Source organism: Arachis duranensis, chromosome 6 (genome assembly GCF_000817695.3).
Source record: "Arachis duranensis cultivar V14167 chromosome 6, aradu.V14167.gnm2.J7QH, whole genome shotgun sequence".
Classification (NCBI taxonomy): Eukaryota; Viridiplantae; Streptophyta; class Magnoliopsida; order Fabales; family Fabaceae; genus Arachis; species Arachis duranensis.
The window spans coordinates 88,391,668-88,450,760 of record NC_029777.3 but is presented as its reverse complement, the minus strand read 5'-3'; the positions used below and the strand labels follow the sequence as shown (position 1 = coordinate 88,450,760).

At 35.4% G+C, this 59,093-nt stretch overlaps 4 protein-coding genes and 1 long non-coding RNA gene across 18 annotated transcripts; 3 read left to right on the top strand and 2 right to left on the bottom strand.

Annotated features, from left to right (window-relative positions):
- Positions 1-8,157: 8,157 nt before the first annotated feature.
- LOC107494519 (uncharacterized) lies at positions 8,158-8,877 on the top strand. The gene is made up of 2 exons (XM_016115560.1): positions 8,158-8,283; positions 8,419-8,877. The coding sequence occupies exons 1-2, from the start codon at positions 8,158-8,160 to the stop codon at positions 8,875-8,877; spliced, it is 585 nt and encodes a 194-aa protein (XP_015971046.1).
- Positions 8,878-17,339: 8,462 nt separating this feature from the next.
- LOC107494527 (type III polyketide synthase A) lies at positions 17,340-19,801 on the top strand. Its single transcript, XM_016115573.3, has 2 exons — positions 17,340-17,753; positions 18,315-19,801. Exons 1-2 carry the CDS (start codon positions 17,552-17,554, stop codon positions 19,277-19,279), a joined length of 1,167 nt encoding a protein of 388 aa, XP_015971059.1. The 5' UTR covers positions 17,340-17,551; the 3' UTR covers positions 19,280-19,801.
- A 69-nt stretch (positions 19,802-19,870) lies between these two features.
- LOC107494528 (uncharacterized) lies at positions 19,871-25,369 on the bottom strand. The gene is made up of 7 exons (XM_016115574.3): positions 24,790-25,369; positions 23,559-23,613; positions 23,136-23,210; positions 22,957-23,048; positions 21,360-21,441; positions 20,654-20,737; positions 19,871-20,237 (listed from the first exon to the last, which is right to left on the bottom strand). Exons 1-7 carry the CDS (start codon positions 25,164-25,166, stop codon positions 20,124-20,126), a joined length of 879 nt encoding a protein of 292 aa, XP_015971060.1. The 5' UTR covers positions 25,167-25,369; the 3' UTR covers positions 19,871-20,123.
- A 5,347-nt stretch (positions 25,370-30,716) lies between these two features.
- Positions 30,717-38,710, bottom strand: LOC107494525 (protein CLP1 homolog). 14 transcript variants are annotated; one of them, XM_016115564.3, is made up of 16 exons: positions 38,435-38,710; positions 37,447-37,550; positions 36,575-36,841; positions 36,426-36,470; positions 35,706-35,829; positions 35,347-35,398; positions 33,633-33,840; positions 33,474-33,542; positions 33,283-33,378; positions 32,894-33,135; positions 32,635-32,773; positions 32,443-32,499; positions 32,072-32,206; positions 31,337-31,572; positions 31,133-31,177; positions 30,717-31,041 (listed from the first exon to the last, which is right to left on the bottom strand). In XM_016115564.3, the coding sequence occupies exons 7-16, from the start codon at positions 33,831-33,833 to the stop codon at positions 30,954-30,956; spliced, it is 1,308 nt and encodes a 435-aa protein (XP_015971050.1). In that variant the 5' UTR covers positions 33,834-33,840; positions 35,347-35,398; positions 35,706-35,829; positions 36,426-36,470; positions 36,575-36,841; positions 37,447-37,550; positions 38,435-38,710; the 3' UTR covers positions 30,717-30,953. The 14 variants fall into 14 exon arrangements, with proteins under 14 accessions (XP_015971050.1, XP_015971051.1, XP_020980684.1 ...); XM_016115565.3 differs by having other exon boundaries at positions 35,706-35,820; XM_021125025.2 differs by having other exon boundaries at positions 36,426-36,841.
- A 3,468-nt stretch (positions 38,711-42,178) lies between these two features.
- LOC127748342 (uncharacterized) lies at positions 42,179-46,601 on the top strand. The gene is made up of 3 exons (XR_008010338.1): positions 42,179-43,067; positions 43,147-43,290; positions 45,843-46,601. It is a non-coding gene; the product is annotated as an uncharacterized LOC127748342 (long non-coding RNA).
- The last annotated feature ends 12,492 nt before the right edge of the window (positions 46,602-59,093 follow it).

Below are 59,093 nucleotides of genomic sequence, written 5' to 3'. Positions count from 1 at the left end.
TATAGGTTGATGATCATGGAAAGTCACAAAATCAATTGAAAAAGCAGAAATATAATGAAAAATAGAAAGAAAAATAGCACACCCTGGAGGAAAACTTGCTGGCGTTTAAACGCCAGTAAGGGCAGCAAATGGGCGTTTAACGCCCAGTCTGGCACCATTCTGGGCGTTTAACGCTAGAAAGGGGCACCAGACTGGCGTTAAACGCCAGGAATGGGCACCAAGCTGGCGTTAAACACCAGAAATGGCCACCAGCCCGGCGTTTAACGCCAGGATTGGCAGAAGGAGCATTTTTGCTCGCCACTTGGTGCAGGGATGAATTATCCTTGACACCTCAGGATCTGTGGACCCCACAGGATCCCCACCTCCCCCACCACTCTCTTTCTTCTTTCTTCTTTTGCTCGAGGACGAGCAAACCTTCTAAGTTTGGTGTGGTAAAAGCGTTGCTTTTGAGGAGCTCAAGCACTCCATAAGATCTTCAAGAGGAAGAACAAGCCGCCATCACTAAGGTGGACCCGTTCTTTAATCTCCTTGTTCTTTATTTTCTATTTTTCGAATTTTCATGCTTATGTTTATCTATGTTTGTGTCTTATCACATGATCATTAGTATCTTAGTGTCTATGCCTTAAAGCTATGAATGTCCTATGAATCCCTCACCTTTCTTAAATGAAAAATGTTTTTATTACAAAAGAACAAGAAGTACAGGATTTCGAATTTATCTCTGAAACTAGTTGAATTAGTTTGATGTGGTGACAATACTTTTTGTTTTCTGAATGAATGCTTGAACAGTGCATATGTCTTTTGAATTTGTTGTTTAAAGAATGTTAAATTTGTTGGATCTTGAAAGAATGATGGAAAAGGAGAAATGTTATTGAGGATCCAAAAAATCATCAAATTGATTCTTGAAGCAAGAAAAAAGCAAAAAAAAAAGAGAGAAGAAGAAAAAGCAAGCAGAAAAAGCCAGTAGCCCTTTAAACCAAAAGGCAAGGGTAGAAATAAAAAGTGATCCAAGGCAAAAAGAGTGTGCTTAAGAACCCTGGACACATCTAATTGGAGACTCTAGCAAAGCTGAGTCACAATCTAAAAAGGTTCACCCAGTTATGTGTCTGTGGCATGTATGTATCCGGTGGTAATACTGGAAGACAGAGTGCTTTGGGCCACAGCCAAGACTCATAAAGTAGCTATGTTCAAGAATCATCATACTTAACTAGGAGAATCAATAACACTATCTGAATTTTGAGTTCTTATAGATGCTAATCATTCTAAACTTCAAAGGATAAAGTGAGATGCCAAAACTGTTCAGAAGCAAAAAACTACTAGTCCCGCTCATCTAATTGGAGCTAAGTTTCATTGATATTTTGGAGTCTATAGTATGTTCTCTTATTTTTATCCTATTTGATTTTCAGTTGCTTGGGGACAAGCAATAATTTAAGTTTGGTGTTGTGATGAGCGGATAATTTATATGCTTTTTGGCACTATTTTTAGTATGTTTTTAGTACATTTTAGTTAGTTTTTAGTATGTTTTTATTAGTTTTTATTTAAAATTTACTTTTCTAGGCTTTACTATGAGTTTGTGTGTTTTTTTGTGATTTCAGGTAATTTCTGGCTGAAATTGAGGGACCTGAGCAAAAATCTGACTCAGAGGCTGAAAAAGGATTGCAGATGCTGTTGGATTCTGACCTCCCTGAACTCGAAGTGGATTTTATGGAGCTACAGAAGCCCAATTGGCTCGCTCTCAATTGCGTTGGAAAGTAGATATCCTGGGCTTTCCAGCAATGTAATACTTTGCCCGAGATTTCATGGCCCAAATCGGCGTTGCAAATCAGCTTCAGAATTCCCGGCGTTTAACGCCGGAACTGGCACAAAAATTGGAGTTAAACGCCCAAACTGGCACAAAAGCTGGCGTTTAACTCTAGAAAAAGTCTCTACACATGAAAGCTTCAATGCTCAGCCCAAGAACACACCAAGTGGACCCCGAAAGTGGATTTTTACGTCATTTACTCATTTCTGTATACCCTAGGTTACTAGGTTACTAGTTCACTATTAATAGGACCTTTTGATATTGTATCTGTACCTCATGACACTTTACACGTTTCTCATTGTATCTTCTACAGCATGAGTCTCTAAACCCCATGGTTGGGGGTGAGGAGCTCTGCTGTGCCTTGATGGATTAATGCAATTACTATTGTTTTTCATTCAATCATGCTTGCTTCCATTCTAAGATATCACTTGTTCCTAAACCTGATGAATGTGATGATCCGTGACACTCATCATCATTCTCAACTATGAACGTGTGCCTAACAACCACCTCTGTTCTACCTTAGATTGAGTAGATATCTCTTGGATTCCTTAATCAGAATCTTCGTGGTATAAGCTAGAATTGATGGCGGCATTCAAGAGAATCTGAAAGGTCTAAACCTTGTCTGTGCTATTCTGAGTAGGATTCAAGGATTGAATGACTGTGACGAGCTTCAAACTCCTGAGGGCTGGGCGTTAGTGACAAACGCAAAAGAATCATTGGATTCTATTCCAACCCGATTGAGAACCGACAGATGATTAGCCGTGCCGTGATAGGGCGCGTTGAACATTTTCACTGAGAGGATGGGAGGTAGCCATTGACAACGATGAAACCCTACATACAGCTTGCCATGGAAGGAGCCTTGCGTGCTTGAAGAAGAAGACAGTAGGAAAGCAGAGGTTCAGAAGATAGAGCATCTCCAAAACCTCAACCTGTTCACCATTACTGCAAAACAAGTACTTATTTCATGTTCTTTTGCTTTTTACAATCACCCCTGATAATTATTGATATCCTGACTAAGAGTTACAAGATAACCATAGCTTGCTTCAAGCCGACAATCTCCGTGGGATCGACCCTTACTCACGTAAGGTATTACTTGGACGACCCAGTGCACTTGCTGGTTAGTTGTGCGGGATTGCAAAAGTGTGATTGCAATTTCGTGCACCAGGCATTCTATTGGTTTATTAGAGTATTTTAGTGGACTATGCCCCAGTGAATGCTACTTTGAGTTTTTGTGGATTTTGATTGAATTTAGATAGCATTCGAATGAAGAATTAAAAAAAGGCATGAAGAAGCAAAGGAGGCTCATGCGTACGCATGCATTTGAGCAGAGAGGTAAGCCATACGTACGCATGTGGTGCACGTACGCATGACTACAAGAGCTTAAACAAGACAATTCTCCTCTGGATGGGTGGCGTTAAATGCCACAACTCGGTGTTTAGCGCTGAAAGCTTCGTAATTTGTGCCTGGTTGCTGGATAGTTGGCGCTAAATCCCCAGTCATTCGCGTTTAGCGCCAATGGAAAGAATCACAATGGGGACCACATGTTTGCAATGCATCAACGGAAGGCTTTAAGATTTGATTCCAAATCAAATAACAACTAAAAAAGATCTCTTAGGGTTTTAATTTAGGTTTCAAATCAATTTTAATTAGGACTATAAATAGGATTGAGATCCGCCCACGCGGGGAGTTCTCTTCTCCTAATTTTCATTCCACACTTTTACGCTTTTTCTCTACTAGAATTTTCTACATCATGAGCAACTAAACCTCCATTGTTAAGGTTAGCAGTTCTATTTACCTTAGTGGATTAATAATTATTTGTTCTTCTACTCTTGATTAATGCATTGATTATTGTTTAAGAATTAGTTTTGTTCTTCATCCTAAGGATTAGTGATTGTTGGGAAATAACTCTAATTTAACTTGAATTCTATTTGAATATTGAAAAAGTTATATCATTAGAATTACTGCTTCAAACCAATTTCTCGCAACTCCTTAATTATCTGAACTTAATGTGGTACGTGACATATAACTGCATCATGCTTATGGGTTCTTAGGATTTGTGTGGCTCATAAATCAAAATTTGAACTTAACCCTCTAATATAATTGAGTGATCAAAGAATTGACGGTTGGTTGGATTAGAGGAGATTGGATTGCCTAGGAATAGGAATTTAATCACTTGGGGTTTGCCATAAACTTAATCATTGCATGATCAAGGTAGTTGACATTGAATATTAACCCAGATATTTAAACATCTCCAAAACCTTAACTCCACTCTCATATTTGTTTTCTCAACCATTTACTATTCGTTTTTATTAGTTTATTGCTTTTTATGCTATTTGACAATCAAAACTCTCATTTTAATATGTCTAACTAGAACAACTATAACAATTGCTTTCTTAGTCCGTTAACCCTCGTGGGATCGACACTCGCACCGTGAGTTATTACTTGGTACGACCCGATGCACTTGTCGGTAAGTTGTGGTTAGAAATTCCGCACCAAGTTTTTGGCACCATTGCTGGGATTAACTGTGACTAACAACTACTAGTTGATTAGTTGCCTAGATTAGACATTTTTCTTCGTTTTACTTTTGTTTAGTTGCTAATTCTCGTTTTTTTATTTTATTCCCCTTTAATTTTTGCCCCTTTAGACTTTATTTGTTTTAATTCTTTTTCTTTTATTTTTGTGAGTTTCACTGGGATTCCCTTTACTGTAACATTGAGAATCCTACTTTTTTTTATCTCTAGTTGTTTATACAGAGAAAAAAGGATAAAGAGCCTCTTCTATACGAATCTGAGATTTGAAGAACTCTTCAGAGGCAAGGGGAACAAGCTAGAGCCCAATCAGTTCAAGAAATCTTTGGAGACGAGTTTAAGGAGGAAGCTAAACTCAGTATGGCTAATAATATTGAGAATCTTGTGGTAAATAACCCCCAACAATGCCTTGCCGGTTAGAAGAACTCTGGGGTCATATATTAATCCCAATCCCATAAATTGTTTGGGAAGCATTGTACCACTGATTGTACATGCCAATAACTTTGACTTAAAGTCTCAATTCATCTCTTTGGTTCAACAGAATTGTCAGTTTAGGGGAAGTCCGCAGGAGGACCCTAATCTATTCATATCCAATTTTATGAGGATACGTGATATAGTCAAGATCAATGGGGTTCCTGCCGATGTCTACAGGTTGTTGTTATAACCCTTTTACTGTGAGGGACCGAGCTAGTCAGTGGCATGAGACACAACCTAAGGAAAGTATAGCAACCTAGGCAGATTTTATTGGTAAGTTTGTAACCAAATTTTTTCCACCTCAAAGGTTGACTAAGTTGAGGGCTGACATTCATACATTTAGACAACTTGAAAGAGAGTCTCTCTATGAAGGTTGGGAGAGATACAAGGCTATGGTGAGAAAGTGCCCTCCGGACATGTTTGTGGGCTGGATACAATTACAGATTTTCTATGATGGTTGATGGGTGAGCATCTTTCTTATCTTTTCTTAGTGATTTAGATGTAGATTTGTTGATTTTTTATGAGTTTTTAGTGTTTTAGACAATTATGGATGCTACTTTGAGTTGCACTATTATTCTATCTATTTCAGGTAAAATTCGAGCGAGTTTGACAGAGTTTTGCAGAAGAAAAAGGAGAAATTTGATTCTGTCAAGCTGGTGCTTAATACCACGACTCGACGTTTTGCACCAGGTACCTCGTAAAGTGTGCCAAGGTCCTGCACTGGTGGCGCTAAATGCCACTACCGAACGTTTAGCGCCAGGTGTCCAGAAATGCCAAGGATGCTCACTGTTTAGTAGTGCGTCAAACTGCTCCATGGAAGGCTTATTTTAGTTTTTAATTTAGGTTTTAGAATTTTTATTTTGTATCAATTCAGATTAGATATAAAAGGAGAAAAGATTCAACCTTTCAGGCTCTCTTCTCTTCTTCTTCCTCATTCTGCACTTTTACACTTAGAACTCACAGTTTTTCTCAGAGCCATGAGCAACTAAACCTTCATTATTAAGGGCAGGAGCTCTATTTATTTTGATAGATTAATACTATTGTCATTCTATTCTTAATCAATGAACTGGTTTAAATTCAAGGATTGATTTCGTTCTTCATCCCTAGAATTAGAGTATATTGAAAGATAACTCTTTTTCTAATTGAATTCTTGTTGAACCTTGGAAAAGTTAAATTACTTGAATAACAGCTTGAAATCAATTTCCCATAATTCTATAATTATCTAGATTTAACATGATATATAACATATAATCATCTTGTGTTTGGGTACTTAGGATTTGTGTGACTCATAAACTAGAATTGAATTTACCTTCTAATTTGAATTACATGACAAAGGAATTGGTAGTTGATTGGATTAGAAGAGATTAAATTACTAAGAAATTAGAGTTTAATCACTTAAGGTTTGTTGTGAATTGAATCTTTGCATGATTAAGGTAAACGATAAGAATTGTAAATTCGGAAATTTAAACAACTCCAAAGCCTTAACTATTTTCTCATACTATTTTTACCGACAATTCACTGTTTGTTTCCTTGCATGCTTTAACTTCTGTTTTATGCTATTTAAATCCAAATCACTCAATTTAGCTTGTTTGACTAGCCTAATCACTCAACTACTGTTGCTTGATCCATTAATCCTTGTGAGATTGACACTCACTCACCTGAGTTATTACTTGGTACAACCTGGTGCACTTTCCGGTTGGTTTGTGATTTTCAAAAATCCGCACCAAGTTTTTGGTGCCATTACTGAGGATTAACTGTGATTGAAAACTACCCGTTGTTTGATTACCTAGATTAGATGTTTTCTTACTTTATTTTGCTTATTTTTCTCTTTTAATTTTCAAAAATTGTATGCTAATTCCCTTAGTTTTATTCATTTTAATTTTCCTATTTTTTTCTTCTAATTTCAAAAATTTCTACATTCTTTTATTTAGTTAATTTTATTTTACTTCTTTTACTTAGTTTACCTCACTGAGAATTCTCTTTATTCTAATGTAGAGATTTCTACTTTTTCTTATTTTTTTGTTTGTTTATGAGTAGGAACAGGGACAAGGAACCTCTTCTTGATTTTGATCCTGAGATTGAAAGGACCGTTAGAAGACGCCAACATTAGGCTAGAGCTTATAAAGCCGATGAAAGTCTCAAGGACAATTCTAAGAAAGAAATTGAAGAAATCATCATGGAGCCAAACAACAACCACAATGTTACCATTCCTAATACTTCTAATGCTCCTAAACAAGCTAGGAGAACTCTTGGCTCCTACGCTGCTCCAAATTCCACTTTCTATGGCAATAGCATTGGTGTGCCTCTAATGAATGCTAACAATTTTGAGTTAAAACATCAGCTCATTACTTTAGTGCAACAAAACTTTTAGTTTCATAGACTCCTGCAAGAAGATCCAAACTTGTTCATCTCTAATTTCCTGCAGATTTGTGATACAGTAAAGACTAATGGAGTCCATCCTGATGTTTATCGGTTGTTGCTCTTTTCGTTTGCTGTACGGGACCGAGCCAAGTAATGGCTTGATATACAACCCAAGGAGTGCCTGGATATATAGGATAATGTGGTCAGCAGATTTTTCACTAAATTTTTTCTACCTCAGTGGCTGACCAAGCTAAGGACCGATATTCAGACCTTCAGGCAACAAGAGGGTTAATCTCTCTATGAAGCTTGGGAGAGGTACAAGGTTATGCTCAGAAAGTGTCTTCCCGACATGTTTCTGAACTGGATACAGTTGCAGATCTTCTATGATGGGATTACTCAGGTTGCCAGGAGGAAAGGAGTTATGGAACTAAATGCTCTGGATACCATTCTTACTCAGAATAAAGCCATGTCTCAACAGATAAATGCCATTACTCAACACTTAGGTGGATTACAAATTTCAGCAATCAATACCCAAGATGCTTCTTATGACATGAGTGGTGGATTTCTTCAAGGTGAGAATTTTGATTATGGTCAATTTTCTTATGAACAGGTTAATTATATGGGCAATTCCTCCAGACCTACCAATAGTGATTCTTTCTCTATGACTTACAATTCAGGGTGGAGAAATTGCCCAAATTTCGGATGGGGAAATCAACCACAGAAACAACAGAATTTCAATAATAATCATGGCCATCATCTAGTTCTCAGAAATCTTCTGACTTGGAAGGTTTAATTGTAGAACTCTCCAAGAATACTATTAGCTTTATGCAGAAAACTAGAGCTTCAATTAGGAATTTGGAGGCTCAGATGGATCAACTAGCCACATAAGTTGTTGAAATCGATAAGAGGTTCACCAATACCTTTCTTATTAACGAAATTCCAAACCGAAGAGAGGAGTGCAAGGCCATCACCTTAGTAAGTGGACAAGTAGCAGGTATGGAAGCACGGGTTACTGAGGAGCAGGTTGAAAAAGAAGCTCCGGAGGAAGTACAAGCCAAGAAGAAACACGCCCCTGATAGGCACCCTAACAACCCTTTTCCATTTGATGTTGAGCAATACAAGGTGAAGTCTCCAATGCCTGAGTACAAGCCTAAAATTCCTTATCCTCAGAGGCTTCAAAAAAAAACCAAGGACAAGCAGTTTTCAAAGTTCTTAGAAGTCTTCAGAAAGTTGCAAATTAATATTTCTTTTGTTGAGGTTTTGGAGAAAATGCCTCTCTATGTTAAATTCATGAAGGAGTTGCTATCCAAGAAGAGAACTTTAAAGGGAGATGAGATAATGGACCTAACCAAGGAATGTAGTGCCATAATTCAGAGTAATTTGTCAAGGAAGATGCCAGATACAGGGAGCTTTCAAATTCCATGCACCATTAGGAGCATAACCTTTGAGAAAGCCTTGTGTGATCTAGGAGCAAGTATCAATTTAATGTCCTTGTTTGTGATGGAGAAGTTACAAATCAAAGAGGAGCAACCAACAAGGATAGCATTACAAATGGCGGACAAATCTCTAAAATATGCACATGGAATAGTGGAGAATCTATTGGTCAAAGTAGGAAAGTTCTTCCTTCCATCCGACTTTATCATTCTTGATATGGGAGAGGATGACAATACTTCCATAATTCTAGGAAGACCATTTCTAGCAAATGGGAGGCTCTAATTGATGTAGAAAAGGGTGAATTAGTGCTTAGAGTGCATAAGGAGCAATTGGTCTTTCATGTCTTCAAAAATATGTGATAAACCACTATTTTATGGTTTATCTTGTGCTCAATTGAATGGTTTTTATCAAGTCTTTGCACACTTATTCATATAATTTTCATGGTTTTACATTTTCCTTCCTGATTTTGTGCTATGATTGAAAACATGTTTCTTTGGTCCTAATTTAGCTAATTTTAATCCTCTCTTATTACCATTCGATACCATGACATGTGTGTTAAGTGTTTTCATAGATTACAGGGTAGGAATGGTTTAGAGGATAGAAAGAAAGCATGCAAAAGTGGAAGGAATACAAGAAGCTGAAGGAACTGTAAAGCTGCCAGCCTGACCTCTTCACACTCAATCGCTCATAACTTGAGCTACAAAGGTCCAAATAAGGCGGCTCAAGTTGCATTAAAAATCTAACATCCGGGGCTTCGAAATGATATATAATTTGCCATAGTATCCGTACAGCTAGGCAACGCGCACGCATGCATCACGCGCACGCATCGTTTTTGCGAAAATTCAGCGATCAGAAATCGCCCCCAGAGATCAGAAATCGCCCCCAGCGATTTCTAGGCTGTTTTTGACCCAGTTTTCGGCCCAGAAAATACAGATTAGCGGCTGCAGAGTGGGGGAATCATTCAAACTGAATTTTTATTCACATAATTTTAGGTTTTAGATGTAGTTTTCTAGAGAGAGAGGCTCTCTCCTCTCTCTAGGTTTTAGGAGTTATGATTTCTTTTAGTTTTAGGTCTATTTCTCCTCCAATCCAGGTTCAATGTTCCTTTAATTTAGTTTCTCTTCTACTTTTATTTATTCTATTACTTTAATTTATGAATTCTCATGTTAGATTTGATTTCTTTTATTAATGCAATTTGAGGTATTTCAGATTTATTGCTTCTTTCTATTTAATGTTTTTATTTTGCGCCTTCCAAGTGTTTGATAAAATGCTTGGTAGGATTTTAAATTAGCTTTTTCTGTTCTTAGCTTAGATTGAGTGATTAGAGACTCTTGAATTGTCAAAATCTCTTGTTGGTTGGTGATTGAAACTAGCTAGTTGGCTTGAGATTCACTACTCTAATCTTTGATTAGGCCTTGTGAATTCAAGTTGATGTTCTTACTTGACTTACTTTCAATTGTTAGAGGTTAACTAAGTGATAGTAAAAGGCAATTACCATTCACAATTGACATTGATAATAAGGATAGGAATTCTGATTATCAATCCTTGCTAAGACTTTTCTTAATTATTATTTTGTTTCCTTGCCATTTTATTTTCTTGTTCCTTAATCCAAAACCCAAAAAGATACAATCCCATAACCAATAATAACTACACCTCCCTACAATTCCTTGAGAGAAGACCCAAGGTTTAAATACTTCGGTTTATTTTTATTGAGTTTTCTTAAGTGACAAACAAGTTTTTGTATGAAAGGATTATTGTTAGTTTAGAAACTATACTTGCAACGAGAATTTATTGTGAATTCTTTACTAGCAAAAATCCGTTTGTCAAAATGGCGTCGTTGCTGGGGAATTGCAAACGTGTGCCTTATTATTGGTTATTGTAAATATTTGCTTCTTGCTTGTTTGCCAGTTTTTGTTAGTTTTAAAACTTAGTTGCTTATTTTTACTAGTTTTTGTTTTTATTTTCTTTAGCTACTATGAACTCTCACTCCTTTGGCTGAGTCTGGTTACCATTGTGTTGCAAGAAGAGGAGATTACAATGAAAACATGCATCAAGGTTGGAACGACCAAAGAAGGGAGGAACCACAAGGATTTGATCAACCCTTTTGGCAACAAACTCCTCCAATGTGTTACAAGCAACAACCATTCTGTGATGCATATCAAGGCAATGGTTATGGTGGACCCTTCCGTGACAATCAACCCCCACCACACTATACCTATGAGCCCCTCCTCAACATAACTTTGAACCACCATACTCACAAGCTCCCTACTACCAAACACCCTCATATGATCCTAATCCTTACCCACCATACCAACCACCTTATGAGCCATATGAACCATATCTAGAACCACCCCAATTTCAACCCAATTACTCCCAAGAACCACCACCTCCATATACACCATGTCCATATCCATCAATTCAAGAGCATTATGATCCCAATTATGTTATCCAAGAGGAACAAGAGTCACGGGATCGTCTCAAGGACACACTGGATCAATTTCAAGCAGCCGTTCATCTATTGGAGCAAGTGGTAAGCCGAAAAGCACACGAAGCTTCCATAGCTAAAGAATCTCAACTGGAGAACAAGGAATTGAAGTGTGTTACGCAACAAGTGGACAAGATGGAAACTGTTGAACCGCCATATCCTTATTATGATGGACCACCCTCATATCATGAACCTTTCCTCCCAAATAATGAACCCTCTTATCCATCACGATCTCCCATGGATGACACTATAAATGTTCTTCTTCCAGACGAAAGAGAGATGCAAGGGACGACACAAGAGTTCCACGAGAATGTGCTAAATTTTTCGGCCGCCTTGGGCGAGTTAATAAGTCGATTAGCCTCCCAACAGCTGGACACTCAAGGAACTCCCATAGCTACATATGAAGAATCTAATGAAGCATGTAGCATGGAGGAGACACTAGAAACTCCAGTGGACAATGACGAACGTGACTTTGTATTGGAACAAGTGGAGGAAGCCGTAATAGCTGAAGAGGAAGAAGTGGTTGAAGACTTGGGAGATGCGTAACCTCCATGGGAAAGCCCAGTCATAGAGCCTCCTTCTAAGGTGTTTGATGTTGATGTTGAGGAAGGTGTACAACCTTCAAGGCATATCATGGTTGAAGACTTTGAAGAGGTTGATCAAGAGATGGAGATTAAAGAAGAAGAAGCACAGCCTCCCATACCCTTGGTAGGCAACGAAGAAGAGACTGGATTGGAGGAAAACTACAAGAGGAAGAGGTTGAAATTGAGGAGGCTTGCAAAGAGGTGGAAGAATTCAAAAAAGAGCACAAGGGAGTGGAGCTTGCACAATCATTTGAAACACCTCTCCCAAACCACTACTATCCAATACAACATTCAATGGGTAAAATTCTTGTCCTTAACCTTTACTTTCCCACTTGAATATGGGCTACTGGAGACAGATGGTCAACTTAGAGCTCTTTGTGACATTAAGCGTAAGAGGGATATGATAAGTGATAGGAGCTGTCATGCAAGGTTAACTATGGTTGTATGCTCTAAGTTGAAATGCAAAGGTTGGTGTAGAACTCGATTGAATGGGTCTAGGAAGTTGTTTGTAAGTCTCAGTGAGAATTCAGATTGCTTGCCACCCAGTTGGAACAATGATGATCAACAAGAATATAGGTGCAAAAGTAAGGTTTGGGACCCCGAAATTCATTCTAGCAATCAACACTCTTGGGGCCTTGTCACTTGCTTTAACTTACTTGAAGACTTAATGCGCCTAGTTTGGGATCTCGGAGGCTATTGGAATTACAAACATTGGTGGGGATTCAAGGATCAGTACAAGCACAACCACCATGACAAGGAGCTCATCAAATATCCAACTTAAGGATAATAACTAAAAGTGCTAGGTGGGAGACAACCCACCATGGTATGATTCTCCTTTTTATTAGTTTTAATTTATTTCTGTCAGTTTTCATTTCCAGTTCTGCATATTTACTTTTCATTCTTAGTTTTATTTTGTTTTATTTTTATTAGTGTTCATTCATTCATTCTGCATCATCACCTGCATTCTGCATTAAAAAAAAAGAGGGATCGACGCTCAAGCGTCCACGAGGTGCACGCGTCGTATGTGTCTGCACAACAGACCAGAGAGTTGCGTGAGAGACACGTGGGAGGGGTACGTGGCACACAAGCCACCTCACACATAAGTGTCCCTGAGACGTACGCGTGGGTAGGGAAATCGGCGTAATAAGCATACTGACCCGAGAGTTGTGCTGCCCTCGCACTGGAACTGTGCTAGAGGCACAAAATCACCCACGCGTACGCGTCCATGACGCATGCGCGTCCTTTCGCTTTCAAACCACCCACGCGTACGCGTGATCAGTGGCGGAACTTGAAACAAAATTTTGGGGGGGCCAGATAGAAGATAATTGTCAAGATTTTTTTTATATGGATCTCATTTAAAATAAGTTCGTCTAACCTAATCAGTTTCCCCTTTCCCCTTTCCAAGTGCATTCAGCCATTCACCCACCATTGCCACCAAGCTCCAGATTCCAGAAACCACCGAGCCACCCACAGTCATCCACAGCAGCCGCGACCACCACCGCGTTCTGCTTCTCGCTGAGCCTGCCTCCTCGTCGCCGAACGTCGCCGAGCTCGCCGAGCCCGCCTCCTCATTCACTGTCGCCGACACCGCGTCCTCACTCGCCACCGGTAAGACTCTGTTCTTGTCTTCTTGATTTATTTGCTGCCTTCTGGGCTTCTGGGTTCTGATTATGATTTATGAGCTTGCCTGCTCTATGCTTGAACTTGCTTCCTTCTGAATTCTGATTATGATTTATGAGTTATATGCTTCTTGATTTTGATTTTTTGATCTCGCCTCCCTCTGAACTTGCTGCCTTCTGATTATGAGTTCTGTGCTTGAACTTGCTGCCTTCTGAGTTCTGATTATGAGTTCTGTGCTTGATTCTTTACTGATTTCGATTTATTTGCTGCCTTCTTGATTTACTATTTTGATTTATTTTGCTGCCTTCTTGATTTTGTGATTTCGAATTATTTGCTGCCTGCTTGATTTACTGATTTCGATTTATTTTGCTGCTTCATGATTTTTGTTTTTGATTTTCTGAGGTTATTTACTCATGATTTTGGATATGTTTTGCTATTTCTGAATATGTTTGCTGCTTCATGATGAATAATTGAATATGTTTGATGCCTTCATGATTTTTGTTTGCTGCTTCATGATGAATTATTTATTTGTGTATGGTTTTCTGAAGTTGTTTTCTGATCTTTTGAATGTAGAACATTATGGGTTTGTCATTATGTACTTTTTTTTGTTTAGTTATAAACTTTTATGTTTGAAGTTGTTTGTGAACCTCTAATATTAAGTAATGGATAATTTATTATGTGAAATTTTAAATTTTATTAAATTAGAAATTATTGAATTTATATACTTAAGATTATTTTAAGTTTTTTAATAATTTTATTTAATATTTAATTAGATCAATTGAATCCCAGTCGAACCAATAAATTATTAAACCAATAACTTTATCGATTTATTAACCGGTCCGATTCTCGCGACCTTGATTATATATGGATGTTATTTTGCTTCATTTATCGATAGTTTTCCTCGGTTGTTTAACTTGTTTGCTAACTATTTCCTTCTATTACGATATAGGGCATGAAATTATTGCCAACTTGACTATAAAAAGTTGTTTGGCTGATCGAATGTGGATGTATTACGACTTTTTAATAAACTTTGGTCCTTCAATCAGCTCTTCATTTTACATATGATATTATCTTTGTTAAGACTTTAGTTAATAGCATTTTATATAGTGTTTTAAATTTAAAAAATATTTTAAAATTTATATTAAATTATAATTATTTTTTAGTGTGTTTATTTATTATTTTATTATCGGTTAAATCGATTGAAGTAATAAATTAGTAATTAAAATGGTTCGATAATTGATCTTATTTACATAACCTCATAACAGATTTGTCATGTACTTTTTAAGAGATTTTTCTTTTATTAACGGCAGCGTCTTGTTGGCACCCTTTTTTTTTTTGAAAATATTGGCCTATCTTTTATGATCGGCAAGGTGTCTAATTTTTTTTTTAAATATTGGCCTATCTTTTATGATCGGCAAGGTGTCTAATTTTTTTTTGCGGACATCTATCCCATTTTGAGTGAAATAATAATTCGGCTTCTAAAATTTTGATGAAAAACAACGCGATCTTTTACAATTAAAAAAGGTCTATTTCGTAATGGAATTGCCTAGCTACCATGTAAGAGTAATGAGTTGGCCGTTAAATATTATATTATCACTGCTAAATTAGTTGTTAGCTATTTCAGAGAATAAAATTATGGGCCAAAATGGACAATTTCTTTAAGGGATCGTACTATCTTTTGTAAAAATAGGTAGGGATCAATTAGTTTTTTATTCTTTTGTATATCTACATATCTTATGTGTATCCTGTTTTATATTTGGATTAATATCTATACTTTTTAGATAAAAATAGAGATGAAGAAAAAATTAGTAAAAAAATATTACTAAAATAAAGAAGAAAAAAGAAAGACAAAAGAAAAAGAATGAATAATGGAAAGAGAGAAAATAGGAGAACATGATTTGTATAATTTTTGTAGGTAGTTATGTTTGAAATGGGAATAACAACGTGTTTGTGTATTTCCTTTTAGCCTACAAGAGGTATTAAATAAATGAAATGTAAAATCAGTGGAAAAAATAATAACAAAAATATAAACGTTAAAATAGACTATTACAAAATAATAACAAAAATATAAACGTTAAAATAGACTATTACAAATTACTACTATTTGCATTAGAATGATTATAGATAACAAAATAGGAGGTAGTTTTTATTCAAAAGTGTTACGTATTCAGGTGTTTTTATTAATTAAGTTAATTAAGTTATTAAAATTTAATCTTTAGTTATTTTTTTTCTTTTTCTTTCTTCTTTTTTAATATTGTCGCTGTTATTATTACCGTCGTCGTTGTCGTTGTTGTTGCTATCATCGTTGTCTTCTTCTATACTGTAATAAATTAGAATTTATTTAATTATTCTTGATAAATTAGTGTGAGTTACTAGATTATTAACTTCGAATACTTGTGTTATTTTTTTATATCGATATTTGTGTATAATTATACAGTTTTTTGTTTTTTTTTTTTTGATTATGGTTATTTATAATGATCTTAGTTTTTTTTAATTAAGTTGTTTGAAAAATTATTAAATTAGTGTTATTTTATTATTTTGATTTTTGTGTTATATATGTGAATTTGTGTGCTATACTAAACAAAAATGTGTTATACTTAAATATTTGTGTACTATGATAAATAAAAATTTGTTTAATAATATCTGTTAAATTAGTGCGAGCTATCAAACTATTAGCTTCAATTACTTTGTGTGCTATGAAAATAAAGGGAGGTGTGTTGTTTCACTTTATTTGATTTACTATGAAGCACAGACACTTCTTTGATTTGTCGTGTTCTCATGTCGGACACATTTCGAACATGACACATCGACACTCATCCGACACGCGTGTCTTCTATGTCCAACCGTGTCGTAATAAAAAATAAAAAATTTTTCTTCGGACACGCTTGCACAAACCTAAATACTATCACTTGTCAGCGTGTCCGGTCTTATTCTTAACATGTATTCTTGAAATGAGTTTAAAAATAGTATATATTATTAATTATTAAAATAATTAAAAAATAATTTATATTTTAATATCAATAAAATACTAAAATATCATTTCAATTTATCTAAAACATACTTTATATTTTATATATATGCTGTGTCCCCGTGTCTTATAAGAATTTTAAATTCGCGTGTCCGCGTATTTCGTGTTGTGTCGTATCCTGTGTCTGTGTCAGTATCCATGCAGGCCATCGTTGAGCTTTTCAAAAGCAATTACATTCAAAGCTGATTTGCACCTCTTGCATCTAAGGGCAACATTCTATGAACACAAAGGAGTTGTGTTGGGTGCACTTAGAGATTGTCATGCCACACTTTGGGAGACCCTAACCACCATAAAATGTTAAAACTGCACATTAGAATTAATAGCCATGAGTTATGATGACATACTTAAAAAGAGTGTCAACAGCATCTTTTTTTGTGTGTGTGTTTTTTGGAAATGAAACCTATAATGTAATTTTAGCTTGTAATAAATGGTGATTGGTTTACACACCATAAAAAAAATAAATGTATAACAGAATTCAATAAAATAATATACATATAAATTTTAATGTAATAAATTTTGTGTGCTGTGCTTCAAAGTTTATGTGTTATGATTAAAAAATTTGTGGATTATATGCAAAAAATTATGTGCTATATTGATAAATTTGTATTTCATATCAATTTTTATGTATTATACTTCAAAAATTTGTGTGCTATGTTTTGAAATTTGTGTGTTTTTCAACAAAAATTGTTGTGTCGCAGAAAGTGTAAAAAGACTTGCACATACGGTGCAAGCTCTTTGAACTCTGCGTTAGTGGAGAAGGCATTTTATTTTTTGTTTTAAGAGTGATTTTTATTGTAATTGGACTAATTTGATTAGACTTAAATGCCAAAAAAAAATTTGTACTTGCGGCATCACTCGTTTTTATTTTACTATTTATGTTAAACAACCATTATGTTGACGATTTCAGATGTCCACGTTTATTTTGTTTATTTGACTCCAAGGTTGAAAATTGTTAAGAGTTAGAAATGAATTCGGTGCTAGACAGAGAGAGAGAGAGAGAGAATTTTTGTTGACCTATGAAATCTCTCATGTCTCACACATTCAAACACTATGAACTGAAAAAAATGTTACCAACACACCATCAAATTAATGTTTCCAACTAGCATGCGAGACTTGCTTGACACCAACTTCTCAAATAACAAGCCAAGCTCCTATTTATATAACCCCATAACTCTTAATTGCATAAGTAAGAAATCTATATTAAAATTCAAGAACTTGTATTGAAGAAAACTCACAAAGATGACACAAGGTAAGTTGAATGGTAGTTCCAAGGAGCATGCTGCATGCACTAGGCGTGTTCCTACGCCAGGGGTAGCAACAATACTTGCAATAGGGAAGGCATTCCCAAGCCAAATCATCCCTCAAGAATGCTTAGTGGAAGGTTATATTCGTGACACAAAGTGTGAGGATTCATATATTAAGGAGAAGTTGGAGCGTCTATGTAAGTCCAAATATTTATATATTCTTTTTTTGAAGTACGGAAATTGACACAATTCACACGAAACATACCAAATGTTTAACATACATGATACATGTTATGATATTAATACATAATATAGATGTGCATATTTTCAACAATTATATGATTTTTTTAGGAAATTATAAATGTTTGACTATTAATAATTACCACTAACTAGAGTTAGTTTAGTAAAATTGAGGTTTATTATTTTAAATCTATTAATTGTTAAAAAATCGAATTAATCAAGTCGGTCTATTTGTTTTATTGATTTTTTTTAATATTTATTGATGTTCTGATAACTAATTTTTATCTTGACAAAACTAATTTAATGATCAATTTCCGGTTAAACTGATTAAACTAGACTGTTCAATCCAGTTTTCAAAACATGTGGTGTCTTTATGCTTTATAGCTCTCATGGATTAATTGATTCAACCTTACTCCTAGCAAAACTTGCTGGCAATATTTGAACTTGCATTGCACCAGGAAATCTGATTTGTTAACGCAACACATAGCTTGATGATTTGTGATTGTATGTTATCTCAGGTAAAAACACTACTGTGAAGACAAGATACACAGTGATGTCAAAGGAGATTCTAGACAAATACCCTGAGTTGGCCACAGAGGGCTCAGCAACCATAAAGCAAAAGCTGGAAATAGCAAATCCGGCCGTTGTAGAGATGGCTACCAATGCCAGCCTTGCCTGCATCAAGGAATGGGGAAGGCCTGCACAAGACATCACTCACATAGTCTACGTCTCGTCCAGTGAAATTCGGTTGCCGGGAGGAGACCTCTATCTGGCCAATGAGCTTGGCTTGAGGAGCGATGTCAGTCGAGTAATGCTCTACTTTCTTGGCTGCTACGGCGGAGTCACTGGCCTAAGAGTCGCTAAGGACATAGCGGAAAATAATCTTGGTAGCAGGGTTCTACTCACAACATCTGAGACTACTATACTTGGCTTCAGACCCCCCAACAAATCTAGGCCTTATGATCTCGTTGGGGCTGCGCTTTTTGGCGATGGAGCAGCCGCAGTTATAATTGGAGCCAACCCTGTTTTGGGACAAGAATCTCCCTTCATGGAGCTCAACTATGCTGTCCAAAAATTCGTGCCGGAGACACACACTGTGATTGATGGTAGGCTCTCTGAGGAGGGTATAAACTTCAAACTCGGACGAGACCTTCCTCAGAAAATCGAAGACAACATCGAGGAGTTCTGCAAGAAGCTCATGGCTAAGAGCAACATCAAGGATTTCAATGAGCTATTCTGGGCTGTTCATCCCGGGGGACCTGCAATCCTCAACAAACTAGAGAGTACACTCAAATTGAGCAGTGAGAAGCTTGATTGTAGTAGAAAGGCACTAATGGATTATGGGAATGTTAGTAGCAACACCATATTCTATGTGATGGAGTACATGAGAGAGTACTTGAAAGAAGGAAGGGAGGAATGGGGTCTCGGATTGGCGTTCGGTCCGGGAATTACTTTCGAAGGAATTCTCCTACGTAGTCTGTAATCTTACAGCTCCAGGTCTTGGAGATTTAAGCTTCTCTACCTAACCTTTTCTTTACCAGAACAAAATTTAATCTTAAACAAGCATTTGTCTTCATATAGCAATTGGAAGATGTACTAAGTGGTGTTCTGTTATGGTGGTTTAAGATGTTTTTCTAACAATAAAGTATGATGTAGTAAATTACTATATGAACATCAAGACCAAAAGTTATTTGGTTGGTATAGCCTTTGGATTTTGGGTGAAATGCAATGAATTGCCAAAAGAACCCTATGAATGCAATACTTTTTTTTTTTGGGTAAACTACCAAAATCGCACCCTATTTTTGGAAATGCTAACCAAAATATTTTGAAGACATTTTTGTGGTTAACAAAAGTAAGATCAGCATATTAAAAATCGGGGTCAATTTTGGTAGTTAATTCACATCGATGCCAATGAAATTTGAACCTCATAATATTATGCATACCCCTCAACCTTCACTGAAATAAATGGCTACGGTTCTCAGAATTGGAGTAATCAGATTTCTAGCAATAAAGTGCAAACGATGGAGCAACCTACTAATCCATGAGCAACCAAACAGGTCTGGGAATTTTAGCATGAATTTACAACCACATAAATTATGTCTTGTCCCATTAAGTGGATTCAATTACATATATCAAATCCTGTCAATGAAGCAGGAATTTACTATACATATATTTTTACAATCTTGATTGAACAACATCAATGCTTACAATTTTTTTGTTCTTTTTCTTCTTAAATGTGTCAATTAGATTAATCTAAGAATCATGAGGATTTTACTTTTATTTATTAGTTGTTCACAACTTCCACAAAAGACTAATTTTCATGGATGTCAAGAGGACCTTAGATACTGCCGCCATTCTTCAGGTGTTCCCTTTCTTATTGTCAGCATTCTTAGAGCTGCAGAAGTTAGAGGCATGGCGAGTATGTCATACTCCTTTGGGGCCTGAAAAAGTGAAAAACACAGTAAAATTTACTATTGTAACACGTTGAAAAAGATAGTATGTCTCAATTAACACATGTAATTCACTACTGATTTTAATAGCTAGCAACATGTTCATGGTATTGGTAGCATGATGACACCCAATTATGCCAAAACATCATTTGAAAAAAGGGTGTGATTATTTCAGTTTCTGAATAAAATGATTTTACACCTCAAATCTTCTATATAAAATTGAAAAAGTTGATTTTCTTTCTAGAAGTTACTTAAAACAGACCTTTTATGAAATTCTGATTTGCTTTAAAAAAAAGTTATCCAGATATATGAAAAAAAAATATTTTTCATTTGATAAAGTGATTTTAATCTTTTATGACGAAATGAGCACAACCTAAATATTTTCTTCAGATATATGTAACTAATACCTTCGGGATCTTATTTAATGTCATTTTTGCTTCCTCCAAAGTTTTCTGACCTTTCTTTGAGTTGCACTTGGAACAAGCAGTCACCTGAGTCAGCATCGATAACACTGTTTAAGGAGTTCTTTACATAGTCTTTGGAATGCTCACAAAAATTCCTCCCTCCCTAAACTTATCAATAGGTAAACTTACAGTCAGGGGCGGAGCTAGGTGGTGGGAAAGGGGGGCGATGGCCTCCCCTAATTTTAATTTTTTACATGTAAATTATATGTAAATTTCAGTTTAGCCCCCCTTAAAATTTTATTTTAGTCTTAGTTTATTGTATAAATATTTTTGGCCCCCCTCTAATATTTTATCTAGCTCCGCCCCTGCTTACAGTTTCAGGCTATAGGCTATGTATTTTTTCCTTCCATGACAAAAGTGTGTTTGGTTTTTAATAGAACAGTGAGCAATGAACTCCAAAACTAATGTCAATGGTCATCCTATCGTTTCCAGTAAATATATCTTCAGCTAGATACGCAGAATTTTCTTAGGTTTCTGTTGGCTGATTATATAGGGAACAAATAAAACATGGAATCAATGGCTCTGATGAAAAAGCTTGTGTTCACAAGACTAGCCAATATAATTATCATGTAGATTTGCATACCAAATTTTTTTATAAATATGAAAACATTAATTATCAAATAGTTAACAGTTTCTAAATGTGTCTTACTAGATTTTCCCACGTCCATTCTCCACCTCGTGCAGTTGGCACCACATGATCAATGGTCAAATTCTCATGTGACGAGCAATACCTGTTAACAAGATAATATCATGTCGCTGCAAGAAATCTATTCTTAATATATAAAAGTAGATATACAAGTTTACCCACATTACTTTTAAGCCACTTCTCTCTTCCTACTAATGCCATGTCAGTAGCATTGCTTACTTGGCAAAACTTTAGAATCAACCACTAATTTTTTGACAAATCAACTATTATTTTCAAATTAGCAAAAAAATAAAATATATAAAAAAATATATCACTAATAGAAATATATGCAAATTTATAACCTACAAGAATCCATATGCCTATATTTATTATATTTTACCGTTATAAACAATCTATTCTTAATAACCCCAATAATTAATTTATTTATTTTTATAAATAACTCATTAAATAAATAAACATCTATTCTTACAAATGCCATAATAATCTATTGATCATAATAAATTTTAAGTTACAAATCTATTCAAATTTCATATTATTTGAACTACTTGTATAAGTCTCTTATTACTATTTCTTCAAATAATATCAAATTTAGCACAAAAAATTATTTTCGCACTACACAACATCTCAAACTTACTCAATGAAACATTATTTTTTGGACAATATCACCAAACAAACACAATTGATTTATCAAAGTTCATGTGGTTCGTCTATGAAAAATATTAACACCCAATGAAGAAGAGTTTCTTTACTTAGAAATAATTATATTAGATGAAAAGGTACAAAACAAACATATTTATTGTATTTTTAAATTGTATTTTTTAAATTGAACATTTTCTAACCTATTTTGAATTTGTATCACTTGAGACATTGTTTGATAGAGTGGATCAAAGAAAAATATTAACGGATAATTTTACTTTATACTATTTCAATTATTCTTATTAAAAATAACTTATTTAAAAAAAATTTACACATTTTTGTTCTTTGTATTGTAGATGTCATTGAAAAACTGCATGTACATCAAGAGATTAAGGAGAAAGAAAACCACACAAATTCAAGACACATTTTCGGAAGAAGAACATACATGCAAAGATGGAACAAACACAATAGAAAGTGCATATAACTCAACAATTCATAAAAAATATGCCTTCACAAAAATCTACGATAGAAAGAAGAAAACAACAACTCTAACAATAACCAATAAAAAAAAGGAAGACGAGCGTCACATAAGAAAAAAATATCACTTTGTACAACTCTAACATCCAAATCTTTTGTACTCCAGATTATTTTAAACAAAATACCTTTTAAATTTAACTTTAGTTTACACATTTAATTCTATAAAACATAACCATTTTTAATATTTATTATATACTATCATTAATTTACCGTACCGCCCGCACATCACGCGAGTCTCATTCTAGTTGTATCTGAAGTCTAAACTAACTTAATCATTTAAACGGTTAATTTGGACAGGAAGAGGAAATGAAATGAAAAAAGAAAAAGAAAGAAAGAAAATGAAGAGAAGCCTTGTAATGTGCTGAATGACTGAATCAAACACATTTAACTCTGTTAGAAATCAAATATTAATATATACATCACTTACTGACAGGTGTAATTGTCCCGAAATAGTATATTTTTCCGACTAAGATTGTTCTTCACTATTCTTCTTTTAACAACCTGAAGTAAATGAGGAACCTGCATGAAAACAAAAATATGTTGAACTCATCTATCAAAGGGAAAAAAAAAATCAAAATCAAATCAAAATCATTAATTAGTACATACCCTTAAGACAGCTGGTATATAGAAAGATCCACTCGGGGAGCTCACGGTCTTAGCATAATACTCTAGTACATCTGCCTGGTTAAATCAAGATACGAAATAAATACTTCAATGACATATTTCAGTGTCTAAAAAGAATATTGAGAAAGTCAAAAGTTGTTTTGAATCGGCAATGCATGTGTGTGTGCAAGCACACTGAACTCGAGGGCTGGAAAATTCAGACCATTTTAGATTACACAGCAACAAAACTTGTTAAGGTGGTATCAAAATTAAACTATAAACTCTGCTTCCAATTTGAAACGAGAGATTCATGAAAAGTATTGAAAAGCACGATATACGGTGGAAGATGGAACTAATTTGTAAACTATAAACAAATTCTCGAATAATTGCATGTAATTTTCAGTATCATAACAAGGAAGAGCTGACCTTCTCCATGAACTCCAAACATATCGCACGCTTCCAGCCTACAACATTGACTGGCCTGAAGCATGATGACATCAGTCAGAACCAAAAGCAAAGAACTGAGGAGTTGTCTTGATATTGGTGACTATACAAGAGAAAATAAATTGTTACAAACTTCATATTATCGGCACACACTGAACACTTAGGCTATTTCATCCCAAAGACCCTATCATTATTAACTGAAACCAATAGGGAAAAATTGCAGCACATTACTTTGAAAGCAAGGGTAACCGACTAGTCCTACCAATTTTGCTTCTTACATTGAAGTTATCTTGATTTAGACAGTAGCGGCCTTTGCGCAACAGCAACCATAAGATTGTTGTCTTGTGACCTGAAAGTTTCAGGGGTAATCCTATTCACATGTACCCTCCTTAAACCCCACCAAGTAAGAGCTTCATGCATTGGGTCACCCCATTTTATACTTAAGTAGCTATGATTTCAGAAAGTCGAAAAATATATTGAGAGACACAAATGTGTGTGTATTCAGGTGCTCATAGAGTCCACAACTAACACAAGGTGCACCAGTGCAATGAACATTACCAATAATAAATATGCCATAAAATAATCAAATAACGGAAAGAAAAACTAAAAGGGAAGAAGTATACAATAATTATCAATAGTCACATTTACAAACTTCATTCAAGCCTGAAAAGATAAGGAGAAAAGAAATCCAAAAACCAATACATCACTGAAGATAAAAGGTCTTTCAATTTCATAATACTCTTTGCTAACTAATCAAACCCAACCTCTCATGATCTTTCAATGGCACTATCCCCTAGTGGGATACTTAACACCACTCCAAATTCATTTCAACATGAAACTCAAATAGAAGTCTTGCAATCTTCCTAGAGTAACACAATTATCTCCGCACAAAACTCAATAGAGAGCCATTTGGAAAGGCTCTAAATCATGTCAAATGAATCATAAAAGCATCATACTAGAACACATGAACCACTAAATGGTTCAAGGGAGTCCCAAAAATCAAATACTTCCAAACTAAAGTATTAAGTGGTAAAGTTATAAACCACTAAATGGTTCAGACGCCATATTTTGATCCAAAATGCATCTATGGGGCTTCCTATATATATATATAGTCACTTAATCTAAACTTAACTAGGATGAGACTAAACTATGTATCTGCCAACTGTGGAAATGAAAGAAAATAAGTATGTATATATTTAAAGAAAGAAGTGACCTGTATGATATATCCAACACTAGACCCCGGAAGCAAGACAACCCATCATCCTCAAACACATCATCAACATCACCATCTTCATAAGAATATTCATGTTCATCCTCATCCTCATCATCATCATTATCATAACATTCCTCATGAACAACTTCATTGCCATTAATACGGGGTGCCTTAGCATAGCAACGGCTAATTCTTCCTCTATGAGAAGATGAAGCATGGTAAATTCTAGCAGAGGAACCAATATACCTCACCCTTCTCTTGTGGGTGTGAATTGATCTGCACTTGTAGTGAAAAGGGTCCTTGTGACCCAAACAAGGTGATACGCTTTCGCCATTGAAGAGAAGCTTCAAGCGACCATGCGTTGTGAACTGTGCCATGATTGATGATACACCCCTCTTAGTTGCAAGTAGCAAAGTTTGAAGCTTTGAGCTTAAAAGCTTAGAAACTGTGCTAAAAACACAGATATTTATTGGGTATTGGTTAATTATTCACAAATCATACTATCATAGGACCCAAGAGAGAAACTTGAAAGAACAAGAAACCAAAAATATAGTGGCGAATGCATTTTTGTCACGGAAAAAACTATCACCACACATTCTCTATTTCTCTCTACCATGAATGCTACCGATATCCTCTTTTCTCTTCATTGACAAATATGCCCATCCAAAATTGGGAATTACTGAATTAGATATTGTACTTTCGATTATTGAGGTTTCTTATTTATTTAAATTTGGAAAATAAATCACCCTCGTCGTTGTTAGGTAAAAAATTTGGTTATTGTTACCTAGATTATTTTTTTATTTGTATTTTTTTATATAGTAAGAGTACATAAGGAGTACATAGTATATAAGGGGTTATAACTCAAATATTTTTTAAGGAATTTTTCATTCTTTTCAAAATAAGAACAACTTATTCTTTTCCCTCTCTTAGTCCCTTCTGGCCATCAACATCACAGCTTGAATAGCTTAGGGCATGAAATTTTCTTCATGGTGCGATGAGCGTGGAAAGCAATCAAGCTGTGAATCTAGTTGCCAATTTTGCCATTTTCTTTCTTTTCCTAATTTTTCTTTCGAAATTTTCTTTTCCCTTTTCTTACCTCTTCCTTTAGACTCACCCAATAGAGTTTGATGAGAGGCTATTTCACAAGATTCTTTCTTGTTTGAACATAGCTGTTCCGATCAACGAGTTAGAAGGAAGAAGATCTGGATCCTCATTATTCTGTGATTCATTGATTTCTCAACAATGGCAGACAATCAGAGCAACGCAGTACAGATGGATGTAAATGCACTAGCCAATCTCCTCCATCAACTCACTACTCTTCAGTCTCAGATTTCGAAGAACAACACAAGTCCAATTCAAGATCAATCAAGCCCTTATTTTATCCATCCGGGAGAAAATCCAGGTACACCGATTATTTCAATCGTGTTAACACCTAACAATTATGGTAGTTGGAGTCATGCTATGATTAGAGCACTGAGTTCGAAGAACAAATTGAAATTTATTGATGGTACCATAAGAAAACCTGAGAATAATAATGTTGAATCTGAGGCATGGGAAAGATGCAACAATTTGATTGTTTCTTGGATCAATCTTTCATTAAGTCCTGGAATTCGTGATAGTGTTATGTGGAACAATGTTGCTGTTGATTTGTGGGAGGAACTTAATCACAGGTACTACCAAGGGGACAGGTTCAGAATTGCAGAACTCCAGGAGGAACTTTTTGCCATCAAGCAAGTTGATCTGACCATCATTGATTATTACACAAAGCTCAAACAGATCTGGGAGGAGCTCAACAATTTCAGATCCATTCCAAACTGTGTCGGATGTGCAGAGTCATGCTCTTGCGGACTATCAAAAATAAGAGAATACAGAGATGAAGATCAAGTAGTCAGACTTTTGAGAGGATTGAACAAACAATACTCTACCGTCAGATCACAAATCATGCTCATGTCACCCCTACCAGACCTAAACACAGTATTTTCTATGCTAACACGGCAAGAGAGACAGTTGACCAACATGAACAACAATAAAATTTTGTTCAATTTCAATCAAAATACAACTACATCACAAGTGCTCAATTCCTCATCTAATAGAGGCAGAGGAAGAGGGCGAGGGAGATCAAGTCAAGGTGGTAGAGGGCGTGGAGCTAAGATAGTATGCTCTTATTGCAACAAACTTGGCCACACAGAAAATGTGTGCTATAAGAAACATGGGTACCCCTCCCAGTTATGGAGAGTAACATTATGTTTGGTTTGATATAAAATGAATGGAAGGAAAATGGGTGAAAAATAATGTTTTTTTTTATTTGGTTATGAAAAAAATAGAAAGAAAAAAAAAATTTGTACGAGTCCATTACAAAAATTTTCTTTCCATCACAAACAAGAAAACAAGAAAAAAAAATATTATATTTTTGTGTTTTTAATACTATCTTTAGTTATAGTATTATTAACAAATATTAATATAAATTTAGTTTTAATATATTATTATAATAAAATTTTATATTCAAATATTATATGTATGAGATATTTTTCCTTTTCACTTTTCTTTTCATCCAAACAAAAAAAAATTTTTTTTTTATTTTTTTTATCTATTTTCTATTCATCTAAACAACAAACAAATAACTTAATTTTCTTTTCTATTTTCTTTCCTCTTATTTTCTTTTCTTCAATTTTCTTTTCAACATCCAAACAAACTCTAAGTGCGTAAAATGTTCTGAAATGATCTATCTAAATAAATGACCTACATATGGGTACAAACCTTAAACCCTTTTTGCAAGTTGTAAAAAAATTTTATATTTTTAATTGAAATAATTTATATAAAAAAATAATAAAACTCTACATCCAAACAAATATTTAACTAAATTTAATTAAGTTGTTATAACAACTTTTTAAATTATGTACCTCATTTTCTTTGTAGATTCTTCTTCTCTTTCTCTTTCACTACCCCAATATTATATCTTCTTCTTTTTCTATTTTTTTTTCATTATTAGTATCATTAATAACATCAATATTTTACTAACATCTTTATTAGTTTTAATTTTTTTTATATCATTATTAAATAATTTCGATTTATTTTTTAATTTATTTTGGTTCATGTATTAATTGAGGTTCACTTAATGTTATTGATAAATATTGACTAAATTTTTTATTTTTTAAATAATTTTAATTTATTTCTTAGTTTAATTAAAATTTATTTAGATTTAAAAATAAATTTGATGTATTTTTATTAATAATTAAATTTTTTAAACTATTTATTCAAATTTAAACTAATTTCGATTCATTTTTTTACTTGTTAGTATTATCCTTTACCAATCCAGAACGCACAGACATTTTTCAGTTTCAATTTCTTCGATTCTAATTTTTAATATATTTCTTTGAGTTCATTTACATGACCTAATTATTTAGCATTGACCTACTCCAAAAAACCTCACCCACTAATATGCAGGCAGTTATTAAAGACGGTTACAATAAATTAAAAGTAGAATAGTTTCCTTTCATTCTCTAACATTACTAAAAATGTAACTGCATTAATACCATAACATTGAATCATATCCATCATTATAATCTTGTATTTTATTTTCTATCTTTAATTAAATTAAATTTTTTATTTAAATTTTTCTTCATCTTCTTTATCATTTTTATTACTACATTTTTATTTTATCTATGTCACCTTACTCGTGTTCTTTTTATCTTCAGACCTTACTTCTTTAATTTGCATGCTCATTAATGGTGCATTTTATTAAATTACAAAAAAAAAAGTTTTTATTAGAATTTGTCTTTAAAAGTTAAAACTCGCATTGATATTATAGTTGAAATACTTAAACGCTTGTAAGAGGAGTCATTTAAGTTTCTTGTGAAATATGATCGAAAAACAAGGTTTAAAATTATTAATTTATTTGTTATTGTTTCACTTGATTTTTGGTAATTTGGACATGGTGTTAAATTAAACTTATATCAAGATCTTAAGTATCAAAGAACAGATACAACTCTTCTGACAAAAAATAAACTTGACCGGATAATTACTTAGCATTCGTATCAAAATATATGAGATGTTTGAATCGTGGCAAATAATAAAGAATTACAATAAAACAGATAAAATTTTCAAATTAGAAAGCAAAAATGCTTGAAGAACAAAAGGAAAAATAAAATGCGTAAAGCAAATAATAGAAAAAAAAAACAAATAAATGAAAAGAAACAGAAAAAAGAAGATAAAAGAAAGCAAATAAAAATAGACTTCCAACACTCACATGCACTTGTGCTCCATGGTCTTCTATTGCGTCGCTCGGACTAGAAATTTTGGTGAAGGCTTATCTATGATGATCTAGTATTTTTTAAGAAGTCCCAAAACTCTTCCGAGTTTCTACTATTTATAGACCATGAAGATGGTCTTGCCGTGGAGCATGTTGTCCACTATTTTACTTACTTCTTTTTCTTGTCCATGACCTTGTCTTAATCACGAAGAATCTTGACTCTGCTTCTTTGACTATTATCATTTATGTATTTTTTTTTAAGTAATTCATTTTGCGTTTTATTTTTTTCAAACACCATTAACAGAAAAACTTGATTATTGAAAACTTTGAGCTTCTTAGCTTCTAGACAAACTCAATTGACAATACTAAGGTATATATTAAGGATTCAACAACTTGAGTATTAGTCTATCACATCAATAAACGAGTTTGCACTAAACCATATTATTAAGAGAGTTTTTCTTTTTACAGAAGACAAGCACGCAGTCATGTGAGATAATTACTTTGAATGGAGATTATTCATTTGTCATGCCTCAAAGGTCTCTGATATTGGGTGGATGGACACGCAAATTGCTAAATGTATTTTTTTGAAGTTAAAAATTCCTCAATAAATTTAAGGAAGACTGTTGACGAATCTTCTCCAACAAACCAAGTTGAGAAGAGTGTCCAAATAGTTGCTGCTAAATTGGGCAAGGAGAATGAAGATTAGTAGCAGCTAAAATATTATAATCATCCTAGATACTTTGTCCTTTTTTTTTTTGTTTCAATAATTGGCGGATATGCAATTTGTTTTGTGTTCGTTTATTTCATTATTTGTGTTTAAAGTCCCATGAGGCCCATAGGTCATTTATATGGAGTATGTATTTTTTTTTTTCAAAGTATCATGCAATATATTTATCGTGTTTGGTTATTACAAGGATGTAAGAGCATTAGTTGTATATTAGACAAAAGAAGAGGAAAAATGGTTCATTTGTAAAGACTGAATTTGATCATTATATAAAGGAAGATGTTCACCTTTAAGTGCTGACTTTAAAATTTTAGTTTGGTGGAAAGTGAATGGAACTAGGTTTCCAATCCTTTAAAGAATTGCATGAAATATAGTTGTCATCCCTTTGTCTACAATTGCTTCTGAGTCTTCTTTTGATACAAGTGGTCGGATAATTGCTCCTCATCGTGATAGTCTTCGTGAAGATATCGTGAAAATTTTTATGTGTAATTAAAATTGGTTGCATGCAATATATCATCAAAAAAGTTATTTATGGTTTAACTTTTTTCATTTGTTTATGTTAATGCTAATTTTATATATAGATTGATCAATAAATTTTTTTTATTTTTAGGTGAAAAAACCTTATTAGTGAATAGTGATGGTATTATTGCAATAAATGGAATGTTCATAAACTTACGATAGTTTTATATGTGTTTGTGTTATTAACTTAAGTAAAGACTTTTATGTAAAATTGAATATTTAATAATTATGTTATTTATGGAATAATTGTATTGTTTGTGAAATAATTGTATTGTCTAACCTACACATGGAATTGGATACCCATAAATTGAAAACAGATAAAGTTAAAGTTAGTATATTCTCAACCCATAAATAAAGTTAAAATTGAGTCAAAACTCTACTCTACCCTACCTGTTGTCATCCCTATAATTCAAAAATTTTAACTTCTAACTAATTAGTCCTTGAAAAAGTAAAATCCTTTTGAAATGAGTTTAATTTGCATGCTTCTTTTTCACCATTAACGCAATGGTCAATGATTTTCTTAAACACTTCAATCCACCATCGCTTTGATAAATCAAAATAATCTCAAGACAAAGTTTGTTCCTAAGCACTATATATTTTCACTAATCAAGATATCAAAAAAAAAATATCAACAGCACTACATATTTTCCTATCACAAAACTGTTAATTAGGTCATGTCTCAAGCCACGTCAAGGATCCCAGTATCAAAAACTTGCTTGGAAGATCTCCAGCGGATGGTGCAAGGTAAGTTATCTTCTTTCTGCAATGTACATATCATGTTAGAAATGCAGTCATTCTTCATAACAAGTGTAATGCGGTGAAATGGATAAAGAAAATCTAAAGATACAAACCTCTGAATGTCAACATCTGTTACGTAGATAAAGCCAGCAACGTTGCTGCACCAAAGAGAAAATGGTTACAAAAGTCTGCTACTGTGACACCACAATTGGATCAACAACCACGATTATTGGGTTCTTAAAAGGATTATAAAAGGTTACTAAGACACCAATGATTACTTATCAAAACCTAACCACCCAAAATATATTTTTGTTTACCTTGAAATGATCTCTTCGGGTTCCTTGGCAAATGAGACTGCAAGGACCATGTGGAGCAAATCACGGTTTATATTCACAGGAACAACTCTTGTTGGGTCAGCAACAGGTTCTGCTCCGATTGGCAAGGCTGAGCGAGGAGCCTGTGGCCCACCACCAATCCGATAGACGCACAAGTCACTAAAATTAGCAATATTAGAATGTGGAGAGAGATCATTAAGAAGGCCATAGAAGTACTCCTGCATCAAAATCAGATAGGCAACAGTATACATTAGAATTCCCAAAAAAGTTGTTCCAGGATGATTCACTAATTACCCCAAGTCCCTAATTCAGCAGTTTTGAGAGCATGCAGTCCCTAATTCCCCAATCACTCAAAGTATTGTTTCACTTGCATAAGTTATACAGGAATGCACAAGCCATTATTTAGCATCACTATGAAACCAGTTTTTGTTACTCAATTTTGAACATCCTTTGTCCAATTTATTCTCAGCACAAAAATAGCCAATAAATTCGATCCTCTCATTGATGTCTGGCTATATTTGCAGTAAAGGATGGATTTGGGCAACAAGAATAACAATACCCCCTTACACTAACAACTAAATATTAATTAGTTCAGCATAATAGGTGCCAACAAAGAACAGACAATATTCAAATAGTTTAAACTGAAATGCTCTCAAACAGAAAAAATTATAAAAGGAAAAGAGCAACAAATGTTTAATGCAAGCAGAAGTATCATACTCTTATCCTAAAACTTCTGGCCTTCTGGCGGACCTTCACATTCCTGGATACAACTCCACCAGATCTTTGAAGTTTCACAACATCAACTTTGGGCTCTCCCTTCAGGACATCTCTGAGCATGCTGTACAGTTTTTCCTATATGAAATCAAATGAAAAGCCTGAATGAGACACCAATCCATCCCAGAAGAAATCTATTAGTGAAAGAAATGTAAATGTGTGAACCCACACCCATCTCCTGTGTATAAGCAGGTACAATATTTGAGAATCAATTATTATTTTTGGGACAATCATCAAAAGAACTGGCTATCACCGCACAGCTTATACAGAAGGCACTATGATGCCTATTGGATAAAGATAAGGTAGGTTTCTACCTGACCCAAAACTAAGACAACATTGGCCTTAAGTGTACGAATTGCATGCAACAGCAACTGCAAGAAAAACCCAAAATCAAATGAGAAAGAGAGACAACTACAATTTAGATCTTTTTAATCAGAACTAGAAGTGTATTCTATATTTGAAAGGCATCCAATTTAACAATAACATCAAGTTCGAAGGTTAATTACATCATAGCCTACTCCCTCTATCCACCCCATGGTATTTATCACCATGCCCGAAGCACGAGATTCGGCATTTCCAGCAAATTGTCTCTCTAGCATTCCCCCAAGTTCCTTGACTAGCACTTTATACAATTCTACATTGTTACTGTCAAAACCAAATAGTGTGAATTGCAATTGGATCCTCATGTCCTTCATGTGTATCAACAACTTCCATTCTCTTAAATGTTCAATTAAACAGAGGATATAAAAGTACAGCAGAAATTACCTTGGAGTTGTATGGCCAAAAAAGTAAACAAGAGGCATCTCAAGAGTAATTCCTTCAACAGGGTCGATGGGCATTTCAATTGGAGTAGCAGCAATGCATCCAGGAATCGTTATAGATCCCTGTCCAATATCCAAGTCAACGAAGGTAGGCTTTGAACCCTGCTTAGCCGCCCAGCTAAGAAGCATCCTCGACAAGGTACTCTTTCCGGAGTCAGTAGGTCCTACAACAATCACTCTAGGCCCCTGGACAACCAAACCAGTTAATGCAATTCACACTCACATACACTAACAAACAAACAAAGCTTTTTGATGACTCTTTAGAATTCGTTCAGCATGATTTATACATAAAAATAAAAACCTTTAGCATGAAAATGGATGACAAAGTCACACCTGAGAAGATTCAGAATCACCAGAGGGTGAAGCTTTAGCACGAGTTCTTCTGGCTTCTAATATAGCATGCACGTTAACATAGCTAACCATTGGTGTCTACAATCATACAATCAAACTCAAAGAATGACATTTTCCCTAAACAATTCAACCAAATCAAAGATTATAGTAGTAAAGCAGGTTTATCACTTTACCTCATCAGCAGTATAATCAGTTTCAGTAGTACCTTCCATTTCAATGGTAGCACCATACCAAGTAAAAACCTAATTGAAAAATCAACGACAAGTAAGAGCAATAACAATAAAAATAACAACGATGAATATGGAAGAATAGCAGAATATGAATTTGCATACAGCGAATTTGAGTCGGGGAGGGAAGTTGAGCCAAATTTCGGGTGCAAGCTCAGTGCCGAAAATCTCAGCATTTCCATTGAGAAGACGAAGGCAAAGAGGAGCATCGTTTCCAACCTCAATCCGGAGCTCACTTTCTTTCTCCAATTTCACCTGCTGCTTCACCCCTGAGCTCGATGCACCGCCACTGTGCGCCATTGCCATCGATACGCTATCACAATTCCCAGTTCAGAAAGAGAATTCGATTTCAGTATTTATATCAAACGATACAACTCAAATATCCAGTAACAGAAAGAAACTCAAGGGTTTTTGCTTCATCAATTATTCACTCACTCTTCTCCAAGTCACTAACACATTTTTTTGAAACTGTTAACATTACGAGCGTTGGCAAAGACTAAAGAGAAGACCATTTTTGGAAAAATAGAAGATATTATTATTATTCATTTTTTTGTATATTTTTTTTAATTATTCTTCTTTGAGTAAAGTAACAACTAGATCTTCAATAATTTTAACTTTGGACTAATTAGACCTTGAAGAAAAAAAAAGTACCAATTAGATCCTCCATGAAAGCAAACAGTGGACATGTATATCCTTCCATCAATAATTAGCGAAACAAAACGAAGTTGTCCATGTATTTTGTTATATAATAGTGTGTTATGTTGTTGCCACATGAACATAGAAACGACATAGTTTTAGACAGTGAAGTATTTATTATCCTTTGAGTTTCTATATAATCTTTATTAACTACTTTCTATTTACTACGAATCTTACCAAAACATGTAAAGTTTCGCTCCAAAATTATTACCAACGTGACTATCTTTTATAAATAGACATGTCATATTAGTTAACGGTACATATAAGCACCACCGTTAAATTTTACACGATGAATTGATAGAAGGACATAACGTGTCCATTGTTTGCTATCGTGCAGAACCAAATTGCTACTTTTTTTTTCTTCAAGCGCTAACAAGTCTGAGGTCGAAATTTTCAAGAACCTAATTGCATAGTTGCCAGAACTGAACTGATAATCAAACCGTTCAAACTACTGGATCACTGGTTTAACCAGTGGATCATTGGTAGAACCGATTGACTCGATCCCACGTATATAAAAAATATAAAATAATAAAAATCTTAAATTTAAAATTTGAAATACATAACTTCAACAACAAATTCAACTGATGATTTTAATCAACAAAAAAATTAGCTCCGTGATATTTTCAGCAACAAATCCAAGTTCAATCACAATTTACCATAGTTGTCAGAACCGATCCGGTCAGATTACTGAGTCATTAGGTTCTGGTTCAACCAGTGGGTGAGAATTAAACTGATTGACCCAATCTTATTTAAATAAAAATATAAAATAATCGAAAATTTAAAATTAAAATTTAAAATATATATCTTCACTGCCATTTTAACAATAATCAAGTCTCGAATTCTACAAATAACTAATACAAAAAAAATTCAATCAGCTAAACAGCAAGCTCCAATAAAAAAAATCACATAGCCTATCATCTAATCTAATGATAGCAAAGTTTTGAGAACCGGACCGGTCATCAAACCATTCTAGTCACTGGTTCACTGGTCCAACCGGTGATTCAACCGGAAAAACCGTTTTAGAATAGAATAATAAATAAATTATAAATAAACATCCTAAAATATAATTATAGTCTAATATAAATCTTATAATAGGATTAGTAACAATGGAATGTAAAGGGACCTGATGCTGTGGAACACTAGCAGCCACTGTTGCTACATTACCAGCTAAATTCCTGAATTGAATCGGAAAAATAAAGTGAACATTCTAACAGGTCAACACTCAACAACACAAACTTCCCAATATAGAATAGTAATCATTAATTGGCCCAAGCGAGAAATATTGTAATTTGATTTTGGCATAGTTCCCATTTACATTCATAATTGTTCATGTTGAGAGTAAACGGCACTATTAAAATTATCAAACATTTAACATCATAAGCATCTTAGTATTGACACAAAATGATTGCAGTCAGCACATTGAAATTTTGCTTATAAAACAACCACCATAAGTTATCAAGTATGCTCAACACTGTCTCATACCTTCCTCCTGATAACTGTTGAGCAGTGCTGTGAGCAGATGAGTCTAAAGGTTGATCGGGGCTGCTATTATCCAAGAGTCTAGCTTGAAGACTTGAATCTGAATTTAGAGCAGATGCTGCTTGACCTTGACCAGAATCAAGTGGTCAGGTATACTACAGTTTAAGCTTTCAACATTACAATCCAATTTGACATAGCCCCAACAAAATAACTTCTTTCTTATGAGAGAAGAAACCCAATTTAGTTATTGCTAATTAGAATTGTTCATTCAAGCAAGTATGTAACATTTCACAAATTCCCAATAATGAAGTAAACTTCTGAAGATAAGAAAAGTACATAATCGTCTTATATATATATAATCAGAAGTCAACGATAAGATAAAAATAGTATTTGAAAACAAAAGAATCCATCTGAGTGTTGCCAAATGCTTTAAATCTTGGGAAAATTCTCTTCTCAAGAACTAGTTACACAACTTCATACTTATATTCAGATAGCAGCCAAGCTCATGCCAACAAGCAAGTAGTCCACTGGTAAAACACTATCAGCAACTAGTAAAACACTATCAGCAACTGGTAAAACAAATTTTAATACATACAGATTTCCACCATACATACAGAACCATACAATCAGAACCATACATACAAATTTGCAAATTTGTAAAATTTCCATCATTTGCAACCAGCAAATACAAGACAGAACCAAAAGAAGAATTAAAGAACCAACCTTCAGAACCAAACTTGAAAGAGTTGAAACCAAGACCGAAGCAGACTTGAAGAAAAATGGAACCAAACTTGAAACAGTTGAAACCAAGACTGAACCAAACTTGAAACAGCTGAAACCCTCAGTGAAGATGAAGACGAGAAGCCACTAACCTGGGTCCGTGCCGAGAAGCCAGCGAAGATGAAGAGCCGAAGAGGACCTGCCGAGTTACTGGGTTAGGCGGTGACGATGGAGGACCTGGGTTAGGCGGCAACGATGGAGGAAGAATCGGCGGTGCTGAGGACCTGGACAGCGGCGGCGCTGAGGACCTGGGTTAGGCGGCGACGATGGAGGGCTAGGCGGCTAGGGTTTCTTTGACTAAAGCGGTTTGATCACTGGTTCATTGGTTTCTTTGATGACCTGGGTTAGTCACTAGTTCACTGGTTCATTGGTTCAACCGGTCCAACGGGTGGTTTAACCGAAAAAACCGTTTTAGAATAAAATAATAAATAAATTATAAAGGACCAAAGATGAGGGTACTCCAAGAACTCCTATTAGATGCAGCAGCATTCAATGTTATCACATATTCTCACACACACATACAAAGCCTTCAAGAACAACCACAGCAAGTGACTTGGAAAGAAAATGTAAACACCGAAACAATCACAAGCATACAGAACATGTGAATATTATTATAGCAAACATAATAATAAAATAGCTCTTCTAATGCGTCTCCGAAAATATCCCAAATCAAGAAAACTACATAATCTGATCCACTTGATTCAGAAAGCTACATATATTAGAAAAATTAAGAATCAACTAAAGAAAAAGAAAAGGAAGGCCTGATTGATTCGATTCAATTGCCTGAGATGAAGAATCAAACAAGGCTGAGAAGCTGAGAGTTTAAATGTTAAACCTCAATATTCAAATAACATGACTCCATTATTGTTATTATTACACTCTTCTAATGTCACAAACTCAATATATATTATAGTCCGTTGACACTTGTGTATTCACAACTTAGCCTCATCATTCTGATTCATACCTTAAGTAGAAGAAAAAGTCCCAATCAGCTTTCGTTACAATTTTATCCAGAGAGTTGGGGTTTTGGTTCGGAGTTCATGCCAATGATAATGACGAGGGATGAATCTGTGAATCAGTCACATAGGCAGGGCAAATTTTAACAAAGTTCATCACAATGATTAACAACAACTAAAAGCACTGAAGGAACACTCAGTAATATAGGCAGTGCAAATTTTAACAAAGCTCATCACAATGATTAACAACAACAAAAAGCACTAAAAGAACAGTGAATCAGTAACAGGCAGTGCAAATTTAAAATTTAAAAGTTATCAATTTAAAATTTATCATCAAATACAATCAGTGAGCAAAGCCAATCAATCAAGCACTGACTGAGCATTGTGTTCTGATTCTGCGACTGAGAAGCAACAAATTCCGCAACAAATTCAAGTTACAGCAACAAATTTAACAAATCCTAGTAAAGTCCCGATTTACAGCAAAAAGGCAAATTTATTGATTACCAATTCAGCAACATGCAGAAATACAGGGAGAAGGGAAATCTGGAAAAGAGAGAACACTAAACCAACACATTAACCAATAATCACAAAACACTAAACCTTCACCCAGCAATTACAAACAAAGCCAGCAATGACAAAGATTAGCACATTATGAAACATTCCAAAACACTAAACCTTCACCCAGCAAAACCAGCAACTACAAACAAAGCCTTCAGTAAATTTGAACAAAAAAATTAAGAGCCATCAGCCATCCGTAACAGAGCAAAGAATCGAAAGCAACAGACTAACAGAGCCATCAGTAAATTTGAAAAAAAAATTTACAGCCATCAGCAACAAGCAAATTCAAGACAGATCCATTGAAGAAGAACATTAGCAACAATATTTGAGCAAAAATTTCAGAAATTAAAAGGAAGAAGAAGAACCAAGCATTAAGTAACCAGAGCCATCAGTAAGCAGAGCAAAATTAAAAGGAAGAAGCAAAGCACGGCCACTCACCTTTGACGGAGACACGGACGGCAACCGACGAGAGACGAGACGACGGCGACAGGTGAGACGACAGCAAACGGCGAGCTGCTCCAACCTCCAAGCCACGAAGAGAGAAGCCAGTGGACGACGGGCCGAGCTACCTGGGTTCCGGATCTGGGGAAGAGGAAGAAGCGGAGGCGACGAGAACGGATAACCTGGGGAGGCGGCGGCAAGGAACCTGAGGAAGAAGCGGCTAGGGTTTTGCTCCAAAGGGGGGAGGGGTTCACGAATGATGGGGAAAGGGGGGTTCCGGTCCCGGTTCGGTCCAACCGACCGGTTCTCGGCCAGTTCAGCGGTTTTTAAACGGTTTTTTGATCAACGGTTATTAATAGCGGACCGAACTATTTTTATTGCCGGTTTTCGGTTGAACCGGTTCGACTAGCCAGTTCGGTCCGATTTTCATAACCATGGTTGGGTCACGAGGGGGGTTTGGGAATGACCAGGATCCATTTTCCTTTTTTTTACAAATTAAAAAATGGCGTCGTTTTATCCGAACCGGCCGGTTACCGATCCAATCCAACCGGCTGGTTCTCGGCTGGTTTTGTCGATTTTTTATCGGTTTTTTTGAGCAGTTATAGAGGGAGGACCGGACTGCTTACATAGCTGGTTCCTAGTTGAACGGTTCGATCGGCCGGTCCGGTCCGGTTTTCAGAACCATGAATGATAGTATCACATTAGTACATCACCTACTTAATTCACAGAGCCTATCATCTAACCATAGTATCAGCAAATTCCAATCATCTAAACAGCAAGCATCAAACATACAAAAAATAGCAAGCATCAATCAAAAAGAAACCAGCAATCACAAAAATCACAAAAGAATCCTAAAGAGCAAACGTCAACCAATCCTAAACAGTATCAACCAACCTAAACAGCAACTATCACAAAAAAAACAATTAGCAAAAAAAACCAGCAATAATTAGAGAAAAAATAATAAGAAAATCAACCTTTGCAGTTACATTAAAATAGGATCAACAACAACAATCACCCAAAACATTAAACAATAATGATTGAATAACTAAAAAATTTAAAAAAAACTCACCTTGGCTGCACGCAGAGGGAGAAGACCGAGCAAGAGAAGAGAAGAGGGAGGCAGAGGGAGACAGAGAGGAGACAAGAGAAGAGGACAGAGGGCCAGCAGTGACGGCGACGAGTAGAGAGGGAGGCAATAGTGAATGATGGGCAGTTATGGCGACAGGTAGCAAGGAAGGGAGCAACGAGCAGTGAGGGTGAGCAACGAGACGCGAGCAGCCGAGCATAGACGGAGGAGAGAAAGAGAGATGGGGGTGGCGGTGAACCGAGATGAGCTAAGAATGAGAGAGAAAGAGAGATGGGGGTGGCGGGGGTATGCTTCAGGAGGAGTGAGAACTGAGAACTGAGATTAGGGTCTTAGACTTGGGGACTCCTTCGAACAAGGGGGCAAACTGCAAAGAGTTTCGAATGGGTCCCGATTTCTTAAACATCGGTTTTAACAAAAACTGGCTGGATCGATCCGATTCTTACTGATTTTTTGGTCCCATGGTTCTGAAAATCGAACCGGCCAATTGAACCGGTCCAATCGTGAACCAGACTTTGATACGGATCGGTTCATTGTCAAAAATCGTTTTCTTTAAAACCGTTTTTGAACCATTGAACCGGCCAAAAATTGACTAGTCAGACCGAACCGAGATCCAACCGGTTCTAATGAAACGTCGCCGTTTAAGGTTCTGTGCCTAAGGATAAAAAAATCTTCCTCCTCCTCAAGCCATTTCTGATTTCCCCAATTCCTCAGACTCTCTCCTCTCTCAACTCTCAACCCTAGGTTATAGCCTCCACCACCGCCGTAAGGAGAGACTCACCAATCGCAGCTTCTTCTTCGAGCTCGGTGTCCGATGTTGTCTTCTTCTACTCAGCCCCACTTCATATGGCTTCCTGTGGTGGCTCCATGGACTGTGGTAACTAAGAAGACTATAGCTGCTGCAGAAATTATTAGAAACACCAAAATTCCAACAACTAATACTACATTGCTACTACAGGAATAAGTACATTGTTTTTCATCTTCTCAATTATTTCGATGTGTTGGTTGCATGATGATGCAGAACTACATAGGTATAGATTTTGCCCTACAGTAGCATTTTCAGATTAAAATAAAATGATTAAAATTATATCAAAAATTAAGAATATCTTTGATTACTAGTCATTATAAACTTTAGACTTTGGATTTTTGACTATTTGCTATTAACTAAGCATGCATGCCTCAATGATAGTGAACCTTTAATTTCTTTGATCTATTAAGGAGTTCACTGGGAACTAAACCAATGAAGTTGTTATTCTCCAAGTTTCTGCGAAAATAAAAATTGCTATGACACCTTTTTCTCTTTTATAACCAAATAAACTGTACTTAACATCTAAACAGGGGATTAACTTATAAAAATTTTAGTGATTGTAGCTGTATCAAAAAAATAAGGTATAGATCCACTTAAGCTATTATTTGATTAATCATTGTTATGTCAACTTGAAAGTAATTGTGTGCAAAGTTTGAATGTTGTTAATTTCACATTGTAAAATTTGAACTTGTGATTTTAGTTTACTGATTATTGACTTTGAATGTATTGTGATTATTGATTAATGATGTGTTGCTGAGTTGTTGTGTTTGTTTTACTGTTTTATGATTTAATTTTTACTTAGATTGTGACTGTCTTGGTAATTTATTGATTTCAATTATGGATAATAGTATGAACCAAGAAATATTTGCGAATATACATCTGTGGATAATAATTTTGGCTTCTAATCTTCCCATTTCGAACGATACAGCTAATCTTAATGCAGAGAAGATGAATAACTGGTAGTGGTTGTAACAGAAGCAATTTAACTAACTTCCTTCGATGGAATCTCATCTTTCTCTTGAATTCTGGAAATAACATCATGGGTTTACTTAACCTAAAGCTCAATTATAATGCTTCTTCTCCTGCTATTCACTCTCCTTTCTCTTTCAACAATCACTCATCTATCACACTTTCTTCTTATCAGTTCAATTCTTTCCTCATTTCATTTCATGTAATCATATATTCATATTCTGTTTCTCTTTCATAATTAGTTGCTCTTTTTATTCATTAAAAAATTAATTTGCTTATTTATTTATTTTTTAATTCAATTTGCATACTTAATAGCTGTTATGACATAGTTTGTTTATTCAAGCTTTAGTTTTAGGGTTAACTCATGGTCTAGTTATGATTGATGTAAGACCCAGAATTTTTGAAAAGTCTTTTTATGATCAAGTCTCAAATCATATAGTTATTTATAGCCTTAATTTCAGAAATTATTTTATTAAAGATAATTAAGGCAAGTTTTGATTTATTGAAATTGAGACGAGTTATGATCTTTATCCAATTTTATAATTATTGGGTTATTTTCTATATTTAAATTATAAAGTTGGCAGTTATGAAACATATGGATTTTATATGATTTGGATTAAATAATTAATATTTTTAAATATTAATACTGCTGCTTTGGAAAATAAAAGATTTAATTATATTATTTTTAGTTATTTGATTTGGGTATTTTATTGAAAGTAATATGTAAAAATAGAAGAGAAAATAGTATTTTTCCACATACTATTAGTGTTGAATTTACATTGGGTTCCAATTACTATATTATTCCCAATTTTATGTGAAATTACCAAAATGACCCTAACCCTAATTTTTGAAAATGAAACCCTAACCCTGAAACCCTAACCATGACCCGGTTCCTTTCTCACCCAACCCAGCGGCAGCCCACACGGTTTCCTTCCTTCCCCTTTCCATGAGAGTAAGGAAACAGAAGCAGAAAACAGATCAAAGAGGGAGGGAGAGGAGCTGCGATCGAAAGGGGAGATGGGTCACGCTGCTGCCGCCGTTCAGTTCACCACCATGACGCGCCGTCACGCCTTGCTTGCCCTGCCGCTGTGAAGCTCGTCCCTGCTGAGTCGCCGCCGCTAGTGCTAGGGTATAACGCCGCCTGTCACCGTTGCGAGCTTCCTCGCCGTGGCCACCGAAGTCGCCATTGCCGCCGCGGATGAGAGAAAGCAAGGGAAGAGAGATCGAGAGGGAGAAGGATGGTGCGTCGTTGGAGCCAGCCTCATCGCGCCGCCTCCGCTGTCCGTGTCACCGCCGTTGTCCGAGCTCGTCACCACCAGTTGCCGTCTCTGCCCAGTGTCGCCGCAGATGGTGGGTCGCTGAGAGAGGCCACCGCTGCTGCCGCCGGGAACTGCCATAGAAGCTGTATTCGCTGGTGTCGATGAAGGCGCGAACAGAGGAAGAACGCGCTTGTGGGGGGGCTTGCGGAGAGAGTGAGGCGTGTGGTGGTGGGTGGTTCCACCGCCCTTGCTGCTGTGCCGTCAGAATCTGCCGCTATGGTCGCCGGAAAACCTCTCTGCCGTCGCCAGAAAACCACTGTCGGTAAGGGTTTCGAATTTGGTTTTCGTTTCTTGTGAGATTCTGGAGCTTTATTGTTGCGGCATGTTGGTTTCAGTCACCGTTGCCAGAGTCGGGTCGCCGCAGCCGCTGAAGGTAGCTGCCGGGGCCACCGCCCAACCGGTTCAGAGGGCGGCGCTGTGGTTCGGTGCAGTCATTCTCTTTTAGTTTCAGTAAGTATTCCTGTTTCGAGAGCTCTGCGTTAGTGTTCTATTCCGTGTAATAAAGTAATTGTAATGTTGATGGTTCTAGGAGTTAGAATCTGAGTTTACTTGTGGCGTTGAGGTTGTTTCTACTATTGAGAAAGACACGCGGAGCCAGGACCTTGACCGTTGATCTCGGGTCGAGGCAGAAAGGATTCTGTGACGCGTTTGGCCTATGGTTTTGCGTTTTGAGGTAGGGGCGCTTTCCAAAAACTATGTTTTGTGTATTGGAATTATTACATATGGATACTGATGTGAGATATTGTGTATTTGGTGATTGTATCTGCCTTATGTATTATTTGATTGACTCGAATGATTATGGATGTTGGTTTGGCTGAATAGTTGTGCGGCTTTGTGAAATGTAATGTTTTGAAGTTGATTCTTTAAAGATTTGAAATCTGAGTTTAATCCGCTGAGGATTGATTTGATTTGAGTTAATTGTTTTGATGATTTGAAAAGTCGAATGCACTTTTGAATTCAGCCTGGTTTACTTCAATTGACTTGGTTTTGGACAAATGATTTGTTATTGAACCGTTTCTTTAAAGCTTTAGAAATGAGTTAAATCGGTTGATATTGATTTGATTTTAAAACAGTTTCCTTGAGATATGCCAATGAGGTGACTGTTGGATTTAGCTTGATTTTGAATTGATTTTTGGATTCTGGACTGTTGAAAAGGGATTGAGGAACGGTTTAGTTGGGACCCGAACCGGGTGGCAAAGTCCAAGTTTTAGGGGAGATGCTGCCAAAATTTCTATAAAATTCAAGGCTTTATTTGAAATGTTATTTGAAAAATTTTGAGTTTAATGCCCTTCCTATTTACTCGGAGGATTGTGAATTCTTTGTTTAGAACGATTATGAAAGCGATAAAGCTATGCTTTGAAAGAATTATTGAAAAAAAGAGAATCATGATTTCTCCTTGTTTTCCAAGAAGAATAGTATGTTTTTGGGTACAAGTTATTCGGAAGAGAATTTTGCCTTGGGGCTGTTTTAAAAGGTAAAACGGGTTTATGTTTTTCTCTATTAAACATAAAGAGTGTCCATTGGAAGAATTTTCGTGATTTTAAAAGGAATTGGATTTCGATTGATGAACCTCATTATTTTAACGTTTTGAATAAGATTCAGAGTACCCTTTGAACTCTAGTTTAACACAACAAAAATGATTTTCTTAGCAGTTTGAAACGCTTCAAATTTAATTATGGAATTGAAGCTGGTTTTGTTTAAGTAAAGAAAATGGCTTTGAAAGAAGTAAATGATTACGTGACTCGGTTTGGCTTAGATCTCAAATCGGAAAGCCAAGGTTTTAATGATTTTAAATGAACTTGGTGAAATGAGTTATGTTATTCTCCCCTAAAGACTTGGGACTCTGCCGAAGAACCTTTGTTATAAAATTCCATTGTTGTATGAGTGATTTTGAATACTTTGAATCCATTGTTGTATGGGTGATTTTGGATACTTTGAAATAAATCCTTAACTTGCCATGGTTTTGGAAGTTTTGGAAAGAAAATGCCGAGAGTGGCTTTGTTTTAAAAAGGGGAACTCACTTTGAGTAAATTTGGCTTATGAGCCTGAGATGATTTGAGAAACGAGATTTCTAAAGCCAAGGCTGAAAAGAGTTGAAACTTGATTTCAAAGTGAAACGATTTGAGAAAAAGTGATTTATGGCTTAAATGCCGGTTTTATGAATTTGATGATGTTGGATGGTGGAAGTGCTGTTTTGTTATGGGCCGGAATGGCTGTGTATACTATGAATATTGGCTGGTTCTGGATTGAACCGTGAGCCGGAATAGCTGTGTATGCTATGAATATTGGCTGGTTTTAGACTGAACCGTGAGCCAGATGGCTGAGATGGATGTTGATCCATGGATGAGAATGAATGCATGTATATGCTGAATTATTGATAATTGTGATTTGCACTTCCATTATCAGAGGCACGAGATCCCTGGGAGAAAGCAGTGGCCAGCCACCACGTGCTCTAGGTGGAGGCTCGAGACTCTGCTGACCCTATGTCATAAGTGTGGCCGGGCACTGTGAAAGTCCCGGATGAGCTCGCCCCCGTAAATATTCACCAGTGAAGGTGATGGATATGGATCATGATTATGATCAAGTTTATGATGAGTATAACTCGAGTTGGGGATGCGCGACAGAGGGACAGTCCAATGGTTAGCTACCAGGACTTGTCGGGTTGGCTCTATAACCGACAAATGATATCATCAGCCACTAGGGACAGGCATGCATCATATGCATCTATGTGACATTGTTTGGGTGTGCATATTGTACTTGGTTTGCCTATGTGATTAACTGCTAATTGTTCTACTTGCAATAACTATTTGTTTGTGTTTGCATCTTCCTACTTGTGTTTGCATTTGGAACTTTGTTGGATTGTGGTGGATTGGTTGTGATTGGATTGTTTGGGCCTAGGGCCGTGGTTGAATGAGATGGACCGACGGTTGATTTCGGTTTTGTGGTTTTGGTTTGGAATAAGATATGAAAGGCTAGTTTGGTTCAGTGTAGATAAATCTTTTTGAAAGGCTTTGATGTTTTGAGGATTGAACAGTTCCTCTTTCAGAAAAGATTTCCGACTTTATTTTTATTGAAAACCGTTGTTTTTGAAAAGAGGCATAAGATGGTTATTAATCACTGGTACGGTTTATCTTCATGTATCCTATTACAGTAATTCCCAAAAATCCTCTACTGAGAACCCTTTCGAGGATGATGTTCTCACCCCCTACATTTTTCCCCTTTCAGGATATGAGCGCTGAAGTCACGAAGAGCTTATTTAGTTGTCGTTGAAATGCTATGTATTGCTGTAGCTTATTATTTATTGTACCCTCGCCTTTATCTTGATATATTTTGTAAGAGGGATAGGGATTGTATTGGTTAATGTTTGTAATATTATTCATATATATGTATGTATATATATGGATGTACTCTTTATGAGTTTTGTAAGTTGTATGATATCTATAGATGTACGTTATCGAACGAAAGTATCTTGGGAATGATATTGTACTAGAAAGTTTTAAACAGGCTCATATTTTAGTATTAAATAGTATAAGTGTTGTCGTAATGTCCGAGCTATCAGAGTCGCTCAGCCGAAAGCGTGAGCTTTGGTAGTTAGGGTGTTACAATTAAATTAAAAATATATGGTTTTTCTAGCTAGAAGTAAGGGAATACAATTTCAAGTTTCTAGCACAAAATAAAAAAGAGACAAAAAAACAAAATTAAAGCCTTTCTCTTAATTGCTGTGTTTTTATTTCTTCTTGTTTGTTCTGAATTTTTGTTACAACTTGATTTAGTTGGAGGCAGGGAAGCAACTTTCAACTCAACGAGGCTATCATTGCTTTTGACGGTAAATGAAGAAAGAGAAGTATCCCAGAGAAGCTTTCTAACAACATTCAGTTATTTGTCATTAAAATTGGAAACCTTGGACAATAATTCTTTAGAGTGTTTTATTTATAATGATGTTTTAGAGTGTTTATTTATAATTTATTATTTTTATTATAAAATGGTTTTTTCGGTTAAACTACAGTTAGACTACGATTAAACTGATTGGACTAGTAAACTAATGAACCAGTGATTAAAACGATTTAATGATCGGTCTGGTTTTTAGAACCTTAATTATATCAGTACGATTTTGATAAGGAAAAGTATGCCTAATTGTCTTTTTACTCTTTTTTTATTATCTAATTTTCTAAAATAATATAAAAATGAAAGAATAATAATATTCGTTCCACACATTATAATTAAATGTTTATTATTAAAGTAAAAAAAAAAGCTAATTGTTTGTGTCTTTGTAATAATTTTATCAAATTATTCTCGGTATTAAATAATATAAATATAAATAATAGTTTTACACCTTCTTGCCCATGTTGTTATACAAATTGATAATGTTTTTCATTTAATCCAAACATAATAGATTGTTTTTAAGAGAATGGTATTTTCATTTTCATAATTGATAATGTCTTTTTTTTTTCTTTATATGATTTGTTTAAATTATACTCTATTTTTGTATAAGAATAACTAAAAATACTATATAATAAAAGTGACATTAGTAAATAGGGAGTGATAAAATTTATTTTTAAATTTTAAGCCATATTTTATTTATTTAAACTAATAATTATTACATAACTGATTATAAAGAGTAATTAATAAATAAGTAAATATTAAAATTTGTTTAATCTTTTATTTTTATAAAATAGATTCTTAAACTATTAATAAAGATTAGAGATTCACGTACAGTTATCTTTAAATAAAAATTGATAATTAAAAATGATTAGATAATTTAATTTATTTGATTAAATTACCGTCTAACGATTTTTAATTGTTAACTTCACATAAATACAACTGCATGTGAGTTTTCATTTTAATAAAATTAGATTTGATTTTATAATGTAGAGTAATTTCAATTTTATAATTTATAATAACTTTGAAAATATAATTAAGTTGGACTTGGTGAGCAGCATGGATTACTTTCAGTTTTATCATGATTATATACAAATAGAGTTCATCCATAAAAATTTCTTTAATTATTTCGCTCTCAACCAAAATGGTAAATGAATTTTTAAAATTATACTTAAAACACTTGTTAATCAAATCCCATTACAAACAAAGGGAAGCACAAATACTACCACTATCTCTTGGATTTATGCTCTAATTATTGAGAAACAAGTGAATCAAGTCTAACATACTTTTTAGATATGGATAAGAATAAGTTAAATCTTAATTTGGTCTCTGAAATTTGGTCTGATATTTAGAATGATCTTCACAATTTTATTGGTCCCAATTCGAACCCCCCAAATTTGCAATCATGATTCCGACTTGCCTCTGCGATCATCTCCATCACCGGAATGCTAATCTAACGCAATGACAAGACATATTGGACACTACTTAAACGATGGTATATTGGTTTCGCGTCCAACCCTTTGAAAACCACATTGTTTCAATTTTGTGTGGGTTAAAACTTATGATCATCGTAGTGAGAAGAAAGAGAGTTTTGATCTACACAAAACTGAAATGACGTGGTTTCTAAAAGGTTTGGGTACAAAATCAATACGTTGTCGTTTAAGTAGTGTCCATCGTGTTATGTAATTATGCCAAATCAGTATTTCAGTGACGGAGATAATCGCAGAGTCAAGTTGGAGGCACAATTATAAATTTGAGAGTTCTAATTAGGACCAACGAAATTGTAAAGATCATTCTGAGCATCAGATCAAATTTCAAGGGCCAAATTAAAATTTAACTCAGATAAGGATTAAGAGACCTAGGGACCAGGCCACCATTATGACTAACACAATAAACCACTAACATTAAAGAAACAAAACACTCGTTTTGATATTAAGAAATTGGTTTAGCTAATATTTTTCCTAAAAATATATATTAAAATTATTATCAATAAAAAATAATATTTCCCTAATAAATAAATGTATTAAAATTTAAATTTTATACTTCATATGATTTTTTTAGTTAATAAATTTAACAGTATCTTCGAAACTAAACCATAAAAAATTGTCATGTATGCATAAAAATATTAGCACTATTTAGTACCTATTGTTTTTAACTAAGGTTTTTTTTTTTTTTGCTCTTTTTGAATGGAATGTCTCAAGAAATTCCTTGTGCTGCAAGAGCCCAACATATACATAGCGTCTTCTTTTTAGAGTTACACGCACGAAGTGAGATTATGAGTTCAAGATATTGAGTTAAACTTCCGTTCGCAGTTATGAGTTCAAGATATTGAGTTAAACTTCCGTTCGCAGAAGAGATATTGATATTCTAATCCTATCTGGTAGGAAGGAAGTAAGCCAGTATTATTAGAATTCGAGTTTTCACTGGATTAGACTGTCTATTTCTTTAGAAGTGTTCATCTCTTTAGAAGTGTTCATTGACAATATAGGATAACCTATTTGTAGTTGATAGCACTATAAGAATAGTAATTCAATAATCTTTGGACCAAAAAAATAATGTGGATTTTAGGTACAGATAAGAGTGTTATTACTATCAAAGTATCAATTTTTCAATGTGGCTCTTTCTTTGGTCTTAACAAATATGTCGTCTACATAGACTTTTAATAATGTTTTAAGGTGAGATGAGAGTACCTTGTTCATCAACCATTGATATATAATCTTGGTATTTTTCAATCCAAAGGACATAACTATATAGCAGTAATTTGCCTTAGAAGTGATGAAAGATATTTTCTCTTGATCCGGTCTATACATCAAAATTTAATTATATCCTGAGTACTCATCTATAAAAGATAGGTATTTATAGCCCAAAACTAAGTCTACTAAAGTATTAATACTGGATAAAGAGTAAGGATTCTTTAGACAGACTTTGTTGAGATTGGTATAGTCGATGTACATCTTCTATTTTCTGTTTTGTTTCTTCACGAATACCACATTAGCGAGTCATAGTGGATATTTTACTTCTCTTGTGAAGTCAGCTTCTAATAGTGCCTGAACTTGCTCTTCTACAACTTCTGCTCTTTCAGGACTAAGCTTTCGTCATTTTTGTTATACAGGTCGTGAGCTCGGGTAAACAACAACCTTGTGGCTCGGGAGGTTGGGATGGATCCCAAACATGTCAGAGACTTTCCAGACCAAAAGATCATAATTATTCCGTAGGAGCTTAACAAGCTTTTATTCAATTGTTCTTTCAGATTGGTCCCCACGTTTGTCGTTTTTCCGACCTCATTCCTGATTTGGACCTCTTCAATTTTTTCTTCAGCTTGGGATCTCAATTCCTCCCGAATTTGGACACCTCCGAGCTCTATGGTATTCAGTACTTTCCCTTTCACATACTCTCATAGATTCAGGCTTTCGTTATAACATCTTGTCAATATTTATCTATTGCGCAGATAGCAACAAAAAAAAAAACCAAAGGTGAGTATATAAAATAAATCTTTAATTTCTAAGTACTTCGTACTTCTTTAGGCATCATTTTGATACTCGACTCCCCTTACCTTTTAATTTCTTCAGTTACTCAACAGACACCCATCACTCAAATTGCTGTTGACCCACAACCAGTTGAGGAAAACTGGGATATCGATGAAGACACAACCCTTATGATGACAAAGACCAAACAAGGGAAAGTTCAAAGTAAATGAAAGTCGAGTAGTGCAACCCTCACCTCAAAGAGTTGGTGGTCCTATTGATATTCTGACGAGAGCTGAAACACCAAAGCTTCAAAAAGTTTGACCTGCAACCTCAAAGGTATATACTTAATGATGTTTGTCTCAACTCAAAAATGTTCACAATCCCATAGCTTACTTCACTTCCCTAGTTGCATCTTCTGAGAATTCTTGGTTTCTAGACATTGGAGCTTCTCATCAAATCACAAATGAACATTCCAGTCTTCTAACCTCCTCTGATTTTCAGGGTACAGAACAAGCAGTTTTAGGTATTGGTAATTCAACACCTATTGCACATATCAGTCATTCTTACCTAGTTTCTCTTGATAACAATAACAAATTTATTCTTAAACAACTTTTGCATTCCCCTGATATCTCTAGCAATTTAATCAGTATTTACTAATTTACTAAAGATAATAATTGCTATTTTGAATTTCATTCTCATGTTTATTATGTCAAATCTCAGGACACCTACCAGATTCTACTCTAAAAATGTCCTAAGGAAGGAGTTTAGGAATTTGAAAGGGTGGCAATAGCAAAATCACTCATCATTACATCTAATCCAATTGCCTTGTCTGATATTTGTCATCATTTTGAAGTTTGGCATTGTGCACCTAAGATTGTCTCTTTGATTCTCAAAATAAATGTAATCTTTCACCAATACAGATAAATGATAATGCCTCTTCCTCCTTGTGTAAATTTTGTTGTATATCTAAGATGCATGCATTGTCATTTCATTCTGGTTCTAATCAATTTAACCATCCTTTAGAAATGATTTACAGTGATGTTTAGGGTCCTTCTCCAGTCCTATCACATCATGGATTCTCTTATTATGTTTTATTTCTTAATTCACATACTAGATATCTATATATTTACTTACTCTCTACAAAATCTTAAGATTTCTCAATTTTTCAATAGTATAAATTGCAAATGGAAAATATACTGGACATTCCATTAAACAATTACACACTGACCATGGTCAAGAATATATGTCTTATACCTTTAAGCAATTTTTAGCACAAAATAATATCACACATAGGTATTCTTATCCTTACACCCACCAGTAAAATGGTAGGGTAGAAAGGAAACATAGGCACTTAGTTGAAGTTGGATTATTCATGTTAGCTAATATTGGTTTTGCCTTTAAAATACTGGGATGATGCTTTTTTATCTGCTACATTTATTATCAATCATTTTCCATCTATTACTCTTGCTAATAAAACTCCTTATGAGATGTTAAATCATAAAGTATCAGATTATCAATTCTTCAAGTTTTTTGGCTATAAATGTTATCCACTTTTAACACCCTACAATTCAACAAAATTCTAATACAAATCAGAATTGTGTGTGTTTGTAGGCTATGCATCACATCACGAATGTTACAAGTGTATAAATTCTCAAGGTAAAATCTTTATTACTTGTCATGTTTTGTTTAATGAAACTATTTTTTCCTGTAGTTCAATGTTTGCAATGCATACTCCTTCAACTACCAAGAACTCAACTACTCTCTCAACTCTGTCCACACCAATTATTTCTTTCATAGCACCTTTATTATCTTCTTCTCTTGGAAATCAAATAATGCATCATTCCTCAACACCTTATATTACACCCTTAACTTTAGAAACTCAAAATTCTGAAAACACCTTAACCTAGATTACAACCTCTACTTTAGAACCCCCTTCTAATAGGGCTGCACCTATTCCAATTCAAGAGATTGAGATAGTTCTTCCCTCATTATCTTCTAATCCCACTACCAACCTTCATCCTATGGTTACAAGATCCAAAACAAGAAATTTAAAGCATAAGGCACTAACTACTAGTGTAAAACTCTCTCCTGGTTTGATAAATAAAATCCTAACCAGTGTTAAATTTCACATTGGACCAAGGCTATAGAGGAAGAAATTTTAGCCCTACATAGGAATCATACTTGGTCGATTAATGATCCCTTAAAAAATAGCACTGTCATAGGGTGTTGTTGGGTGTTTGCCATAAAGAGACATCCGAATGGCACTATTCCTAAGTATAAAACAAGATTGGTTTCTAAAGGATTTCATCAAAGAGAAGGCATCGATTATGATCAAGTTTTCAATCCTGTGATTAAACCAGCAACTATTCGCATTATACTCACAATTGTTAACTCAAAATCGTGGCCAATTCGATAATATAACTTTAATAATGCATTCCTCGATAGTGAGTTTCAATAAACTGTGTTTATGCAACAACTGCCTTCCTTTCCTCAAGGACAAGAACCCAAGTTTGCAAGCTTCGCAAATTCATTTATGGACTAAAACAAGCTCCAAGAGCTTGGTTTGCTAAGCTTTCTATAACTCTTTTTCATTTTGGTTTCAAAAGTACAAGGTCAAACCCTTCTCTCTTTATTCGAATAACATCCAAGACAACAATGTAGATTCTTGTACATGTGGATGATATCTTGGTAACTTGTGATGATGAAAACAAGATTGTTGTGCTCATGAATCAATTACACTCTTTGTTTGATTTAAAAGACCTAGGTGAATTTAACTATTTCTTAGGCATTAAAGCCTTAAAAATTAAAACTGGATCATATATTTTATCTCAGACAAAGTATATAGAAGACCTATTAATTAGAGTGCATATGCATGACTCTCAACCAATGCCTGCTCCTATGATTACTAGCGCTAAACTCTCAACTCATATAGAAAAAGTCTTTGATTACCCACTCTTTATAGATCTATCGTAGGTACTTTACAATATGGCACCCTTACTCATCCAGATATAGCATATGCAATAAATAAAGTTTCACAATATATGCACAATCCCCTCTTAACACACTGGAAATGTGTCAAATGAATTCTAAGATACATGGTTGGTACCAAGGATCAAGGGATCTTCTTTCAACCTTGTACTGACTTTAGATTATTTGCTTTTGCAGATTCAAATTGGAGCACGGATATAAATGATAGAAGATTAACCACAGACTTTTGTGTCTATTTAGGATCCAATCTGGTCTCATGGGTAAATAGGAAGCAACATTCAGTTAGAAAATCCAATGCAGAAGATGAATTCAAGAGCATTACAACTCCAGAAATATATGTTCGCTGGATTCTTAACCTATTTTCAGAACCTCAGATCAAATGCACTCATGTTCCAGTAAGTTATAGGACAATATTCTGCCAATCTTATTTTACACAACAAAACAAAGCACTTTAATTTGGATCTTCATTCGGTTAGAGAAAGGGTCAATTGAAAACAACTTGTTGTAGTGCATATTCCAACAATTGACCAAGTAGCAGATCTCCTTACTAAAACTATCTCCCTTCACAGCTTTGAAAAATTCAAAATCAAACTCAGGGTCTTATCTAAAAAGACCTGAGTTTTAGGGGGTGTCAGGTATGAACTGGCGCCTAGTGCCTGTGGATCGGCACCCAACGCCCAAAGACCTGCGCCCAACACCATCCGGTGCCTAACGTCCACTAGCGCCTAGTGCCTATAGTGACTTAGTCAACAAAAACTCTTCTTTCAATAAGCCTGTAACTACCTTTAGTTATTAATACTGGTTTAGACTAAGTCGATTATATTTAGTTAGGTCTTTGTATATAAATAGCAAGACTCCTCCTATCTGAATAACTTATAATCAAAGTCACGTTCTGTAGAATCAATTTCATTCTATCTTCCTTACCTTTTTTAATCACATTACTAGTCATCTCTCCCTTGACTTCTGGTACCTTACAGAGGTGAAGATGGAAGAAGATAGGATATTTTTAGAGATTTTATAGCATCTGAAATGTAAAATACTTATATATGTAAACAACATTAGAATTATAAAATTTTCTTATGATGTTACCTTTTGAATGAAGTTATATCACATTCAACTTGCACTCTTGTTATTTATTGTCATTATATAACATTTGTAATTTATTTCTGAGTAAATTTATATAGTATGCACTTTATATCTACTATATTTTTATAGTGATGCTATTATTATGTTTATTATTCCAAAGAACTTATTCATGGTATCATATAGTACTCAAATGTACTCGTTAACAATCATTTTTATTCTAAAATATATACATATTTATAGGTGGTAAAATGGATGTTGAGAAGATTGTAGATGTGGCAGAAAAAAATAATTGTGATAATTACTTTAAGTGGACAAGGGAGATGGATAGTTTAATGTTTGAAGTTCTTAAAAAACAAAAGAATAAGAGTAAAAAAGAAGATATAGTCTTTTCATCTGAAGTTTACTAAAAAGTAATAGATAAAATTAATGACAAATTCTTGGTGAATATTAACAAGAGTAAGATCTTAAATCATTTGAAAACTTTCAAAGAACAAACGGTATTAGCAAAAGTAATAGAACGAAAAAGTGGAGTGAGATGGAATGATATAACGAAGCTACTAGTGAAGTGTGAAAATCAATATGTTTGATCTGTATATTCTATTTCTTTCATGTACTTCTTTGTTTTTATTCTTATTATTATTTTTCTCAATTTATTTTCTACTTTTATTATAGGCAAATCTCAAATTCAAATCTATTAAAAAATATTTTTATTATTTGAACATTTTTAGAGAGATATATGATAAAGATATAGCAACTGGAATTAGAATAAAGAGTGCTAAACAAAAGGTGCGAAGATGGGAAAGAAAGAACGCGAACATAATTATTGAGAAAAATATTGATGAACTATAGGCCAAAATGAGGTGCACTTAAAAATTTTAATCTCTTCGAGAATAAAAGTGGACCGACAACCCGGATTCACAAATTTTACCGTCATATATTCCATCCATTCCATTCCATCAATGTCAAACACCACATCCACAAAAGATAAAAGATAAAACACAAATGATAGTTATTTGTCACAAAATATGAAAGACATGACTATGGTAATAAAAGACATTGCAAATGCTATTGTAAATACAAGCGCTGAAGTTTGTAAGACTTGTAAAATTAGGGCTGCATTAGCTAAATTAGGCTTGCAAGGTCGACTACTTTTTCATGCTATGGAATTGCTTGTTGCCAATCCTACTCTTGTTGGAGTATTTTTTAGCTTAGAGGAAGAGGGTCGCTTGGAATGGACGAATGGTTGAGTAAAAAGATGGAATATTAATTTTTGTAAGTTTATTGGTGATTGAAAAGTATTTTGATTGAATAATATTTTAATATTATATGTGAGATAAACTCTAAAAATTCACTTTTCAGTTATATTTTAAGATATATTTTGTTATATTTGTTATCCTATATATGACAAATTGACGATATTATTTATGTTATTAATAACTTTGTTTGCTTAACAAATTGATTAAATTTTATATTTAATTTTCACATAACATACAGTATAATATTTCATGAAACTAGAACATTTTCTTGAAAAATATAAAATACAATGTCATAGTATATTTTATTTTTATATTGATTTTAGTATATTTTTTCATATATTTTAATAATAAGTATATGTTTAATAATTATAACTTTATTAATTAAGGACAAAATTATAAAAATAAAAAAAGTTAACTCTGTTACGGATCCAGCCCACAGATCCCACACCCGGAACGGTCTCGAGACTCGGTTACCTGGGTTCGACCCGCCCGCCCCACCTTTCTAGAGGGCCCAAAATCGGCTCACTTGAGCTCTCAACGAACTTTTGAATTCAAACATCCCCCTTATCTTAGCCAAATAAGATAAGATAAGATATTCACCATCACTTATAAATAAGAGGACGTAAGTCCCTCCGGGTATTCATTCATTCCTCACACCTTATACCTCTCAGATCCATTCTGACTTGAGCATCGGAGTGTCTTTGCAGGTACTACCTCCCATTACTCTAGTCAAATAATCTGGCATCCGCCTCGACCCACAAGTTCTCGATCTATCTCTCAACTCGTACAAAGGACATCTTATACATTGGCGCCGTCTGTGGGGACTTGCGACATTGGGACGGAATGCTGGACAAACTCGGAGAGCAGTCCCCGAGCCACCACGATAACTACAGAACAAGGAACCCAACTCCCGAAAGCCAAGAAGCCATATCTCCATGGAAGGATAGCAAGCGCTATTTACCAGACCACTCCAGCACGCGGGAAAGAAAACAACCCCGCTCTCGTTGAAGCACGACACTCCGAAGGCCTGGGAGAGAAAACAGCTCAGATAATCTAAGACCTCTGCCTCCGAGTACAAGAACTCGAAGGCAGAGTCGTAACAAAGGGAAACCACAACAACGAACATTGAAGTCACGCAACCTCCAGATCCAGATCTCGCCATGGCAGGTCGCCAGAACGGCGACACGCCAAAAGGTACAATCGCAGCGTCTCCCGTAACCACGGACACGATAGGACGCCAGAACGGCGACACGGAAAAAGGTACGATCACAGTACCTCACGCGACCCAGCTCGTTAACACAACACTGACAACGACCGACGGCACCGAGAAGCCAAACGCACAAGAAGCGGCCATGTGATAATGGAAGCTACTCCCTTTACAGAAAAAATCCTAAGAGCAAAACTCCCTAAAGGCTTCGACAAACCCACCGACATGAAGTACGACGAAACCAAAGACCCCAGGAACACCTAACGGCCTTTGAGGCTAGGATGAATTTAGAAGGAGCCGCCGACACGATCCGGTGTAGGGCCTTCCTGGTAACCCTAGCCGGGCCCGCGATTAAATGGTTCAACGCCCTCCCCAACGGATCCATAACCGGTTTCCATGATATCTCGCGGAAATTCATAGCTCAGTTCACCACCAGAATCACAAAAGCCAAACACCCCATCAGCTTGTTGGGAATCACCCAGAGACAGGACAAATCCACGAGGAAATACCTCGACCGATTTAATGACGAGCGTTTGATAGTCGACGGACTCACAGACTCGGTCGCAAGCCTCTGCCTTACAAACGGGCTCATGAACGAGGACTTCCAGAAACACCTCACTACCAAACCAGTATAGACTATGCACAAAATATAAAGCATTCCGAAGGAGTACATAAACGACGAAGAAGTAAGTCAAGTCGTTGCAGCCAATAAACGGCAGCACGACAGCACACAACACGGCTCGACGGCACCTCAACACAACCCCCACCCAGAGAGAATCAGAAGGAACACCCCAAGCCAGTGAACACAAACCGACCCCCAGAGTCAGAAAATTCTCCAACTACACACCTCTGACAGCGCCGATCACCGAGATATATCATAAGATAGCAGATCGAGGCATCCTCCCAAAGGCCAGACAGCTAAAGGAAAGAACAGGTGGCAATTATACCCTATACTGCGACTACCACCGAGGATACGGACATAGAACACAAGACTGCTTCGATTTAAAAGACGCCCTTGAACAAGCTATACGAGACGGCAAACTCCTGGAGTTTGCCAAGATCATCAGGGAACCAAGACGCGCGAAAAAAGAAAGATCGCCAGAAAGAGAAGGACGTAACCCGAGAACACAGAGACAAGGCCCCAGGAAAAGCCCGGAAACAGACCCGACCATTATCGTGAACGTGATCATGGGCAAAGACGTGCTGGGGAAATCAAAATCAGCACCAAAGAAGGACTTCAAAATACTGGCAGTCAAACAACAAAACTCAACCACCACCAACAGAGCAATAACATTCTCCCCCGAAGATTGCCAGTACGGTACCTCGGCGGAAGACGCCCCCTTCGTCATCTCGGCAAAGATCGGAACCGGGCTAGTCAGAAGAATACTAGTGGACACGGGAGCAGACTCCAACATCCTCTTCAGAGGAGCTTTCGACAAACTCGGACTCTACAACGATAACTTCCAAACATACCGCAACGGAGTAACCGGACTTTGGGATAACTTCCTCAAACCGGACGGTTCCATCATCTTCCCCCTTACCATAGGGAAGGGAGGCCAGAGAAAGACAATTCTGTCTTCAGAGACTCCATCGCTTATAATGTTATCCTCAGAAGGAAAACAATAAATGACCTCGTCGCCGTCATCTTCACCAAATACCTCCTAATGAAGTTCATGGCAGAAGATGGCTCCGTCAAAACTATCTACAGAAACCAAGAAACCACGGTAGAGTGCGATAACACCAGGTTAGCACTGCGAAAAAGATCCTGAGATGCGGCCAGCATATTCTTAGCCAATCTGGACGCCCGACAAGTTGGGCAACCCAGACCGGAGCCAGAGGGAGACATGGAGAAGCTACAAATAGGCCAAACCAGAGAAGAACACACTTTCATCAAACAAAATCTCCCTTACGACCTCAAGGAAGACCTCTCGCGCCTCTTAAAGCAAAACAGAGATCTTTTCACATTCATGCCTGCCGACATGCCAGGAATAAATCCCGACCTAATGTCCCACCAGCTAACTATAGATCCTATGGCCAAACCTGTAACACAAAGGAGACGGAAAATGTCCTCCGACCGAGCTGCCGAACTCAAAAAACAGGTCAGAGCCCTCCTTGAAGCAGGCTTTATCAGGGAACTACCCTATGCGACCTCGCTAGCTAACGTCGTACTAGTAAAAAAGCTAACGGAAAATGGCGGATGTGTGTTGGTGCACGAAATTGCAATCACACTTTTGCAACCCCGCACAACTAACCAGCAAGTGCACTGGGTCGTCCAAGTAATACCTTACGTGAGTAAGGGTCGATCCCACGGAGATTGTCGGCTTGAAGCAAGCTATGGTTATCTTGTAAATCTTAGTCAGGATATCAGAAATTATCAGGATTGATTGTGAAAAGTAAGAGAAGATGAAATAAGTACTTGTTTTGCAGTAATGGAGAATAGGTTGAGGTTTTGGAGATGCTCCATCTTCTGAATCTCTGCTTTCCTACTGTCTTCTTCTTCAAACACGCAAGGCTCCTTCCATGGCAAGCTGTATGTAAGGGTTTCACCGTTGTCAGTGGCTACCTCCCATCCTCTCAGTGGAAATGTTCAACG

Coding starts and splice junctions, on each gene's coding strand:
- LOC107494519 (XM_016115560.1), top strand. CDS start 8,158: ATGGAAGCACGGGTTACTGAGGAGCAGGTTGAAAAAGAAGCTCCGGAG. Junction 8,284..8,418: donor TTGATGTTGAGCAATACAAG/GTGAAGTCTCCA, acceptor TCTTTTGTTGAG/GTTTTGGAGAAAATGCCTCT.
- LOC107494527 (XM_016115573.3), top strand. CDS start 17,552: ATGACACAAGGTAAGTTGAATGGTAGTTCCAAGGAGCATGCTGCATGC. Junction 17,754..18,314: donor GGAGAAGTTGGAGCGTCTAT/GTAAGTCCAAAT, acceptor ATGTTATCTCAG/GTAAAAACACTACTGTGAAG.
- LOC107494528 (XM_016115574.3), bottom strand. CDS start 25,166: ATGGCACAGTTCACAACGCATGGTCGCTTGAAGCTTCTCTTCAATGGC. Junction 23,049..23,135: donor ATATACCAGCTGTCTTAAGG/GTATGTACTAAT, acceptor GTTTTCATGCAG/GTTCCTCATTTACTTCAGGT. Junction 20,738..21,359: donor AATGGACGTGGGAAAATCTA/GTAAGACACATT, acceptor ATGCTGACTCAG/GTGACTGCTTGTTCCAAGTG.
- LOC107494525 (XM_021125025.2), bottom strand. CDS start 33,833: ATGGCAATGGCGCACAGTGGCGGTGCATCGAGCTCAGGGGTGAAGCAG. Junction 31,178..31,336: donor CCCGAAGAGATCATTTCAAG/GTAAACAAAAAT, acceptor TCTTTGGTGCAG/CAACGTTGCTGGCTTTATCT. Junction 31,042..31,132: donor ACAGATGTTGACATTCAGAG/GTTTGTATCTTT, acceptor TGTACATTGCAG/AAAGAAGATAACTTACCTTG.